The sequence below is a fragment of the Anoplopoma fimbria genome, chromosome 19 (genome assembly GCF_027596085.1).
Source record: "Anoplopoma fimbria isolate UVic2021 breed Golden Eagle Sablefish chromosome 19, Afim_UVic_2022, whole genome shotgun sequence".
NCBI lineage: Eukaryota > Metazoa > Chordata > Actinopteri > Perciformes > Anoplopomatidae > Anoplopoma > Anoplopoma fimbria.
This window is the reverse complement of record NC_072467.1, coordinates 19,739,684-19,809,642: the sequence shown is the minus strand read 5'-3', so window position 1 is coordinate 19,809,642 and position 69,959 is coordinate 19,739,684. Positions and strand designations below refer to the sequence as shown.

Here is a 69,959-nt window from a genome sequence, read left to right as displayed (position 1 = left end):
CAGGAGGGTGAGGAAGTCGGCCAGGGTCATACTGAGTAGGAGGATGTCGAGGCGGTTCTTACGCAGGGTGTTGTACTTTGCAAACAAAGAGAAGACCAGCAAGTTGGCACAGAGCCCAATGCCCAGGATCACTGCACAGGTGCAGGCAAAGATCAGCACATAGCTATTGGGAACAGCCATATTATCACTGCCTTGACATCACCTTTCAAATATAAGAACAAAAACAAACATTGTATTACTTTATGTTTAAGATTAGATGATTGTCAAAATAAATTGCCAACTATTTTAAAATCAACTGTTTCAACCAAATTTTCTAACTCTTGCTGGTTCCAACTTTTCAAGCTTTTTTTTCATTGTCAAATACGATAGAGAAACACTTAGGGGGTTTTGACTATCAGTTAAAAAGCAAGATAAAATAGGTAATATTGGGCTATATAAACAAAGGTTATTTTTCGCTATATTTCTTTTGAGCCAAAGCCATTGTTTATTTAACAAAATATCAAGAAATGTATAATTAATTGGCGCTCTATTTGTGTTATGACTGAAAGAGGAAAGTTACATTTGTGTAACATGTCAGCGTTGTATCTAGCATGGACCAACATTTTTTTTTTCATTCAATCAAATAGCATCTGAAAGGCTAATGTGGACCAGTAGTGATAAATAATATACTGTATGTGTCATACCGTCAACACACATGATGCAATATCACCAAAATAAAAGGTACATGGTTTTTACATAGCAACAGCAATATGGTAGTCTGCTAAGATAACCAAAAGAAAACTTTATTTAATTAACATTTTGACAGCTGCTCTCAACTGCTTTTGACAGATAGTGTAATAACTGGAAAAGGTGTGTGTCGTAGTAAAATTATGCCAGATGTAACAGTTCTCCGTCATTTAGACGCACTCACCATCGTCGTTCCAGTGGTATCTTCATGTTCATGTTTGTGAGCGAGCTATCCTCATAACGTAAACTTCTATTTCAATGGTGTCCATCCTGTTAAACTTGACTGACGAAGGGAGAGGTGGCAGCCTCTCAGGACTCATTACAAAATGTGATGGCTGAATGTGGAGGGAAGAAAGGCAAACATCACTTGGGTCAAATCGATTCTGGTTGACTTGGTTTAAAGAGAAACGACCTGGGACCAGCTGCTCAGGAAACAGTGATATACGATAGATGTCTGTTTTGTTGTTGTTAGAGGATGTATGTGTATCTTTCACCTTTTAGTTACTTCATTTTTTAGTAACAACTACACTTGACATAGTAAACCTTTTATTGAACTATATCAGTCTTTTTAGGACTATAAAAGTACTGTGTTTCTGTTTGTAAATTGTGTACTGACCTTTCCTGATCTGTTAAAGCCTCTTTGATTTGGGGGATTTTATTCACACTGTATGAATTATATTTAAAATATACACTATCTAAAAGAACAAGGGAACAATCCATTGATCACATTCACTGTTCCTCCCCTTCTCTGGAGATATTAATGTCTCTCTCCATTGTTTGATTGATTTCTTCGGCGTGAGCGTCAGGCTCCTGACAGCGGCTTTATCAGGCTTTCCACAGCATTTATGACTCTGTGTCAGCTAATGGCCTTCGGTGTATACTGCTGCTCTTAGCACAGGATATAGCTGATGCTGATGCATTTGCTAACCCCCTCCATTACCAGTGTCGGTGCCATTCAGTCAGCAGCTGTTAAAAATGCCACATGTTCTCAGGTGGGACGTTAACAGCTTCATTGTGCTCTGTCCGCTCAGAAGTCAACAAAAATATTGAACTTCTTATTTATTTCTCTAGACCTCTTAGCAAGGCTAAATGGCATGATGAAATACACAAACCAGGACCTCAAAAATTGAAAGTTATTCAATGATTTTCTCAAAGACATTTCAGCAGGACAGATCTTTACTGGGATTGAACTCAGGTCCATGGTCATTACATCCCCCTGTTTCCCATTTTCTAAGCTTTTCTATTTTAGCCATTGATTTTTCATGAAGAGGCATACATATCCTCATAATCAATTTAACATTTTAGGGATAAAACGGGTAACTGATCATACTGCAGATTAGTCTGCTTTGCAATCATAGTTTTTGTACTACCTTTTAGTATATCACTCAATTAACTTTATGCGCAACAAAGCTAAAATAATTAGCCCACTAACCGATTTAGTTTCTCAACAGGAAATAAGCTGTCACCTTTTTTGATAATCTATTTTATAATTCAATTGTTTAAATCACCTTTTAAACAAAAATACCCAACCCTTTCCTGCTTCCAGATTCCCAAATGTGAGGATTTGCTGCTTTGTCTGATATGATCAAATACTGAATATATTCGCTTTTGTCCAGACAAAACAAGCTTTTTGAAGAGGTCACCTAGGATTCTGTAAAATGATTATTGGACAGGCATTTTTTACTATATAGCTATATACTAACTATACTCTATAGCGAAATACCAAATATTTGGCTCGAAGGGGGCTTAGGTGTTCTGTTCACCTTAAAGTACAAATATGCAAATGGGAGAGTGAAGAATTTCTGACTTGTCATTAGGGTTACAACTAGGCTAACTAAATATTTTCATTACTAATTAATGTCATTGTATTATATTATTACGAAATGTAGTATTTATCTCACCTCAGAGTGACTTCCCTACCTGTCATAAATCATAAGTTGTACGTTTGAGCCACATATGAATTGTGAACAAAGACACAATGAATAAAAAATAGTCTAATGGCTACACTTTTAATGTTTGATTAACTGGAAACATGTACAGTATGCCCTCAGTGCATGATGAAGAACATTACAAGAGTCTGGCAGCCCCTGACTTGGGCCTGTTCTATAAAAATAAACTATAATATGAAATGGTGAGAGTGGATTTGATGAAGCATCCAATAAGTTACAAGTCCATGAGGGATCTAAGTTGGGAAAGGAAAGCAGAACCATCAAAAAGAACCATCAAAATACAACTCAACCACAAAAGAACATTTACAGGATATTACTAAAGTGCATTATGGAATTTAGTCAGCAGCACCATGATACATTCACAAAATAAATACACACTTTCAAAGTGAAATAAATTATGGCAAAACAGTTCGAACAGATGCTTGCAGTGAACAGTTTGTATGTACAGTAACTGTAAGTTCACGATAGTCAACATAGAGCCGAACAAAAGCAGACCACTCAGCCTCCCAATTTTGTGAAGTTACATAATATTCAGGCAATAAATATTCCCTTTCATGGTCTACTCGTGCACACATTCGGTTAGAGATGAAAACATATGGCTTTGTTTTGAATTCAATCAAAGTAACGGATGCCTACAGGTGTTCCAAATAAATATGGACCTAAGAAGATGTTATGAAGATAATTCATGAAAACTTTGCAATCAAAAATATAAACACAGCAAAATATTAACATACAAGCACAAACCCAGGGCGTAATATGAACAGACTAAGTCAGCCATGAGTAGAGTCTCTCAGATCCCAGTCTAGCCAAACCTATGTCAGTGTCTTAGTGCAGTACCATTCAAAGGCTATTGGGAGTCTCTTAGCCAGGGCACTGCGTCCTTCATGGCTCCTTAGCTGTGACGGACCGCGTCCGCCTCCGCTTCTTGTCGCTCTCTCTACGTCGGCCTAACCTCGCCTTTTTTTTCCTCTTAATGGCCACTTTAAGTGGCTGGTCCTTATAAGCCAGAGCCTTGTTGGTCTCCTGTGGCAGGTGTGGGCCCTCTCTGTCCAGCCTGAACTTGTCAGGGAGGTTCTTTGTGGCCCCCGGGGGCTTCTCATGCAGGGCATTGCCACTGAAGGTTTGGCTCTGGGTTCTGCTCTGCACAGGTGGAGCTCGCTCATCGGCAGTGTGAACCTCTTCCAGCAGCTCCTGCAGCCACATGCGCCGCTTGAACTCCTGCAAGGAGCGGCCCTTGTCATGCATCAGCTGGGCGTGGCTCACCGACCTCTTCCTTTTGTATGAAAATGAAGAGACAGATCGAGAGTCAAGTTAACAAGGGAGGTTGCATTAAAGCTAATAAATAAATCCTAAAGTTGCAGCATTCATGAGAGGGGAGCAGCACCGAGTTCACTTTTCCCTAAACCTGTCAGAATTTTTTTTTCTGACTTCTCTTCAACTATCAGTTGGCCAATTAAAACAGAAGTCCTCAATTCAAAGTTAGCACCAACAAAATTTTACGATTTTCTTTTTGCATGCTTTTTTTTTGTAATTTCATGATACCCCACAGTGTTGAGCTTTTGTGTGGAGCAGTGTTAGAAAACGTTGAAGCTGACATGTGGTCAGGCACCAGTAAACCTCAGTACAGTAGGTGGCAGCATAAACATGTTTGTGAGAGCCATCATTGATATGAGCTCCAAACCCCAAAAAGCCAGAGTTGAAACAGAGAAAACCTCCTGTAACTTAATTTATTCTGATTGAATCAACTGTATATGTATTTTCTAATCCAAACAGAAATATTTCAAAAGTATTGCTTCAGTTCTTTAAATTATTAAGTAGTCTTCCATTTTTAAGCTCCATATTGCATAACATTGTATCACTTTTCTATTGACATAAAAATGAATATAAAAGGTAACTTACGGTCTGCTACTAAGTGCAGAAACTGGTTTCCCATCAAGAGTCACTGGGGAGCACAGCAAGAACACAGCCAGACTCCACTGATGAAGCATGACTATAGAACACATCCTTAAGCCCAAGATCTGAAGAACACAAGAAATACTACATCAGTCACTTCAATAAACAAAGTAAAACTTTGTTTTTTGATTGTCAAAAGCAGTGGACAGCTGGAAAATGACACCGTTCCTGAGTACGTGAGAAGTCCAAGGCAGCATTACTTGTGCCAACAAAAAGTGTATTAAAGTAAAAGAGAAACTTAGACTTACTTATTTACAGTGAAATCCACAAAAAGGTGGAAAAGAGATGAGCCTGTTACAAAAATTGATTGACAAAGTAAAAAGAAAAATTATTCTTCCAAACACAATCTGGTCAGTTCAAAACTTGTGTCCAGATCCATTGGTGTGCAGGCAGCCTGGGGAAATCCCCCTTCACTCAGCTCCATTCATTTGCCTCCCAACAGAGTGGGTTGAGCTATTTATTTCTCCCCAGCGTCCCAATTGAAAGAGAGATAAAGATGGAAAGAGCAGCAGCAGCAGCCCATCAGCTGCAGAGCTGCCACTCCACCCAGTGTTGCAGTAATCTCATGTAGAGTAAAGATGAAGCATCTTCTCTGGTGGCCGGAGCCGGAGAGTGGAGCTGAGAGGGTTTTTACAGTCCAGCACTGTGTGAGTCTGTCTGAGGAAGGCACAGTGAGAAAGTCAAACTCCTCTTTGGGTGAAGAAGAAGGCACTACCTTAGCCCCTACCCATTAAGTCCAGTCCTAACACCCTCCCAACCCTCCCAACCCTCCTCTCTCTCCCTCCCCCAGCCCTACACACACACCTGCTGTGACAAGAAGGTGGCGCCCACGCAACATCCAAAACATCCCACAACGAAGCGTATACATTCAACGAGTTCATTTTGAATCAATTTTAAATAATTTGAACTAAATAAATTCCAGTAATGATTTAATCACAAAGAGGTCAAAACATGACAGGTGTGCATCCAGGGAGGTAATCATGGGTTACCAAGCAGAGTGTATAAGGGGAGGGGCAGAGCTACTCCAAAGTAAACAGCCAGGCCTGACCACAGTCCCAGGGGAGAATGACCATAACCTCAGAGAAACCTAACCCACAGCTTCTCACTGCAGACCATTCAATTCAGCTCCACTCTGCCTCAGCAAACCAGCTCACCACTGAATGGTTACAGTGGGCGCTGAGGTATCTCCCATATCCAGCTAATAAATAAAAGGGGATAACTTTGCTCTGAGGCAGCCATATACAATCCCGGGGTTCACTGTGTATGTTTAGGTGAAAAAAAACGGTCTCAAGTGTCTAGCAACGTTTGTGAATTTACTAAAAAACGTAGTAAATACACACATTACAGGTTGGCAGTCTGATGTAAGAGGTAGCTCGTGTGTGGCTAAAATTGCATGTATTTTTAGTAGCACATTGATTGACAGCACTACATGACCAAGTGTAGTAGTAAATGCAGCAAGGGCAGGGCTATTAAAGAAAAACAAAATATTGTAATGCTTATAAGATGAACAGAGAATTCATATCAAGTATTGGTCAAATTTGAAGTTTTGACATGTTGGTCCCAACAGATGTAATCACTAAATGTATTACAATTCATCCTGAGGAGAACATATACATATAAAATTGCATGACAATCTGTCCAACAGTTGTTGAGATATTCAAATATGAACTGAAGTACTTGACCAACAGACAAACTGTTACTATCCTTAGAGCCATACTGCTGTCATTGTTAAAAATGCATTGTCCTATGTAACATCCATTACAGCCTGCAATGTTTCATCTTAAACATTTTCCTATGTGGCTCTTCTTGGAAAACTTTGTGATCTTGAATCTCACAATTGGCAAATACTTTCCACATCTTTCATGGTAGTTACAATAGGAACATGTTGTTCTGGAGTGTGTTCAAAATGATCCCTCCGTAAAATGTAATTGGACTGAAATTAGATAAAACAACATGGCACAGTATGTGCACTCTGGGTGCATGAGAGTCCCTCAGTTGTGGTTAAAGTTAGTTTAAGTCTGGCAGCAGATTGTTCTCAAACCAGTTAAATGTTCCTGTGATTCATTTTTGGGTCATGACCCATCTGTTCAAGAACAATAGTACAGCCTGTGCTGATACAGTAAGTACATTTTTAAGGAAACTCTGCCTCTGTATAAACTACCAATGTTATCTTTATTTTACTCAACACCATTTTTTTAGCCATGATTGTTGTGTGGCTCTAGGGTTAGCAGTGGTGGTCTGGTCCCTCTCTTTGGTCAAGACATTCATGGTCCCCAGAGTATGAACCTTACTGACTTTTGTGAACCCCATTTTGTTTTAGCAGGTTATGTGTGTGTGTGTGTGCAATCCCCTGACTTTTCTTGTAGCGCCATCCTCAAGTCAACGATTTCACTCGGTAAAATTGGTAAACATATCCCTGGTTCCGAGACAATTGATCTGAATACTTTGGTGAAATTTGGAGGAGGCTTTTCCCCCAGCGCAACGATGATGTTGACATTTGTGGTTTTGAGTGATAAGTCTCATGAACTATTGCATGGATTACCAAAAAATTCATGACCCACTCTGAATGATTTGTAATAACTGTTGTGATCCCTAAGCACTCCTGTCATCGTCAGGTCAAAAGTTCTTTGGTTTATGATCAAATACATAACTAATGGCATTTCCATCAGACTCAACTGTACTTTGTGTTTAGTGCAAACAAGAAAAATGTTAGCATGGTAACCCGCTAAACTATGATGGTGAACACGGTTAACATTAAACCTGCTAAACATCAACATGTTAGCATCACTATTGTGAATAATGATGTAAGCATGTACCACGGTGCATACTGTATGTACAGCCTCACAGACTTGTTTCATTATCTTTACGGTTTTTGAAACTTAGGAATTTATCTGCTGCTGAATATTCTGCCACTTGTTTATTATTTCAATTCTTGTAATGTAATACTTGTAATGTAGAACTGCAACTGCAAGCTTTCCACTGTAACATAGCTACACTGTCTTTGCCTTTTTTTAAGGATTCATAGTTAAAATTGTTTGTGAGCTGACTAAGATGAATACAGTCCATTCAAAAATTCTGAGTCATTTATGTGGTTACTGCACCTACTTACACTGTTTTACTGGATGGAATAACTTGCATTTCTCCTCATGAATAAAACCCATAAATTATTTCTGTGAGCAGTGATGATTAGTAGAATCACTTCAGGCTAGACTGTAGACCAGTTGGTGGTAAATTACTTAATAGAGGGCTCAGTATTTTACAAGCAGTCATGATTCAATTCAGCAAGGGGTCCAGAAGGGGTTTTGGGACTGGGACAAATATATGGCTGACCCCCCTGCTGTCTCCAAAACTCAGCTTTCTTCTGTTTCCAGCGAGTCTGCCTCAAACTTCGAACACTTTAACATTTGGTGAGGAAAAAAATACCTCATTTGATTCCATTCTGCAAAGACTTTACCTGCAAAAAAAAAAAAAAAAAAAAAAATCCCATTTCCTGGCAGACTGCAGCAAAGGGAACAGGAGCCAGGAAAGCTGCTTTTGATTCATGCTAAATTGCACTCTCAACACTGAACAGTATTCCTGTCCGTTTTTCATCCTTTTCACACTGCACCTACTTCACACATACAGAACATTTACACACCCATCCACCCTCCTCTTCCAAGTATCCAGCACACACACACACACACACACACACTTTGAATCCAGAGAAACACCCTCATTTCATTTATAATTTTTCAGCATCTATTTTTGGATGTGTTGTACTCATTCCCTCTTATTGGCCCAGCCAATCATGTCATAAATCTTAGCTCAAGTTGCAGCAACAGTTCCTGCTTTTGTTGTGGGGTAAAATTCAGAGTCACCATGTACTGGGCATTAACATTAGTCATTGTTAATTCCCACACAAGTCACACCCTGGTGCTTTCAGCATTCTCTATTATTTTATTACTATTTTACAGCACCACTCCCCTTTAATTCTGAACACTATCCCAGCTTTAGGGGAATTTTGAACATTACGGTAAAGTGAAAAGTGAGGACATGTACAGTAAAAACATCCAATGTCTGTTCAAACAAATCATTATTCACTGGCGTATATGTTAAACATGACATTATGCTAACTTATATAACACCTTAAATATCATCTGTAACCATACATTTAGCTGCAAAGAACAGAACCCGAGGTTTTACAGTGTATTTGATAATGGCCATTTATGATGCACTCAGGGCTTTGATCACTTGGCCATTTGTTCACATGAGAACTTCAGGTTTGTTATCCTGGAAAACCTCAGTTGAAAAATGACTTCTGCAGAGTTACTTTCCCCTCATAATGGCTTTTCAACGATGAGTTACCGTACGGGCCGTTTCAGTCATTTCATTTGAGGCATGCTTCATAATGTCGTATTGTGGGCAGTTGGAAGAGTTTTTTCTTCTAATCATTCACACCTACCAATCATAACTGTCATCCCAGGAATGCTCTTTATTCGTCTTTAACTTCTTCTGGTTCGGCTATTTTCAACAGCTCTTCTACTGAGGCAGCGTTTTATTCATAAAAGCTCAGGAGATGAAATTTTAAAATTGATACTCTCTGTTTTCTTTTCGGTTGGTGGTTTATTGGTGCTTAAAATGTGTCACATTGAATTTGGACGCTCCACAGTGACGTGAAATTAGCAATGGAAGAAAAGAGTTCTTCATCAAATTAACTTTGAGGCAGAGCAAAGTGAAAACTTTATGAACTTCAGGTGACTTTGTTTAATTAGTAATGTATTAAGATGGAAAAATCTAAAAATGGAAATCAATTGTTTAAGATTTCTAATAAATCACTCTTAAGTAAGTGATAGTTAAGCCAGGTTTTTTTTGTGCTTGGGCTGTAAAGTGTTGTTTACTTTTTAGTTTGTTTATCTGAAACAGACCTGGGTTTGGAAAAGAGACTTGTTAAGGCAAAAAATATATATATATTTTTCATTTTTTCATATTTTGACCATGAGACATGATTGAAAGCTTCATAAAAAGCTAGTAAGCAGGTTTGGATTTGACATTTTTGGCTGAGCAACATATTTTCCATCTACCAACAAAGTATTTTAAGAACAATGTAAATGTTTAAACAGTAAAAGAAAGTCATGATTACATTTAAAACGTATACATATATATATTCGTATGCATATTTTACAGCAGCTGGACACAATGAATCTTTGGTATTTTAATTAATTATCTGTAGTTCAAAAAATCTATTAGTAATAGTCTGGTCACAATTTAAGTGCTGCTCTAATTTATTGTGTCTCACAGAACACTTTGATGACCCAGCTCATGTCATTTTAAAAGTGTCTCAGTCTGTGTTTGGTGAAAAAAAAAAGGCCTTCTGTAAAAGAGCATGATGTAACTGTTTACCACATTTGACTATTTTAGCTTTATAAACCAACTGGAATGCATTTTAAATAAAAAAAATTGTATATAGCTCTTAGCTATTGAGAGAACATATTTTTTTCAGTAAAAAAAAAAATGTTAAGTAGCCTACAACATTTTACATGTTCACGTCCATTATATTGCACACATTTAAATTTACAGGTTTTGAGTCAATGTTTCCAACTGCAAAAGCAGACTTTTAGTTTTTCGAGCCACAATGCACAATGGACAGTTTAGTCAGGATGTCAGAGAAGGGTCACAGCTCCACACTTTAAGAGGCATACATCCTGAACATTACCTAATTCCTGCTCAGGGTTACCCAAACATGCCCTCCTCCGTCACGCATTTACTTGATCTGAAAGTAGCTGCAAGATTTGTCTGTTTCTGTTTCTGCTGCCTGATATATGATAATCCTCCTCAGGTAGCGCTTTGGGGCTGATTTCTTATTTACAACTAGATCCTTTTTTAACATTAACCACAAATGTCAAGCTCCTGGAGACAGTGAGTCGGGGAGGTCCTACTAGGACAAAAGCATGTTGTCCAGACTCAGTCTAGAGCACAGGTACATTAAATCATTATTTTTCAGACAGGAAATATCTGCCACTGGACATTTTGCCTGTAAAATGTATTTCTAAGATGAAATGATTCCTGCCTGGCACAGCCTTACTCTCATCTGAACTGGAGTGTTTTTACACTCATCTATTCAACGTTGGAGCTTGTTTCTAGTGAAAACCATAAAATGTTGTTCATCTTATGATTAAACCGTGTGTTTGATCATGCCAAAGATGTGATTCAGGGTGATTCAAAAAGCAGAAAAACAAGTCCAGAGCCCAAGTCTTTGACCTGGCCTTATAAGGTGGCCACCACATTAGCATTTCTCTTTTGGCAGATGTTTATAGTTGGGTGTCTGACTGTGGCCAGCCTCTCTGCAGTGGCCCTGTCCTCCGGAGAAGGGGAAAGGGGGTGGGGGGTGGGTTATTCCTTACCCCTTAACCCCCCCCCACAAAACCTAAAACCACAAGCTGCCCCATGTCTGATGCCCCCCTCTCACTCTCCTGACCTCAGAGGCAGACCCCAGACCAGCTGGACACAGCCTGAAAACCCCACACAGTTACCACACAGCCACCACCAATGGCCGCCACCCTCCTGCCCCTGACCTATCACCCAAAACATTACCATAAACTTCTGCCCTGCTGCCAAGCAACACACACAGCAGAGCTCACAGTCCGACTCCGCACTGCTCGTCCATGTAAAGATAGCTCTGTCTGAGGGCAGAAAGTGGAGCTGGTGGAGAGGGGTAAGCTCTCTGGGTTACGATGGCGTTTTACACGCAACATAAAACCTACTGTGGTGTTTTATGTTTTGTGGCTTGTGGTGATGCCGTGGCATTGCCTGTGGAACAGACTTCTGCCCGCTGCAGCAACTACTGTGCAGTATTTGAGGCTGATGAAAAATGTGTCCGCTTGTGTGTCAACCGCTTTGAAACATGCCACAAGTCTGCGTGCTCCATGTCTTTTGCACGCTTGACAAACCGTGCCGTTTCGCGTTGCCCCGGCGAAAATTGGAGAATCAATAGAGGTCTGATTGAGAAGACCACACACACATGGTGTTACGGTAATGACGGGCCGAGTCTGTTTGTTTGCACAAGTGAAGAGCAGGCTCAAATCGTTAATGAGTGCTTTGCGTCCAGCGTGCAACCACAGCTAAGCCAGTGGGTCAACAAGGTTGGCCAAACTAACCACTGTGTGTGTGTTAGTGTGTGTGTGTGTGTGTGTGTGTGTGTGTGTGTGTGTGTGTGTGTGTGTGTGTGTGTGTGTGTGTGTGTGTGTGTGTGTGTGTTTGTATTTGAGATAGAGAAGAGAGAGTGTACATGTTTCTGCATGCCCTTGAAAAGTAAAAAAAAGTTTATATGCAAAAACTGAAGAAATTTTGTCAGACCCCCCTTGTTTATTCTGCGTGTGTTAATTTGCTCTTACATCATCTATAAGCACTCGCGGTAATGTTTCTATATTTAACATCATTCTATATTTACTTTTGCTCTGACACACAGATACAGTTTTGTTTTCCCAGTGAAAAAAATTGCTTCACTTGAAATTTCCAAATCGTTATAATGCACGGTGTGAGCCAAGTGCACTTCACCAACTCAAAGCTGATCCATTTACTGTAAACGAGCTTGTCTCTGTTGGTTTCCTGACCAATTACTGTACAGTGAACTTAGGTCCTGTATTTATTTATCCATAGGTTATTTTAAATGGACTGCACTCAATGCAGAGGCCTTGTTGAGCGGTCTTGTCCTCCCAGCATACCCTGGGACATGCTAGCAGTGCTTGGCAGACAGACACAGATGCTGAAGGCGGCCTCTGGACAGCCTTATCCTGCGTCGAGCGGGGCCACCCGCTTTGTGCTCACCAGGGCGCAGTGACTGGCACGGCGTTCTCCGGCCTCAGTTTCTACCTCTCAGTTTTCTGCTGCTCCAGGAGAACTGGAGAACACTGTGCACTTTTTAAAGCTGTGTGACCGTGAAAGGATATCAAGGCCAGCCAGAGAATAGGAAGTCTCATGCATTGCTTAATACATTATTTAGCAAGAAAGGACATTTAACCCGAGGGGATTTTTGAGTGAGTAATGTACATTTAACCTGAGGAATAATCATGAGTAAAATTATTTAATTGATAAACTAACTGTGAAACAATTATCAACAAGTTGATAAATTCATTAGCTGATCAACTTCTTTTTTTATTTTTTATTAAATGAATTGTATTTTGGGGAATTTTTCAAGCAACTATTTCTTATCAAATGTAACAGTGCTTTTCTTTGTCTTACAGTATAGAAAACCTGAATTTCTTTGGGTTTTTACTTTATTGGTGGGACAAAAAAAGTAATTTTGCAACAACATCTAGTGCATTTTAAAATAGTTTTGACTACTTATAGACACAGCAATTAATCAAGAATAAAATTGAATGAAAAAATAAATATTTAGGATATCTTCAATGTTTTTGTGCCACAAAAGTTGGATAAATCATTTTAAAGGTGAATCCTCAAACAAGATAAGAAATAATAAAATGAAACTGGGACACTGCAGCAGCTATTGGGATAGAGAAATACAGAACAATTTAACTGTTGTGGCTTCAGCAAGGGCAAAAAGCAGACGGACTGCCTGGTACTAAATAGAGGAGGGATATGTCATCTCTGATCATTTATTATTAATTGTATGTTTCAGTGTGTGGTCTCGTTAAGCAGAGGTCTCTTTGTAAAAGGAACTGTTAAATCTGCAATATTCAAAGATGGGATTTGTATTTTATTGAAAATGCGTTCCAGTTGGTTTATAAAGCTAAAATAGTCAAATGTGGTAAACAGTTACATCATGCTCTTTTACAGAAGGCCACATCTTTTTTTACCGAAGTCTTCACCAAACACAGACAGACAGACAGACTTTTAAAATTACATGAGCTCTGTCATCGAAGTGTTTTATTCTGTGAGACACAATAAATTAGAGCAGCACTTAAATTGTGACCAAATATGAGAGGACACTGTCCTAAGGAGTATCTATGGCTTCTCCGGTCTACACTAGAAAGAAAACTCTGTAAACAACCTTTTTTAATTGATGAAATAGCTTCAATTGAAAACAAAATGCAGTGAAATAATTCTGAGAAACAGACATTTAACAAAAACATTAAATACCATAACTAATCAAAATCAGGCTGATGCTAGAAAAAAAGAAGAAAAAATACAATTACTTTATCCATATAGTCTTGTATGTCTGACAGTAAAGTGAGATAAAGAGTTGATTTTCTGTAATTCTATATTTTTTCAGAATGGGTTCACACTGAGAAAAATATCCCCACCCTCTGAGCAAAAACTCTAAAATAACTTTTGCTTTCATAAATTGAAAACATGTGCTCGGCCTTGATGATGTAAATGTTCAAAAGTGTTAATTTACTAATGAACAGTGAGTCCATTAGACATTCGATTACATACTCTGGGCAGCAGATAAATCAACACTGAGTGTAATTCAAACATGGGCTCTGGCCAGGCGGCTTGTTTTCTGTCCGACTGTGGTTTTCCAACAGTCTAAATCCATGAAGCGGATTTGCTCACAACAGCCAACATATTTCTCCAATCTGCATCCCCTTGTAAAGCAAAGGAAGGAAGGCAGAGCCCACTGCTGTTGGTTTTGTGCTGCCCACGGTCTCACAAACCTGTAATATAAGGCCAGGCTTTCATTGCCTCTCCACTGCGTGAGCAAAAGGGAATTAGCTTTTAAAAGTTTGTTTTGTAAGAGTTGTAAATAAAGCTCCACTGATTCAGACCTAGATCCCCTTTCTCTCAGATGGGGTATGGCTTATGTGGGTGGCTTTGGAAATACTGAGGCATGCTGAATATGTTTATATTACACTGTCCCCAAAGAGAGTTGAGCTTTGTGGTGCAGATGAATTACAGGGGGGAAAGAGCTGTTGTAGAGCTTTTAAAGTTCAGTGTTAATGGTGGGAGTGAAGTGGCTGTGTAGGTGTGATGTGTTCATTTCACAGGTCACTAGTATTTCTGTCCACAACGATGAAGGCTCATGGGGATTCCCATACCAGCTCAAAAATGATAGTGTTTTTGCTGAAGATACAGAGTTTAAAGCTGCACAAATCACAATTTGTATGTAAAAGGGGTCCTGTTCTTCATTTCTCTTCAGCTCTACAGAGCTTTGCAGCATCTTCCAGCACATTGTTTTGGTTTGAGGGCCGAAAACTGCTAAGAGTTAAATGAGAAGATTGATACCACTATGTATGTCTTGGAAATTAAAATGAAGATACCACTAGCCGGCTTAGTTTAGTTTAGCTGAGCAACTAATGCAGCGCTTCTTGCTCACAACGAAAGTAACAGATCCGCCTTAAAGCACCTCAAAAGCTCACTGATTAACAATTTAATCTTGTTTGTTTCTTCTAGCACATTATTCTAATTTTGTATAGATTAAACAAACAAGATATAATGTGTAAATCATGGAGCTTTAAAGGTTATGGTAGGAGGATTTTACTATCTTTGAGTCTGGCTAGCTCTTCCCTGTTTCCAATCTTTAAGCTAAGCTAACTGTAGCTTTAAATTAACTGTGCAGACATGAAAATGCTATCAACTTTCTCATGGAAATGAATAAGCATATTCCCCAAATTATTAAACTACTTATTTGAGGAGTTGGTGGAGAACAAAACAGAGCTCCAAGAGAGTGAATAGTCCGCTTCAGTGTGCTGAGCTAACAGCTTTTACCTGAGGTCAGGGGCGGCATTATCAGCTGTAACCGGCGTATGAGAGCAGTGAAGCGCAGCGTCCGTAAGCTAACCAGTGTGGCACATTCGTATGCGCTAACGAATTAACTCAAACATGTCATGCTACAACTTTTTTGTTGCTTGATACATTAGAAAACTAGAACAGTTCTTATTTGCCATGACTAATCCAGTGTTTCTCATTAATTACCTACAGTCTAGATAGACCTGCCATACTTTGGTGTGGGAGGATCCACTCTCCGGGGTTGGCTGGCCCCTCGTGTGCCTGATAATAAGCCACTGTTGTGTTGACACCTTGTGTCAGTGAATGCCGGTTAAAGGTATTTTTATAAAACAAAGGCCAGAGAAGTAAAAAAGTACAAGGAGGGTTAAAACAGTAAAAGATGTTGATAGATTTATTTTAACACCTCTGCAGCTGTAGATATCTGATCCCAATCAGGACTTTCAATGTAAGAGCACACCAGCTCCGTTCTACAGTAATGAACCACAGAGAGAGCGGTTCTGTGCTGTTTGAATGGGAGCGTGTGTGTTTTTGTGTGTGTGGGCGGGCATGCCTGAGGTTGCTGAGCCTCGACCTTCTCCTCAACATTAATAAGGACTTCCTTCCTACCAGACAGAGTCAAACACCTGATCACTTACCAAGGAGGACATGCCCACGCATCCCTCAGAGCTGGCATCCTTCAGACACTAATAGACCCTTTTACAGCAAACGTCATCGAAAATATGCGTGCGCATGTTGGCAACGGAAGGTTCTGCCCCAGCCGTCGAGACGAATTAACAAGCTTTAAACGTTAAATTAAAACTGTAACAAGCATCAAAATGTCTGGTTGTTGCATGTTTGGTTGTCAGAAACGATATTCTAACAGCGGACTCAAGTTCTACAGAATTACGGCCGAGTCATGAGTTAACTGGTGACTTTCAGCTGAATGCATCCGGGGTTGCTCGTAGTAACTTAAGTAAATGATTGGCTTGATAATATAACAGAGGAGTATGGATTTAAAATGGATTGAAGGCTTGTACGAGGATATCTTCATGTTCCCTTCGTGTTTTCAACAGATGTCGTCACTACGAGAAACCACAGACACATTTAGTTAAGAGTCACCAGTTAACACAGTCAAGGTGGCGTCAACTTGTTTATGTTGGATTTGCAATCTTTGGTGGTTTATGCCCTTGACAAGCTATAGCACTCCACTGTGCTTCTTTTCGCAAACTTTGTTTGCATGCTTGCGTATGTCATCATTGGGTCGGCCTGTTCACTAGCTTTCCATCAATCAAAATGTTCACATGCCGGACATCCATACACAAATCATGCTTTCTCTCCGTACTTCCCCCATAATGTCTGAGAGTGTGTTTATGTGTAAGCTTAAGAGTTAGATATCATGGGTGGCAACTATATCCAGAAATAATCCATCTCATACACACACCACTTCAAATATTACAACTTTTTCCTCCCATGGCAATAAAGTTTGGCTTCTTTTAAAAAATGTTGAGCCAAGATACACCAGGTGAAATGTGCATTTTCATGATGTGCATAGCCTCTTATTTTTTCTCCTTAAATATCAGGTTTTGATATGGTTTTTTTCTCAATTGAATTAGAGTGGCTAGTCACAACTGACTCAAGAACACATACACAGAGATTTTAGCCTGGCCAAAGCAACAGACAACAGACAACATAAAATTGTCTTACTTACAGAGCTCAAGCCTGTGAATGTGAACTCCAAGGTCTCAACTGCAATGCAATGACTGAATCATCACTTTGCACTTCATATAAGATCAGGGATATATCAATTGTGTGGGTCACACATGTTGGCTGTCATGAATCTGGCTGTGTTCAGATTAGTGTTCCTCCCAAGAACACAATGATTCAGCAATAAGAGCTGCGGTTGTCAGTTTGTACTCAGCACGGCTAGCAGGGAACAAAATATCCTTCAAACTAAATCAAAATCTACTGTCCTTCACTCATTCAGCCAGGGGGATTATCACCGTGAAGCTCAGCGTAAATTAGTGTTTCAGATATGACCGTTACAGACCTTTTCAAAATGTTTTACATCCAGTGTCATCTGTTCTCCGTGTTCTAGACACAACAAAATGATGTCAATAAATCCTGTTCTCACAGTTACTGTGAATATTTTGTTCTTTTGTTGCAAAACAGATGTGAAGGAACTTTACGATATAGATGTCAAGCATCAAATTATTCCCATTTCAGTGTTTACATAGCAGTTGTTAGCCCCTTATTTTAAGGAAACGCAGTACATTAACTCAAGTACTCTACTAAAATTATTTGTTTCTGTTGTTTGCAATCATTATATTCTGTGGGCAGTCTGTTACTAACATTTGAGTTTTTGGTGCTGCTTCTGCTAAAAATCTATTTTTTTCTCTTGTATTTGTTACAAATAACCCTCTGTTTTGTCCTCCAGTAGTACAAAAATCACTTCTCTGTTTTTCCTCATTAAAGACCATTGCCTTAAATCAACAAGAAGCTATGTGGCAAACTGGAAATGATCACATGAATATGTCATGGAATAGATCCCTCCCATTTTTCGTCATGGGGCGGGTGAAGCTCAGTGTGGTAGAGAGCTCAGTTATTGTAGGGTTGGTGTCAACACACAAAAAAATGTGGGCAGCTTTTGACAGTCTTTTGTCTGCCAAATGAATGTCATATAATGTCATGTAGACATCCTAAATTTGACATTTGGGCTGCTTTTAGAAAAAGCATTCAATACCTGGTACTTGCTCTTCTCGACCGGCAATGGAGACACGGAGAATATTACAGAAAAATATAAATTTTATTTACTTTCTCCAGCCAGTAATCTCTCTGTCTAGAGCATGTCGACACTTTGGAAAGCATTACAGACGATAAATATGTCTCATAATTTGCAAGGACTGAATTTTAAGTGATTCCCTTTAGGGGCCTGTAAACTCCAGTTGGTTATTCCTGTTTTCTCTACAGCTTGGTACGTGCTCCTCTATGTTCAAGCTAAAACCACAAAGCTCAGTGGCACTATCAAAGACAAACAAAACAAATCTTTATCGAGCTCCATTTCCATAATGCAGTTTATTTTTGAATATCCCCCTGTGTGGGTTTTCCACAGTACAAGTCTTAACAAATTCAAGCCCGTCTATTCTACAGTCCTAAGGTCCTCAGCTCTGTTTGATTAGGGCAACACACAGGAGGTCCACTGCAACAGTGTTTTCTTTACCTGGGCCCATAACTCTTAAAAACACACAAACACTTGGGTTGTAAATGACCTGTTCATCACACAGTGACAGGAGAGGTGATTCTGGACTCTTGGTGGGCCAGGTGTGCAGATCAGGACAGCTGTGCCTTGCCAAGAACTGTTGGCATGGCGACACGGGACCATGGAAAGTTCTGGAATCTGTCGCTGCTGGCAGGGCCGAGCTCCTGAACGGGACTGGTGTTGGCTTTGCCTCCAGCTGTTTCTTTACAGACATGCTGAACGCCAGCAACAGCCAGGGGCCAAGATCAGCCCAGCGAGTCTGGCCACACACAGGCCACTTACACACATACACACACACATAAAAATATATATATATATATATATACACACAGTTATACAAGCACACACAAACAAACAAGCACAAGCATTTTCTGCAATAAGCCTGTCTCTGCCAGAGCAACAAAATGCAATAGACATATTTTTTACACATCCTGTTTTATTCATATGCCCCATAATTATTAACTAAAGTATCTATGTACATTATATTTGCAGGATTTACTTGTTTTGTTTGGCACTTCTTCGTCTATTTTGGAATTAGTTTTCATGTCACTTTGTGTTTTTGTATTTCTATAATCCTCATTTGTTTTATTAGTTTTACTTTTTGCAGTGTTGGCTCCCAGGTTATATAATATTGTCCCTGTGACAATACCTGCTTATTCTCATATACATTTTATGTATGTATGCCCTTTATCCCCTTTTTTGTAATTGTAAAGCACCTTGTAACCCGGGTTAAAAGTGCTATATAGATAAAATGTCACCTACTTTTTTCCTGTTTGGTTTATTTTTATTTTTTTTGATGTTTGCTATGTATTTGGCCGGCAATTCAAAGGTGTGGAACCAGGTGCTGTGTTTTCTGCTGTAATAATATAATCTTATCTTTGATCACATGATGAACAATATGCTTCTCTGTGTACAGCTGTCTAAAAAACGACTATAATAAACACATTAGTGTGCCAATCAGCTTTGCAGCACTGAACACTTTCTTGGACAAATACTTTACAGATGCTATTTTTTTCTTTGAAAAAATATACAAGGCATACCCCTGCAGTTCTTAACTAATTATAATGTGACAATAAAATACACAGTACTGGAATGTTCCCACTGTAGCTCAGTACTATCAGTGGTGCTTGAACGTTTTGATTGAGGAACCTTTGAAGGTGGTGTCAGTGAATAATCGCTCTGTTGAAACAGCCCCACCACAGAAAAATAAACTTGCCATCTTTTGTTTTCCTTGTGTGGTCGCAGGTAATTCATTGAGTAAAGTGAAATGCGAGGGAATTCTTTCAAGGCTTTTGTTCGGTAATTCATTACGTTCCTAGGAGCGGCAAAAGTGGCTGCGGAAATTAAAATTTATTGAAATCTATTTCAGTGGTAAAGTTGGCCGTGTTTCTTGGAGGGTCTGGCCCCTTTTATAAAACTTGCAAAGTGATTTCTGGTCAATGAGGAGGTGAACTGCTTTGTGGCTGTGCTCAGAGGGAGGAATGTGTAGGCTTGTGGTCGGTGGAAACCTGCAGTTAGAGGAACTGGTCATAATGGGAAGGTATAGACTGATGAAGTGGCCAGCAGGGCATCAAATTGAAAATTTGACAGGTTTAATGAAGTATGACTGCACAAAATGTGTGAATCAAAACCATCAGTAATACGTAATGTAATGAAAAGCAAGGGTAACAACAATGATACAGGGAGAAATCCAGTTAAGAGGAAGAAGATACCATTTCTTCACTAACCGATATCTCAGTCGTCCATAATGCATTGCAGCTGAAAGACTTGTTTTGACCCAACATGCTTCATTGTCTTGCTTTTGCTATCATATAAATGTCACTGTAACTGGCTCTCTAAATAAAACAAACAGCAGAATGCATGTCAATGTAGGATATTATGGGAAATGTCGAGAACCATAAAGGAAGTACATCTCAAATAATAATAAAGGTAGTTTAAAGTGAGCCTATGTAGCTTTTTCAGATGCTGCGTTCATGTCATATCAGATTTAACATAATTATGTGAAGCAAATCGGGAGCTGAGCAAAAACATATTTTCCACAGAGAAAAGCCTTCGGTGCCGTTGTTGACTCTTCTTTAACTAAAGAAATACACTCTAGTTCTGATATAACTGATTCTATTGCATCATCTACACTTACCTCTTTATGAGCACCATTCTTGTTTTGAACGAACAGTCGCCTCTCCATGTCGACACTCACACACCTAAACCAGACCCTTAGCTGCCACTAGCTCCACACAGGATTCTGATTGGTCTGTGCACTGGTTTGCCAGACACAAACGAATTACTTGAAGCCTGACAATATGGATTTTTGGGGATATGTGATCCTGCAATTCTCGTGTGATCTTGTGACATTGCGAGAATCCAGCTGCCATGCAAGCCATAGTATCAGCATTTAGTCCGATTCTGTCATATCTTAATGGAACGGTATGGATTCAAATAAAGTTTATAAGAATACGGTCCTTTTGTAACTGTACCCTACTGTGTTTAATCCACCTAAACCTGCTGGTGTTGCACCACTAATCTCCTCAATGAGAGCCAAGCTTTTCACTACATAAGTGGGTGGAAATGTGTTTGAGAATGTGAAGAATTATTTGATCACGGGTCATTGTCGGTTCTGACACAAGATTTGATTTCGCTGTTTTCAGTCAACACAGAAGCTGCAGTTGCTACAAGACATTCATAATTTTTCCTCAAAGAAATATGCAGATTTAAGTTAGGCCATTTCTGTAAATTGACTTACAAAAACCTGTACAGCTGCTCTCAACCTTAACCTGCCTGCAAAAGCCGACATAACCACAACTCCAGACCTTTTTTAAATGTCTGAAAAAATGTAGAAAGCCATTCAGAGGGAAACTGTTTTGCTGCTTTTCTCCCATGCACGGTATCACGTAGGTTTCAGGTATGCAAAGGTTCACTTAAAGCTCTGTTCATCGTCCAGCAGCTCCAATAGCCAGCTGAGATGAAGTACGACGTGACTGACTGAAAGACTTCCTCTCCGCTGTCCCATCTCGCTGGGCACGGAGTGGGTGGATATGGTTAGCAGCAGTCATAACAAGCATTTTTCAAAATGAGCTTCATCTGATGACAACCTCGGACATATTGAATGCCCGACAGTATTTTTCCAGTGGAAGTCTCTGATGATGCTGTCCAACAAAGACTTTGCTCTAGAACTGTAAAGAGAGAGGAAATAGAAAAAAAAACATGTTTTTGGAAATGGAGCAGACATCATCCGGGACAGCAATGTTTTAAGCATCTCGCACACAGCTGGACATGCACAGCTTCCTCAAGCTGCTACAAAACTTTTCACCGAAATCCACCCTAAATCATTATGTTGTCACTTCAATTTCAGTCTCACATATGGCAATATATGTCTTAATGCATGTGGTTACTACACTTATTACTTCACCAGAGTGTGTCCATCAACTTGCAAGGCTTCACCAATAAACTAATTTCCATTTACTGTCTACTGCTGATGTTGTAAGTAAATCTTTGCTTTCCATATCCGTGGTGACTGCCAGCACTCACTCAACCCACCCATCTGGTCTCATTTTGACACCCGAGGTTGCCATCTTGTAAGTCAGAAAAAGTAAGAGCTATAGAAAGGTGACAACAGTTTTCCCTCCTAGCTTACCTCCATGCACCACACTGAGTCTGACAAGCTGCTGAAAAATAAGACCGGGTCACATTTCAGCCTCAAAAGAATGTGCATGGGCTGTGAGTAACCCTGTGGTCTGCCTTGGCATGTTTGGTCTGGCTCCTCATTATATCATGTAGTGTGCCATTGAGGACCGAGGGCATGAACACCAAAGAGAAGTGCCGAGGGCGTTCCTACTTTGGACCAAAATTGACGCCAAAACCTAATAGTAGCAGTGTAATCAGTCTTCCCCCTAATATTAGCACCATGGCTTTTTTCTCCAGGGTGGCGGTTGGTGTGTTTGGCTCAGTGCATCCTCTTTGACCTTAAATTCAGTCCTGTGGCTTTGTAAAGCAACTTTTGGCATAATCAGCAGTCAGCACATTAATCAAATTCAACATTAACCTCATTTAAGATGCTTTTACCTGTGTGAAAGTGATTCCAAAAATATCCTCAATACATATAATACATTAATCCTTCTTAAAAACAGAGCAGATTACTGAATTGATCCATTATGCTCCTCCGCATGTCAGATGTGTTAACTTCTTGAACTGTTTTTCCCACATGGTTTTATCATCGAACTCAGGAAATCTCATGGAACTGTTTTTTATTTTATCAAAACCAGAAGTGCTGGCAACGGCAGGCTGAAGCAGGCACAGAGAAAGATTCCAGTTACACAGAGGAATAAATTACATGTCCCAAAAGGACTGGACATGGTCTTTAAGATAACTTGGTCAATGCACTTCAATACATGGTTGATATTTAATATCACCCACACTGGCAATTGTTGCACCTCTCACACAGCTACTATCGCACCTGTGCTGAATTTGCAGGAAAAAACTCACCCGAAAGAGAAGAGTTTGTCAATTAAACTAGAAGCCGATCCGTGGTCAATCAAGCCACCCAGTATGCGCTCTCACTGTGAATTAAAATTAAAATTGATATCCCCAGCAAGGCCAATGTTTTTGTTCTGCCACTAAATGTCGGCGATTTATCATTCAAACATCCCAGGGTTTTGTGTAGGTCCTTTTGGACCTCAGGTTCAGTGGGTTTGATGCTCAGCCAGGGACAATATCCAATCCATGCCAAGAGTCCAAGCTGTGAACGCTTGTCTGAGAGTTACCGTAAATCCTTCTGCTCGCACCACTAAGAAGCTCAGAAAGCCACAGCCCTGCTATTTGCCACCCCTGTGGTCCTTACAGGTAGCCACTGAGACTCCCCAAATTATGATCTTTGTGTGTAGGGGAGCAATGCAAGAACAGAGCTCAATGGATAAAGGCCTACCTGTTGCCCCTTATTTTCCTCCGTGGATAAGGACCGGGGCTGTCAGTTTTCCTCTGCGTTGATTAATCTGGCACTTTATTGGATATGATCCTGATGATTAATGGCATATTATCCTGGAAAGGTTGCCCTTCTGATAAAAACATTGAGATTTCAGATATTTCCTGATTGAACCTGATATTTGGAGCATGTTTTTCCTCAACTATTGAATGTGATAAACACATACTTCCATCTGCTCAATTAACCATTCAATGTTAATACATTCATTATGATTTGTCTAATGTCCTGATTGCTTACTTTGATTTATATTCCCTTTAAACCTATGAAATATTAATTTAAGGACATTTGGCAGTGCAGACAAATGACTACAAACTTTTATTTCCACCTAAATGAAGCTCTAGGCAGCAATTCTTCTGATCTTACTATAGTAATTTAAGTGTTATCATTATTATATTTTCTGTTTCCCCTCTGTTAAAAGTTACACCTTTTCCATCTTTAAAAATGTACTGATGAAGGTCAAATCATATCCATCACCGCCTCAATCCGATAATGGGTAATTTATGTTAGAGATTCTCCATCCTGATAGATCTTAATTGCAAGTTATCATGAATTAGCATAATGCCAGTTAACATGATAATGTTCTTAATTTAGACTTCTATTTTTTCCAGATGGAAAACGGTCCGTCAGAGGGGTCCAGAAGGTGAAGTCCAACACTGCCCCCACCAGGAGTTCCCAGCAGGGTTCTGGGATCACACATCAAGGTCTGTCGCTGGCCCTCGACCCCTGCCGAGGCCTCTGTGATGGGGAGGAGCCAAGATTGAGTGGGCCGGAGGAGACAACACACCATAGCTGTGTGCAACTGCACAGTGAGTCCTTTCGCACGTTGCCATGCTGTAGCTGACCGCAGGATTGTAGTGTTTACTTAAGAGCCGGTGCATAAGAGAAAGGCGGACCACCGGCAGCCACCACCCGCCGGGTCCTGGGCAGGACCTGGGGCTCATCTTTGTTGAAAATGGCTCTGGAACCTGCCACCTCCCACCTGGCTGGCCTATATTTAGCAACAAACTGAAAAACCTCTTCATTCTTAAAAAGCTCTTTAGGTTTCCATTGAGAAGGAGGTTCAGAGAAGGACGGGTGGTGATGCTGTACTTCTGTGGTCTGAGAGGTGCTTCTCTTTGCCCTGGACTCACCTGTACAAAACATTTATGTTAACAACTCACCTAGGATGGAAATAGTCCATCTCCGGAGGACAACCAAACAAAATGTGGTAAAATAAGAAGACGGGTCCTGGGAAATTCAATAAGAGACTTCATTAGGAAGAAGACGGTGATGAAATAATTATGTGTACAATACAAACACATGTAAGCTCACTGCCAATGCACCTCATTTCTTAGCCTACATATAAATTGATATTGACACATTTCTTTCTGATCTTTTGACAGTAATTACCATGAAAAGTGAATACTGACACTTTAAGGGGTTTGAAGCCTAATATGGTGCTTAAAGACATTCATAATAAAACGGGAAATAACTCACAATATCTGATGAAATAGTGAAATTAAATTGCACTCGTACTGCAATAGACGGTACCTACTGTATGTAAAAGGTGCAGGTGTAGGTTAAAGAAGTAATTTACGCTGAAAGAAAAATTGTGCACGCACTGAAATTGCAAGCTCCCTTTAATAGTCAAAACTAGTCAATTCAGAAATCATCAACTAGATAATGTGATTTTGTTAATGGTGCTTTTTTTTTTTTTTTACCAGAATTAAGGATATCTGTCCTAAATCCAGGGGTCTACTTTCTAGTTTCTCAAAACTCTCTTTTAAGCATTTGAATGTTAAATATTTGACTATTTTTGTTGAAATGCTAAAGAAACCAGGTTGCAAGTTGCTTTCCTAATGAGAGTTAAGATTTGCTGACTTTTGTCTTTTTCTGTTTGCGTGCTGTTCTACTTTTCCCACTGCTTAACTTCTCATTGAACTCTGGAGGAGGGCAAATCCAAGAAAGAACATGCGTATTCCATGTTTTCATTTGCCCTCACATATTCCTGAATAGTGAAACAATCCCTCTTTTCATGCCCATGGTTTCATTCAGTGGGTGGCGAGAGCAACACTATGATTGAGGATGAGGGAGCTGGGTGATTTTTTTTTTTTCCAAGGTGAGCACCTCATGGGAGATGACTGTTCGCTGCCATTAGTTTAAGTGCAGGAGTGTCAGTTAACCCGACACTGGCACCAGGAATACTTAATGCCAGATGGAGGGAGCTGTCCTTGAAGTCGTAACAAGCAGGCGCAGAGAAACAAGCGTTTATTCAGTGTGAGAGAACATAGAAAAAATTGATAACTTCGCAAGGTTACCACAAAGTGTACGTTAAATCCCACATAGGAAAGGGAGGGATAAAGGAGATTGAAGGGGGTGGGGAGGGGCAAAAGTCCAAAGTGGATAAAAACACAGTTTAGATGTTGCTGACTGTAATTTTTGATTGCGTTCAAAATATGCAGGAATATAAAACAAAGCAGCGGTTGTCACGCTGAAGGGTCCAGCTGCCTAAGAGGTGTCAAATTATTGTACCTCAGCTGGATACATTGGTGTTGGAAGCCAGGGGGTGAGAAAAGAGCCAAACCCAACAGACTTTGGCACATTTGTCCTTCACCGCTGGCACGGATGAGCCACGCTGTGAGGCTTCAGAGCATCGATAGACCCCCGCCGTTTAACTACCCAAAACTATGAGCTGCTACAGGATCCGAACCATGAAGACTACCTCCTGGAAGGACAGTAAACATGGCGACAAGTGCTTTTTCCACATGGGGCACCCCCTAGTCCACTGACCAAATAGTTCTGATGTAGGTCCAGCTAAAGAGCAGTCTATTCAGGCAGCGAGGCACCATGAGGCCTAAAAGTTTCAGTTTTCAAGATTGAATAAATAAGATCATATCAGCTTGAAGTACCCGGTTTTTGGGAATGTGTCCTGGCTGCAGTAAAGACAGAGCTGAGAGCTATTACTTAAAATAACTCAACACCAGAAGGACCTCAAATCCCCCAGTAAGGAAATTACAAACACAGTCATGTCAGTCTATGGAAGCACCTCACACAAAGGTCCCCAAAGAGCTTTCTTGTTGTCAGCTTTTATAAAATCCATTCCCTTCTCTTTTTTGGTACCTAATTGAAAATTGAGCTTGAGTCCTGCCAACGATTGCAATAAAATGCTGAATACACTGAGCTGTTGGCATGTTCCCTGATCTGGCACTTGCACCCAGGAGTGCTGCTGAGTCTCTGTTGATTGTCTACCTCCCGTTCATTAGGTACAGTTAATGCTGACGCTCCTGAACGGTGACTCCTCACTTGAGTGAGGGGCCTGTGAGCTCAGAGCCCAGGCATCCCGGAAAGTGAGGAAACAGTCGAGAGGCATGGCGATGTCACAACCGACACATCACAGGAGGCTTTTGAGAAGTCTTTGGCTCTTCCCATACTGGTCCGGTACCCGTGTTCAGCCATGCGTACAGAAAAACTAAGCAGAGGCAGGTCTGTTGAGAGCTTCAGCCAAGTTAAGCACGGAAATGTGTCTTTCCTGTTAACTCAAGAGTCTGGCAGTCACCTGTGTGAGGTTGCCCTCTCTTTAAGTCGCAAGCCACCGGCCGTTCGGTTCAGGCACGTAAAAAAAAAGGCCAACCTAATGATGAACCATGAGTGAAGTCAAATATGTTTTTGATTTTATTTTACATTATGTTTACAGTGTTTTTACACAATAGTGCACTGGGTGTCAATGTCTCTTAACTAAAAAAATGTTCACTTTGCTGCAACAAATTACCTTAGTTTCTACCTAAGTGTAGAGTTGCAATGAGTTCCTGAAGGCCCTGTAATGGGGGAGCCACGTCTGCACTCATGAACAGTGGATATTTTTCTGTTTAGGTAAGGCCGGTGATTGTGTTTGGCACACAGCAGCTCACTAGCACATGCTCGCCTTTAAACTGCATTAACTGTTTTTTTTGGCCACCTGGGGGCAGCAAGAACAAGCTTAAAAACACAACATTAACATCACCTTATAAAGTTTATTTGGTGAACAGTTGCTTATTTTCACATTCAGAAGATATGGAGCAACATTAGTATTTATTTAGGATTGTGTTTCTGGCCGACTGATGAATTTAAATCCAGTATTCTCTCTTCTCATATGCTAGTCGCTAACTGTGTTTCTCTGCTGTTTGGTTTTAAACAGAAAGTGTACAGTGTGTTTTTGGAGCTGTTTAACAGACAACAGTTGCCTATTGTGGTTTTATATTACAGCTCCGTGGAGATCCGGGTGATCATGGTGGATTTGTCACTATGAGCAACTCATTACACATAATAATTTTATCCATTGCTAATATTGAAATAATTGATTACGGCAGCTTTAACTATGCACACAGGATCCATGATCTCCTGAAATGTGAAGTGGAAAAAAGATCTGCATCAGTGAAGCTCCTTGGCGTTGCAGTGCATTTGCAGTGGCAAAAGAGGCACTTTCAGTGGCTATAACAGATCAAATTTGTCTTAATCCTTTTTATGTCAGTGCATTACATTTCGAGGAGATGGATGGCCTACGTTAAGTTTTCCTCTCAGTGATCCAACATGGCATCACACAGGTTCCTAACTGTGGAGACTCAGTAGAAATTCTTAATTTACTACACGAAAGTTCACACACAGTAATGTTTGCCTTAAGTTCAGTGAGGACATTAGCAAGTGTGTGTCTGCACTCAATGGCCAAATAAAACGGGAAAAGCCCAAATCATAATAGTAATGCAAATATATGGAGGAGTACTTATGATACAAACAGGCAGGTGGCCAAATGGGCATCAACTGGGACCAGGGAGGGAGTCTCATTTTTCCTTCAGACAGAAATGTCTACAACTAAGCGTGTGTCCTTCAAGTAGAATTTGGATTGTCAACAGATGAAAATATACTGTGTGAGTACTACAAGATGGCTGTTCTTAGGCCAGGACACACAAAGCTTAGCTCCTGTGAAATACACTGCTGACACTGGCTGCATCCTGACCTCCCTTATGCACAGGAAACTGCCCAGGACTTGATGTCAATTAGTTTGGCACCCTGTGATAACATCCTCTGAGGATTAGAGATTGTTGTCATTAGTGCAGGGAAACTCCCTTTTTTAGTTTTAGATGGTACAACAAAATGCTCTGCAAATGTATAAATCTTAAATGAGAATTTTGGCAAACAAAATACACTTTTACATAAGAAATTATAAAATAAAAACAGCTGAATGTTTGATTATTATCTAAGTCTGGACCAAGCAACAGATGCACGCCCATGAGGTGCCAAGGCCTGTGATCATACGTTGTGCTGAAATGTCATAACTAGGTAGGTTATAACTAAGTATGTGTTTTGTTGTGTCAGTGGAATTGGATCAGACATGCTCTGGGTGGTAAAGGTTGACTTTTCCTAAGCTACTTCTGTGGTTGGCTCAATTGGGATTTAGAAATGTTTAAAATCCAAGATAAACTTGACTGAGGAGGAGTCTGTGTTCAACATTTTTCTAAGTGATCAGGAATCCGCTTTTAGAACATGGACGCTTTAGTTTGAGAGGTGCCGTCTTTTCCAAAAACTATAACATTTAATAATTCAATCCAACTGCACGCAGGCCTTTATTTTTCACATATATTGCTTTTTTTCTGTAATACTTTTCATAGTTTCATTTGTCCCCTAGATTTATTTTTGCAATATTCCGTCAAGAAATGTTGTACATTATACTGACTGTTGGACATCAGATGGAGCAGTTCCATTTTCAATGAACTCATTCTGAAAATGTGAATGTTGACGATTAAAGAGCGGGCTTTGATCATTTTTCAGGGGCCATGACTGTTATGCTTGAAGAGGCACTCACTATGTTTCTTGGCTCACTCCTTATTTTCTGTATAAATTACATACAAAGAAAGCTTAAGAGGTGTTTCTCAAGGGCTCAACATTTTTATGCTTACACTCCATTGGCAAATGTACTATGGAAAAGCTGAACTATACTTGAAGTGCTGTATTTTAGTGTGGTTTGGAGCTGAGGTGGGGATCAATTGCCTGGTTTCTGCAGCAGCATCCCAGAAAGCCCCAGAGAGGCAGGTCTGAAGGACAGGTGGGGAGCCACACAGTGCCACCTCAAACCACTGTCCCCACGACGGGAAGGGGGAGGCCCCACCACAGGGTTAGAGACCAGCATGCCCAGAGACCCAGCCGGTCAAACACTGCCATGTCTGTGTGCGAGTGTGTAGGTCTGAAACTTGCAATTATTTTCATTGTTGATTCATCAATAAATTATTTGATTTAATTGGGGGCTGTGGGGGCGGTTGTGGCGTAGTGGAGAGCAAGGTAGTTCTCCAATCAGAGGGTCGGTGGTTCGATACCCGGCTTCGGCAGTCGGTGTCCTTGGGCAAGACACTTAACCCCAAGTTGCTCCTGAAGGCTTGCCATCGGTGTGGACTGGATGTTGCATGAATGTTAGTTAGAGTCTGATGGTGGCACCTTGCATGGTAGCCTGTCATCAGTGTGTGAATGGGTGAATGATATGTAATATACTACTGATTGTAAGTCGCTTTGGATAAAAGCCTCTGCTAAATGACTGTAATGTAATGTAATGTAATAATTTAGGCCACACGATGTCAAAAAATACTGGAAGATTTGCCTGGCTCCAGACCTCTGAACTGCCGTCCTTATCTTGTATTTGTTCGGCTATAAGGTGATATAAAATGTCAAATCAGTCTGATTATCAGGCTACTACAAAACTGTCTAAGTTGAAGTCTTCAAATGCCTTGTTTTTCAATTTGCAATAATATAAAACAGACAAAAGAAGCAAATCCTCACACTGCAGAAGCTGGAAGCAGTTTGTGTGTGTTGAGGGGGACTAGAAGGAAGTGATTATTGTGTCATTGTTTGCTTTTCTGTTGTGTTCTCCCTTTATCCATTATTTGATCATTTTGCTCTTGACATATATGAGTTAGTCTGACCACCTCTGTGCATTGTTCTGTTACCACGTCAAGGTTGAAATCAAAAAGTGATCGTGCTGATGCAGCCTCATCTTTTTTATTTCCTTCTGCTTTCCCCTCGATTTAATACATTTTATTTTGTAGTTTGCGCACTTATTTCTTCTTCTTCTCTCTTCATAACCTTGAGTTTGCTTGCCTGCTGGCTTAATATTGACCATGAAACCTAAAATAAGACTAAACCTTTGTTTCTTTTAAATAATGTGGATCATGCTGCCCTCCTCTGTTACAGAGGCAGACTTCATCTACATGACCTCACATCCACTCAACGCCACACTGTGCAATATGAAAACTGATGAAACTCTAGTTATTGTTATGAACCCATTAATGCATGGCACAAGCATGGTGCATGCTGAAACTACTGGTGTATTAAGTCGCCATTAACATTGTCTTCTCGTCACGCAATGCGACTCAATTTAATGAGTTAAACTTGCATTTGTCTACGTATCAAAACAACAGCTTCAATAACGCCACTTATTTAAAAACAATAGTGTAAATATCGCGGGGGGGATTTAAGTTAAGTCGCTTTATGTGAACACGGCCTGCTGTTTCTTTGTGGCAGCGGCCTGCACGCCGAGCCTGCCATTCTCAGCCAGCCAATCAGAGCGCAGCTTGCTGGGTCGTTCCAACCAATGGCGGGGCTGCTTTTTGTTCGGCCCTGCTGCGACCGCGGACAGACAAGAAGCGAGTGTCCCGGGTTTGAAGCTAAGCTAATTCAAATCTCACCGCAGCGACTTCGTTTTGATTGTTTAGCATCCTCAAACGTGCGAACGCGTTTCTGTTTCGGGGAAAAAGCAGAGCTACGTGTGAGTATTGAATCCGGCGGGCTGAGACGCAACAACAGGCCTTTAATTTTTGGGGAGAAAAAAGCGCGCTTCTGGGCTGCTAAGCTTGGGTTGGCCGCGGTTACGCGCCAGTCGTGTTTGACAACAGCGCCATTCGGTCACGTTCCCGGTGTGTTTGTGTGTTAGCCGCAGCATGGCGGAATACCTCGATGACCCGACTGTTCTCACCAAAGAGAAGCTGAAGAACGAGCTGACAGCCAACAATGTGCCACTTCCGAGCGGAGAGCATAAGAAAGAAGTGTACGTGCAGCTGTATCTGAAGAACCTGACCGCGCTCAACAACAAGAGTCCGCCTGCAGACGCCTTCTCCAGCGACGAGGAGCTGCTGCCTGCACCCGTGGTGTCCAACAAAAGTCGGTCTGGAAGAGTGAGTGTGTTGTGTTTGTATTTGGGAGTCATATGCATGTGACTTTATTGATAAAAAAAAAACACGTTTAGATTATGACTTGTGTAAAATAAGATAATCTTTTATTAGGATTACAGCAGCATAGAGGATAGTGCAAAGAGACAAACAAGATTATTAAAAATAAATAAGTATTATAAATGAGCAATAAAAAAACAGTAAAGAATCCACAGTAACTGGATATTATACAGTACCAGTCAAAAGTTTGGACACACCTTCTCATTCAATGGTTTCTCTTTCTTTTTGTTTATTTGTTTTTCTACATTGTAGATTAATATTGAAGACATCCAAACTATGAAGGAACACATATGGAATGATGTGGTAAACAAACAAATGCTCAACAAACCAGAATATGTTTTATATTTTAGATTCTTCAAAGTAGTTGAATGAGAAGGTGTGTCCAAACTTGTGACTGGTACTGTATATACAGACAGAAACTATTATGACTATTGTATTGCACAGTGTATTTGTATTGCATAGGTTTGATTATGATATGGAACTTAACTCTTTCTGCAGAAAGCTACCAAAAAGACAGACAAGCCTCGCACGGAGGAAGTAGAGGTGACAGATCTCACTGATGAAGATCTAAAACAACAGCTGGAAAAACATGGTGTGGAAACAGGACCCATTGTTGGTGAGTTTCTTCAGGCCATGTGTCAGACATCTGTGAGAACTTCTCAAACATGGGACAGAAGGTTAGATTGAAGATATTTAAAGATGCAGAAAAATCAGATTAGAAATACATTTATTGGCATTATTAATACATTTAACAAGAATCCTTTAAATGTGGTTTGTTTGTTTTTGACTGGCTTTTAGACAAAAACATAACGGATATTTGCAAACACTGGTCCCTAAAGCATTACTGTGTGTCTAAGTAATCAAACAATGATGTATAAATCCTATATAAATATGTAATTTACCCTATTTTTGCCCCTCCACCCCCATCGATTCAGCCACCACCCGTAAGTTGTATGAGAAGAAGCTGCAGAAGCTTTTGGACCAGCCTCCAGCTGAACCTGAAGCTCCTACAGACGTCACAGCTCTCCCCAAGGCAGACAGTAACCAGAACGGCAACACCAATTCTGACCATTACAGTGACAAGGAAGATGGTGAGTTCTGACCACACTTTACCCATGAGCTTTTTTAAAGTTCACATCACTTACAAACTGCCCCTAACGTGGCCTGACTACATCTGTATGTTTCCTTTTCTTAACTTCATGTTTCACTGTTGTGTTAACATTACATGTATTTTTCAGAGGAGATTGCCGCCCCTGAACCAGAGCCAGTTCCTGTGGTAGAGAGGCCTGTGAGAAGCAGAGGGAAAACTCCAGTTACCGTCAGAGCCAGCAGCAGACGACAAGCCAAGGTGAGGCACATTTTGCCATTTCCAATTTTTTTACGATAGGAATATATTTTAATTTTGTATTAACATTTTTTTATATTAACCTGACAGGTGGTGGAGGAAATTATTACTGAAGAAACTCCTAAGAAGGCCAGCGAGAGTGTTGTTGAAGATATTCTTGCCAATGAAATAAACACACCAACAGGCATGAGGTAATAGGCACACGAATCATGTGCTGCAAAAATTTTAGCAAAATGTTGCCTTAAAGTTGAACATGAAGTGGCTCTTGGGTTAATATGTATTTTTGTGTCCTGAAAGTTTGGTTTTGTTTCCCCGACCAGTGCGACCCGCAGGCGTCCGATCCGAGGGGCAGCTGGTCGACCGTTAAAACCGAGCGAATACTGGCTGGACGAGTCCCGTTTGCAGCACAGCGTCCACACTGAGACCCGCTCTTACTCTGAGTCTTTCTCCAGAGGGGGCAGCTCCGTCTCCTCCACAGCGCCGGCCCGACGAGGCTTCCTGTCTGTGTTGCTCAAGCTCCTGCTCCTCGTTGTCGTGGGTGGTTCTCTCTTCTACGCCTACCAGAACCTGGATGCCGACCGCATCAACACCCTCAAAGGCCTCCTGGACAGCGTCGTCGTCGTCCCCCTTCAGGGCGTTGTGAACAACGCAGCCACCTACCTGGGCATCGGCAGCAGCGGTGCTCCAGAGGGCGCCGGCAAGTAAGGACCCTCAGCAGTCTCGCTCCACGCCCACGCCACCTCCCTGCCGCCTGCCACAGCACACCACAACTCAAGCAGCAAACTTGGCTCACTTCTTCTTTTTAGCCACATGGTTGGACAAAGGTTGCAGATTTAATTGGAACGCTGAACTTTCTCCTTTCTGAACTTTGGCTTTCCTCCCACCACAAGAGGAAAACGGTAGCTTCTGGATAACACTGTTTTGTGGCAGTCAGAAGAGACTCATTTTAATGTTGATTTGAATCTGTGAATTGTTTGTGTCTTTGTGTGTAATTAACCCTTGTGTGTAGGAACAGGTGCAGAATGGAGAGGCCAGTTTGTCCATGCATGGTTGTAGTTTTTGAAGGTCATACTGTAGTTTCTAACTCTGTGCCAGGTGTTTTTTCTGATGGTGAAGTGCCTGGACACTCTTAGCACGTAGTGCCCTCCTATTTTCAAGCACAAAGCAGTGCTTCTACTAATACCAGAATGTTACGTGTGTTTCCTGTATGAATTTCAAAATTTGCTCTGTAGCTATAGAGTTAGGTAGAGTGATTCATTATTTCTATGGTGCTCAGGTCGATTCAGCTGAAATGTTTTAATGTGGTCTGTGCTGGGAGGAGACACATGGAGTGATCAGGTCGCATCACTGCATGAGGAAAATCCGCCCACGGTCAGGCTAAGGTAAAAAACAAAACGTTTCAATGGCTTTCGATCACGGCTTAAGTCATTGTATATGAGGCTCTATGACTAGAATTATGTGTATTGTTATCCAGATTTTTACTGTTTGAGGAAGAATAACTTTTACTTTTCGGATCTCTTATCAACTTATCAATTTACAAACAAAATTGTAAAAGAAACAGCTTTTTAGTTTTGATTATCTTCCAATTATTTGACAATTCCTCCTTAAGGAAACTTAAATTGCAGTGTTCGATCATGGATTATTGATTTGCCAGTCCTGCCAGTGTGCCCGATTGAGTTTACATGCTTTGGGTTTTAGTGCTCTGTTGTGCTTTTTTTTTTTTTTTTTTTGTTCTGTTTTAATTAGATTTCTGATCCTTCAGTCCTTTAAGTAGGATTGGCTGTTACAATGCACCCACATAGCCCAGCTAACTGACTGCATGTGTCCAGACATGGAGGATCGGCAAAAAAGACACATGGAGAAAGTCGATCCTTTTGGGACAGTTAATCAAGCTATTCTCTTCAGAGCTCTTTGGCTACTTCTGCCTGAGCAAAATTACCAGACATAAGAGAAGGTATATTTCTCTGTAAGGGGTTTGTTTACCTGCTGGGAGAGAGGAAGCAATCACTGGAGGTGATGTTGGGGGTGGGAGGATTTCTGTGGCTTCTTTGTTTCTATTTTGATATTTTTCTAAAATGGTATGTTCAACTTTTTATAGCACATTTTAAGCTAACATTTGAAAGCAATATGTAATACATGAAAGTGATACTGTATCTTAATTTGAACCTTGCTGACTTAACACAAATGAGTCATTAACAGGCAGCTCTCCCGCAATGGACAAAAAACGACGGGTTATGTGGGGAAGGATTTGTAATCTGTTTATTTATGATAATGTAGACAGCGTATCATAAAATAAACGTGGCTATTACCAGATCACTTTTTTTCTCTGTCTTCCTTAAAACTGTTGCAACACATTTACAATGCTTCTTATATTCCCCAGTAATCCATACTTTTTAGGATTTTAGAAAAAGAATGCCATTGCCTCCCATTAATTTGAATGTGGATGTGATCACAAGAGAGTATCATTGCTGCTCCTGACACAAGTCACATAATCCATATGGGGTAATGTAGAAAATGTTTTTAAAGTGAATATGATGTTTAGTAAAGGGAACATTTTCCACCTTTTTATGTGGATGCCCAGTCAGCATTTTGTCTGACTCAAATAAGATAATTAAGAAATGTGCAGGCTTACAGCAGCATAGAGTAAAGTGCACACAAGAGACATAGTAGAAGAAAGACAAGATAAAAATAAAAAATGAAAATAAAAAAAACAAGTATTATAAATAAGCAATAAAAAACAGTAGAAAATCAACAATAACTGAAATATTATATTTACAGACAGAAAAAACTATTTTAACTATTATTGCACAGTGTAATGTATTGCACAGGTTTTTATTGTCATGTGTCATGTGGTCTGCTGGGAGCAGAGTTGGTTGTGCATAACCGACTGAATATCCGAGTCAGCCAAAACACTGTAAAATGTATCCTATTCCATAACATTCTCTGCACTCATATTTTGGTGAAGCCTCTTCCGCTGTTGGAAACAGCTAGTTTGCAAAGAAAATTAGGAAGTTCTGTGTTTTTATCTGCATCTAGAGGCGGCGACTAATAATCCAAGCTGAAATAGCAGCCTGTAGTTCTTCCTTCCATCCACCTACATCACTGTCATTTTAAATGATGGCGCTAGATGCATAAAGAACAATATGATTTACAGCTGCAATATCATCTTACTAGGACGCACTGAGGAATTTATTGCTACAATCGACTACATTTATCAACACTGATTTGACATCCACATAAAAGGTGTCAAATATTCCCTTTTAAGTTGGTTGAAAATGTCACGTGACTTGACTCAGTTAATATTCTGAATATTCAAAATACATTCGTTTTATAACCAGCTCTGTTGTTTATCATTTTCTGAGGTGGACGACATGACTGATTGTCAACAAATAATAATTGCCAATATGTATTTAACAGAAGGCTAATGGTGATATTGGGTGTGTGTGATGTCTCTCCTGAGTTTTTTCCTGCAGTGGTTGTGCTCCATCATTGATTCTCCTCCTGCTGGCTCAGTGGTACCTCTGATTAACGAAGTAATTCAGCGCAGCATTCAGTGAGCACATGGCACTCAGATTTAAGGGTGAGTTAATGAGTGAAACCAGTTGTCTTTGGTAACACAGCCAAATAAGACACACCCCCTGAAATCAAATCTGCTCTGGAGCAGCTCAGAGGCTCCCAGCAGCTCCCTGGCTCTGAAGTGTTGGACTCATTTTCACACCGCATCAGCCCTTCACCTAGACCTTAAGCAGTGCAGAGAGGCTGTGAGGCAGGTGCCTAATCGATAATCAAGTTGCGTAACATTAAGAATTAAAAATAAAGTTGATGTTTTCTTTATGTTGGTTTGCACAAAAGGCCTAATCCTAATTGTTAAATGGTCTGGTTATTTCTTTTTAACCAGGAAATTGTTGTTGTTGTAGATGAATGTGCACCTGCTGACCGAGGTTACCCTTGGAGTGCCAAACTGAGACTTTGCATAGGATGGAGAGGCTTAGTCAATTAAATCCAGCAGACTGCAGCCTGACAGCACAACATGAAGAGGAGCAGGCACTCAGTACAGCACACCAAGGTTTTGGTCTGACTGACGTGTTGGAGACAGGACGAGGACTTGCACTCAAAGTGACTGGACCCCCAAGACAACAGGTGAACAGCCATGATTTCCTTTGTTATGTGAACATTTTAAATATCAGCAGGAGGCACACAGATCTAGACTGGATTTGATTGGATTTTGTTTTGTGTTACATTTGTCTAATTTGGGAAAGGATCTGCTGTCTGACTGCTTCCGGGTCTTCATACAGATTTTTCATCACTAGTTGTAACTGCTTCCAGTTTGACTGTTTATCTCGAGGTACACGGAAACCACTGTCACTTTTTTTAAATCTAGAAATATATACTATATATATATAAAGATAAACTGATTAATATTAATTTGGGAAAAGTTTCTTTCTTGCTTGTAGTTTTATCTGGGTCCTTGTGGCTCTTAAAATAAATATCCAGATAAATGAAATATCACGTGTTGCCACACAATCAATTTTACACATTGTATTGTCCCTACAGGGTAGAAGTCATACTGACATTGTCTGTTCTGGTGCATAATGTGTTGTCTGGCTCCTGCACCGTCTGTGTTCAAGTTCAAGGGAGACTTAACCTCATCAGCCACATACAAATATTTGACAGGTTTCTACACAACAGATGTTTTATCTACAATTTTGCCTAAAAAGGTAAATTCTCTGATGATACTTTGGTTCCTCGATTATTCAGGTACTAACCATGTTTTTATTTAGCGCCATTTAAAGTCATGAACCCTACTGTCCCCACTGTGACCTTGCAGGCTAAGCCACCTCTTTAACCACTTGTGTTTACATGCACTGAGTGCACAAAGCTTTCTCTTGGTAATCTAGTCTCACTCAAGGTTTAATGAATGGACTGTTTATCTGTGCACCTTCAAAGGGACTTTCATCCTTCTTCAGAGATGGCAAAATCTGAGGGCAATAGATATTTTTTGCAGATGTACACTGTCCTTCACAATATTATGATTAATTTCAAGCAGTAATGTTATGCACTGACAACAGTTGGAGAGTGCCTCTTGTTTTGTCGTATCTCCATTTTGCAACATAAATATGCAATGTGCTAAAAATTCGGTGACAGAGAGATCATTCATAGTTATTACTAAACAGTGGCAAAAATATATCCGTACTAATGGGAGAGCAAGGACTATGTAATATACTGAATTTATCCAGAGACAGAATTCTAGTAAAATAATCTGTAAACTACTTCCTTTACTGTTTATGACAGAGGTAATGTATAATTGTTCTTTAGAGACATCCTATTAGATGCAAGGTAAATGTTCATCTGTAGTTCAGGTGCAGCAGATGGCGGCATCGTTAAGGGATTACAGTAACTCCTTTAACAGTCTGCAGTCCGTCAGTCAAGTTTGGCATCAGATTATAGAGCTCCGTCCTCCATTTGGGGGATGAGGACGGTGGGGGGGAGAGGAGACCGGCCCTCAGTCACATGTGCTCCGAGCTGCAGCTGACCGGATACCTGCCTCGACTGTCTGGTTTGCACAGACTGTAACAGTGGGAGGTGGATGTGGATGCGGAGGGGAACGCAGCTCTGTGGGAACACACCTTAGGTATCCGTTCACTTTGCCATGCTGATTACATGTTGGTATTTATACCTCGCAGCTCGGAGCCTCGCCAAACAATGCAAGTATTGCTGCTGTTTTGTTTTGTATCTGGCTGCTTGTCATTTCAAGGTGAACTCTGCAGAAAGATAATGTGTGAGACAAAACAAAGCTCAGTCAGTCAGTTTTCTCTTTTTTGGGGGTAATTGGTCTAGATGACAGAGAAGTCATGCTTACATTAGTGCTACTGAGACAAATGTCTGTCTTAATATTTAATCACTCTACACTCTAGAATATAAAATGTGACGTCCTGAATGCAATATTTATGAAGTTTGAGCACGCAGCTTTTCTGGATGCAGCACTGTTTCCCCTCAGTTGTGTCTGTACATAGTGTTTGTCATTTATCTGCAGTCAACATTTTATTCTGACCAGGAACATTCTCCTCTTCCTCCTTCCTCCCTTTCTTTACTGTACTCTCCTCAGCACTGAACATGGCCTCAATTCTGCAGAAGCTGATCACCCCGCTGTTCAGCGGTCCTCCTGAGCCCCCCAGGAATAAAGTGACAGTGGTGGGAGTGGGCCAGGTCGGGATGGCCTGTGCCATCAGCATCCTGCTCAGGGTAAAAGCTCCACTGGTTTTGGCCTGAGATTACCTTCATGCCTGCTGGTGTCACAGGACAGGGTAATACTCAGGCTTTCATCCAGACTGACACCGGATTATTACTGATCTCTTGGTGTCTGATCTGTTATCCCTCCCCGGTCCTTGTTGAGAGGCGATGACAATGAATGAAATATGTAATTGTCACCAAAGGGGGTGGATGTAGCTCAGTGGGTAGAGTGGTCGCTTCCCTCTGTCTGCATTTTAAAGTGTTAAATGCTGAGGTCAAATTTCATGTATTTATCTTTATACATATGACCATTGAAATAAAGTTTAACTCCTAGCACCACTTTCTACTAAAACAGCTATAATTGGGCTGCAGCTCTCTGTCTGTATGGAAGTAATGGCAGCAATTTTACCTTACTGATGGACTCCCCAATGAAACATTTTAACAGCCATTATACTGTATGCAAAACTGGTAAATATAGATTTATAATTTATTAGTGACCAATTATATGTACATCTTGTTTTATCTGAAGAGAAAGTTTTCAATTGCGAGCAATCCGGTCTAACATCAAGCAACTCATGCAGTAATATTATATAATTCTATTCATAATTTAAGCTCTATATATAATTGAGTATCTTCTGTGTTAAAGTGGTATAAAACAGCCAAAGCAATTTATAATTATGCCTTACGGGAGAACATACATGCATAAACCTGTGGTTTAGAATGACCACTGGATGTACCAGGTGGAGGCCATGCTACAATAGTGTGTCAGGTATATATTTAGTCCCTAAAACAAACAGCTTGAATGAGTGAACTGTATTGTTCTGAAGTTGCCTGATGTTTGCAGGAGCTGGCTGATGAATTGGCCCTGGTGGACGTGATGGAGGACAAGCTTAAAGGAGAGATGATGGACCTGCAGCACGGAAGCCTCTTCCTCAAAACCCCCAAAATAGTCGCAGACAAAGGCAAGTTTATGCCTCAGAGCATTGTGACTCAATCATTTTGGAATTAAAAAATAGCCTAAATTTTTACCAGCTGTGTTTTTTTTTAATCTTTGATTATATAAAGATACCCTGGATTTAGATAGGAATTAGAAAGTGAGGACTCTTAACCATTATGACAAATCTGCTCCTTCTCTTTCAGACTACTCTGTGACAGCGAACTCCCGCATCGTGGTGGTGACGGCTGGAGTCCGTCAGCAGGAAGGAGAGAGCAGGCTGAACCTCGTCCAGAGAAACGTCAACATCTTCAAACACATTGTCCCTCTGATCGTCAGATACAGTCCTGACTGCACCATCATTGTGGTTTCCAACCCAGGTACTCGCCAATTTCTTCACTCAGTTTTTTCTCTCTTACACACAGACATACAGATTCCACCCTATAATAATGCTAACAACACTCTTTAACAGTTGATGTGCTGACTTATGTTACCTGGAAACTGAGCGGCCTTCCCAAGCACCGCGTCATCGGCAGCGGCACCAACTTGGACTCAGCGCGCTTTCGCTTCCTGATGGCTGACAAACTGGGAATCCACCCCAGCAGCTTCAACGGCTGGATACTGGGAGAGCATGGAGACACCAGTGGTGAGGATCTGTTGGATTTCTGAACGTTATTATGTCATTGACATGTGGACGAAGGTCAATGGTTTCAGCATGTGTTTCTAGTGCCTGTGTGGAGCGGAACTAACGTGGCAGGAGTCAACCTGCAGACGTTGAACCCGGACATCGGCACTGACAGCGACGAGGAGAACTGGATGGAAACACACAAGATGGTGGTGGACAGGTGGGCCGCGGTTCCTTGACTGGTACAATGTTTTTAGGTGTGGTGGTATCTGAGTTAAATACTAGTATGAAAATAATTCTCACATATCAAAAACTGACAGTGATAACTATTGACCTATTGACTATTGATACATTTTATCCATATTGCCCTCAATTGTCACCTGTTTAAACGAGCATTGAATTGGTATGAAAAAAGGAGTGAAAAAGTGAAATCATCTTATTATCGAGGACAAGACATGAGTTAATCAGCTCAATCAGCACTATCTCTTTCAGTCTCTTTCATCAGCGTACGGGACAAAAGGATCAGTCCTGAGTGAAAATCTGCGTCTAAGAGTGTTGTTGTTTTTTATCAGTTTACTTCTAGCACTTCTCGTCTGCATTCTAACCATTTAAATCAGCTGGCAGTCTGAAAAATGTCCCTCAACACTAAAGCAGTGTCCTGTCCTCTCAGTGCCTACGAGGTGATCAAACTGAAGGGTTACACCAACTGGGCCATCGGTCTGAGTGTAGCTGACCTGACAGAGACCCTCATCAGGAACATGAACAGGATTCATCCCGTTTCCACCATGGTGAAGGTAAAGGATGTAGCAGCATCTAAATCAGTGGAACTTAATTACTTTTATGTTACTTTTTAGCATTAATGTTTTGATTGATTTGGGATTTTTTTTAAAGGAAGATTTCATTTACATAAATTAGAAAAACATTTTCATGATCATATTGAGTCTTAAATTTAATTTGTAAAACAGAATCGGCATCAGTAGCTGATAAAATACAATTTTAAAGAGATATTTACTTTTTTTTAAATGTGAAATATAAATTCAGTTTTACTTATTCAAGCTCAATTTTCTGAAACCCATTGAGCTCTCAGTGACAAACAGTGGAATTTGTTTTCAGTTCAAAAGGGATCAGTTCACAGAGTCAGCAGCATTGATACAGACATCAATTTAATATATGTATTATTATTATTTATTTTTTGTTCACTGGGTGTCACATTTTTAGACAGGTGTTAAAAAACAAATCAAGTAATAATGTATTGTAGTTGGAAGTCTTTGCATCCAGGTTCAAATTGTGGGTTTATTTGCAGCTTACAATTTCTTTTTGTTCAGCCTTTTCAAATTTAAGCACAATAATTCACATTTCTGCTGACAGTCAGGTTTTTGTTCGTTGTGTTCAGGGCATGTATGGGATCGGTGACGAGGTGTATCTGAGTCTGCCCTGCGTGCTGAACAGCGGCGGTGTGGCCAGCGTGGTCAACATGACCCTGACCGACGACGAGGTCGCCCAGCTGCAGGCCAGTGCCAACACGCTGTGGGACATCCAGAAGGACCTGCAGGACGTCTAACTGAGCAACAGGGGGCGATGCAGCCCTTCCCTCCAGACATATTATCACACTGCAGTCACTAAAGGCCACACAGCACCACCTTCAACCCACTGCTCTCTGTAGATTCACAGGAGTTTAATCCCATCAGATTTAGCTGTAGGTGTCAGTTTGTGACATGAACTGAGTGAAACGCTGCTCTGACTCATTTGTCCTCGGCTGTGTTGCAGTTTGGGACCGTGTGTCACTCATGTCGCTTTGGTGTGTAATAAAGCAAGTTTGTTGTTGCTTGAACAGTAAAGTGCACGTGTTCAGTTATTAAGTAGTAAAGCAAAAAGAAACAGCTGCACTGGAGGTTTTATCTTTAAAAGGAAACAAATGAAAACTTAAACAAATCCTATATCACTGAAAGCTCCTCAGGTGATTTTATCAGGACGTGGGTACATTTTCTGATTCACAGTCCTACAGTCAAAACATTTCTTGGACGTTTTATCACAGACATTAATGTGCAAATGGATGAAATTCTGATAAAGAAAAAATTCTTAAATGTTATGATTAGATGAGCTTTTTAATTAGTCATCTCAAATAATGTGTATTACACCACTGGAGTGAGATCTGATCCATCTGTATATAAGGAAAGACATGTGCATATGGTTAACAGGGGAATGCTGACTTTGATCACATAAGGGAAACATCGTCATGGAGTTTATGTATCCATGGAATAACTGATTTAATACGGTGCATGGTTGTTGCATAATATGAGGGCCTTTCTTGCACAGATAGTTATGCACACAATGCAAAGAAACAGATCATTTGAAATTTCCTTCCACATTTATCAGATCCTCATTGTAAACATATCAAATTAAACCCTTTAAAGAATGGGTTGGTGTATTCTATTCTATTTTAGTTTAGTTTATTACAAAATATGAATGTTCAGCTGGGTTAATTTATATGTGACCTCCAGTTAGTGATGTTTACATGGTGAACATCTTCCAAAACTAATAAAGCTGTTTATTTTTCATACACGTATATAAATACACTTTTATTCAAATTTATGTCAATTAAAACTCTTCTTAGCCGGTGACCTTTGATTGACTCGGTCACGGCGAGTTCATGCTGCCATTTCCAATAAAACTCATCGGGCCACATCTCTCCGACAGTGTGATGATGAATGACTGAGTGATGTTTAGCACGGCGTTAATCAACCTGTGGTGTGAAATACTTAATTGTTGCCCCAAGCTGACACAGGCTTCTTTTTTTTTATGTTCTTAATAGATAAATTGTACAACTTTGAAAGGAAATCCCTCAACATTGAACACACAGCTCAACGACAAGGCAAAGGAAAATGTATTTATGTAGCATGTTTTATTACAAGTAAACTCAAACAGCGACATGTAACACAAGAATACAAGAATGCAACAAAAAGACAAGAAAAGAAAAAAATATCTTCACACTTATTTCAAATTCAGCTCTTCTTCATCATTGTAATTATCTGGATTGCCTCCATCTGAGGAAGAAAATAGATTTTGAAGGTTTGGATAGAAATCTTTAAATTGCTGTGTTGTTGATAACTTTGAGGGTTTTTACCTCCTTCAACAGCTCGCTGCAGAAGCTCCAGAAGAATGGAAGACAAAGACAGTCCAGGTCCATCAGGGCTCTGGTTGTGAGTCACTGCAGAGACACACGGCAAAGACATTTAAAATGAAAAGTCCTGGTAAACTAAATACTTTACAAATACTTTATAGATCAGTAAAATCAGTTCCCATTAACAAGAGCACCTTTTGGGAAACAAAATCGTGACACATCTCTATTTCTGGTAGAAATTTAAGAGTAAAGTCAAGCTATAAATGTCAATAGGTTATTTAAAAACTGTAATAAACCATCTTTTATGCATTTCAACATGTTAATTAAGTAATGTATAAGGGGTATGAGGTTTTCCTAGCCAAAGTAAGTAAATCATCTGCAATAATAATTGAAGTCTGCAGTTCTAACTCTAATAAGTTCTAATAAATAATAATTAAATAGTTAACAATAAACGGATTATGGTAAATGCTAAATAAGAGACTTTTCACAACATGAAAACATAGAAGGTGTTCTCAATAACAGCTTGTATAACTTATTTACCGAGTCATTAGTTACAAGTTGTAAACCCTTAATAATGTGTCACTTACTAGAAAGTGTAACAAGCTTAAAGAGACAAAAATAATACTGCTTCACTGCATACATCACATTCTTTTGGGGGGGGTTTCTTAATTAGCTGCAGTGCATCACATACTACACTCACCTATATGTAAAATGTCTCCTTCCCCTCTGCTGCTGCGCTTCAACACTGAGCGATGTCCTTCTGTAAAGAATCAACATTCAACACAGTTTTCTCTTCATATGACAGAACAGCTCAAAACCTGGAAATTCAACAGTTTGAAATTTCGTTTGCAAATTCTTACGTGCTCCTTTTAGGTATAAGATGGCCTGAGGAGACCAGTTCCTCCTCTGAAACATGATGCCAAAAGATCATAGTTTATCTCATTATTATTTTTCTTAATGTGTTTGTTTAAATTCAGCTCAAAGAGAAACAAAATCTACTTTCACCCACCTGTGGTTCTCCCAAACACTGAGCGACCAATGTCACCACAAGCAACGTGACTATTAGAGACATCGTTGAACTCTGTAATGACATTTATTTTTTTAAAAACACTAATATCTTTTCCTAATAGAAGGAGAGAAGTTACCCCACCAGCATTTCATAAATGGTTTATAAAAAAATATAATGTAGTTCTAGGATATCTTAAGCATTTATTAATGTACAGCATTTGTCAACAATTACAATTTCTTATTAAAAAAATCCTGTCAAGGCATTCATATTATATCTGAGATTTATTTTACAATATTGTCACTTATTATCTGTTTAGACAGAGCAGGTATAATTGTGGACACGTACATGAATAAACTGTCATGCCTGTTTACATTACAGTGTGTTAAAAACTGCTAATTAAATGCTAATTAGTGGCACTTCAAGTAAAGTATTACTGTTTAAATGTACATTTCAATTATAAAAAAAAATCTGGCTTCTCAGATATTTTAAGGGAAAGTCAAACAGTGCAATCACTGACAAAATCAACAATTATTAGTATTGTCATTATTAATAATTATAAAAACAATACTAACAAGAATATTTAATGATAATAAAAACAATAATATCTTACCGTTAATTGTATATGTAGTGCTCTCCTGCAGGCTAAATGATTGTGTTATGATTTTCCTCTGTCACTGCTACATTATAGAAACGACAATGCAAATCAGCTCGTTATTGCGTCACTGATGAGGCTAATTGGTAAGTCAACTGCATCTCACGTTATGTTCCTTTTGACAAGAGTGACAGGTGTTGTTAAAGCTGTCACCGCTCATTAAGAACAGACGGACGACAGAGAGTTACACTTGGTAAGACTCTCATGAGCAGCAGAGTCTCTTCACGAGGTCAAGGCCTGATGACGACACCTGGGACATTTTATGAATGGAAGCTGACTTGATGACAGGGTGTCAGCAGAGCACGTGGGCGTACACACCTGCACAAGGCCTGAGGCTGAGTAGGAGGGTAGTTTAACAATAGTTCAAGTGCTGCACCTGTCATCACCTACTTTGTCGTAATTTGTTTTTTACGAGTTGTTTATCAGTGAACTTTAAAAATTGCTAAGTAGAGCTTTACCTTTGGACAGATCCATGCTAACTGTTTCCTCCCGCTTCCAGTCTTTATGCTAAGCTAAGCTAACCAACAGATGTTTTTGGTTCTGTGCATGCTAACTCACTGATATGTTTCCCTGAGACACTTAATGTCATTGAGCCATTGTTGATGATTCTATTACATCTGCTTGTTTCCTACTTTCCACCTTGTCTTAGTTTGTATTTAGAGACGTTTATTAACTGTTTCAAACTCATTTAACAACATGCATTAAGCAATTTATCATGTTTGTAACCATATATCATTATTTATGATTACTGCTGTTATGCTGCTTCAACAGTAACTTGTACGAGTTTATGTTGACGAATACATTAGACATCACACATTTTCATAAAGGAACTGAAATGTTGTATTTGAGAGAGAATCAAAGGCTTTTTTGTTGAGAATGACACTGGTACACTAAAGCAATTCATGGCATAAACAAATCCAAGGTAATTAAACTGTATTTAATTACCCTGGGTGCAAAAAACATAACACAAATGTATAAAAGACCCACTTTATTCCAAGTATGCACTTACAAAAAGTTACAGTAAAACATTTCCATAGAAAGCATCTAAAACCTTTTCCACAACTGTTCAGGTGTCTTTGCCCGAGTAACATTTAGCTCAACATTATTTATTTTCTTAATGTACAAAAATCCAGTAACACTTCATCGAAGGACTCTTAAAAAAACCCTCTCAGTTCAGGCACACGATCTGGAGGAGAGGATGCTGCAAAGAGCTGCCGACTCTCCTCTCGCTGAGTTAATCCAGTGGTCCCAAGTTATCAGCCCATAAATACCAGACAGGAATGATAGGAAATGGGAGACCTGCTTCCAGATTTTAAAATAATAATTTAAAAAATCTCTTGGCTGTCAGATACAAAACATCTTGATGTCAGTCAAACATCCACAGATACACTTAGATTGGTGTCACAGTTCCGGAGTGGCAATGACCAAAGTATACAGTCACTATTAGAAACTATGATAAATACAGACGCTCTCCTCTGATTCAAAAACGGTCCTCTGTTATACCATATTGTTGCTCTCTCCAATTTTATCCACCAGCTGAAAGAGAAAAAGACAACAGTGTTATTTATAAGCTGCATATTTTTTTTATACTGAATCAGACAAAATAAGTTTAAAGCTCAGAGGAAGAAAAGAGAAATAAATCATTGGAAACCACTGAAAAGAAAGTTTTCCCCGAAGATGCAGTGAGACATTAAGATAATTATAAAAGTGACAACTGATCCTGGACACCAACAGTCTTCACTGACAACAGACTGTATGTGTTCAGTTCAACAGAGACTCTGTTCTCACACCGACAGCATTCACTCACACATTGACTTTAGTTATAATCAGTACAGTATGAAAGCAAGTCGAGAAAGAGAATCTTTGTAATGACATAAGTATAGCTCTAATGATTAGTTTTATTAATGGACAAGTTGAAAATCAGTACAGAAAGTCAATTTACAACTGTTTTGATAATCCTTTTAATCATTATTTTTCAAGCAAAAATGCTAAACAAATACTTAGGTTCCAGCTTTTAAAATGTGAGGATTTTATGCTTTTTGTTTTAAATATATGACATAACTATCAAATTTTTAATGAATATCTTTTGATTTTGGATGACTTTGTCAAATACAAAAAAGCTATATGAAAACACCGCCTGTGAGAAATTATAAAAAAAAGTTAAATACACATTCCACCAAACAATTAATAATAATGAAAAAAATTGTTTGTTAAAACTCTAAAAAGTAAACTACTAAATTCATTTTTCTAACTATTTGTCTTGGCGGCCTAACTTTTGTGACAACAGCTAGTATCCAACTGTCAAACATCACATGTTTTTGCAGCTTTTGATACAAATTAACACATAAAATAACACAAACCGAGACAAAGGTCACTAAATATTCTGTGTGATGAATCAGCCGTCAAAAGCAAGTTTAAAGTCTGCATTCATTTAAAGGGGCATTTCATTTGGGATCCATTTCTCGTTGTGGTACTTACTGTACTGATCCCTGGTAAACTGAGCAAAGACCCGAGCACAGGTACTCGTCTCATGAAGCCCACCGCCACCGGGAAGAATCCTCTGTTAACGAGAGAGAGAGAGAGAATGAGGCCGATAAGTCACGATGATTCATGATAACGAGGGCAATGAGATTCTGTCTTCTTTCTGTTTTTGCTGACCTGAATAAGAGGAAGAAACCGTAGATCTCCAGGACGACTCCAATGATCGGCCAGCCAATGAGAACCACCAGCACTCCTCCCAGGAAGAAGCTGGTGGCTTTCACTTTGTGTTTCTGGAAGAAGAACCTGAACGTTCGCTCCAGACCGATGACGAAGGACAAGCCTGACACAAACAGGATCTGCAACACAAGCGAAGACACACAATATGATGTCAGGTGAGGGAGATGTTTAACTGTCGTGCGGTGTAGAAATAGCATCATTGATCAACTCACATTTCCAATGGCGAGGAGAGCTTTATCAAAAAACAGCATCATCCCAAAGAAGAGGAAAAACACACCGAACCCTGTCAGCCCCATCCCAATTTCTGCGAGAAACAAAACAGTTATTATAAAGTTATTATAAAGGCCATGTGGTAACATGAAATGTTAGAAACTGTTGGTAAGATTAAACTTGAAGAAACACAGCAGCTGCAGACACATACAGGATGCAACAAATAAGAAAGGAAGACCGGAGTTACTCACACAACACACAAAATAAAACAGTTAAATACAAACATAAGAAATAGAAATAAGAACGTGTGAATGAATGTATGAAAACATATATGGATTCCATTCTAAAAAATCTTTGCATATATATGACAAAGTACATTTTTCTTTCAAATTCAATGCATCACAACAGATGGCAATATCCAATCACATACACTGTGCTAGATAACTTAATCAATATTGCAAACTCATAATTCTAATAAAGGATTATCTTATCTTATCGTGCAGTCTTATTATCAAGAGTTTAATTAATTAATTATATATGATAAATTATAACAAACTAGTTGATAACATGAATGCACATAAAGGGACTTATATACATATATATTTATATACATATATATATAACATGGATGCACATAAAGGGACTTATATATATATATATATTATATATATATACATATATATATATATATATATTTACATATATATATATATATATATATATATATATATATATATATATATATACATATATATATATATATGAGGAACATAAACGAGTTGTTTCTCAGTTTAAAGCGCTTCTCAGTGACGTAGAGCTACGTGACGTCACTACGCTCTCAGCCAATGGCGTTGGAGCTGCTCTCCTCATATGTTCGGCTAGCTGACCGGGTCTTTACACAGAAACCACGACAGAGATGCGGAAAAACAACCGCTCTTACTTTGTGAATCCGTGAGTGAAATCATTTTGGCGGCCGCAGGAGATGATTATGTATTGATGATTAAACGACACTGAAGCTCGTGACGTTCTCAACCCTGCTTGCTTTCCGCCGTTAGGGGCTAACTGGCTCAACGGTAGCAGCGGTGCAGGCGAAGCTAGCGGTTTGTTACGCCACGTCGTCCGGGGACACGCACGTAACCTACGTCATCTACCAAAGATCGTCTACGCTGCAGTTGTTAGTACAGCGTGTTTCTGCTGCTCACATACCCCAAAACGATCTGAATGTTATCAATAAAACACACTTTCAATTTGTGTTACTTTTACTTTTCATTTACACTGTGCAATACTATAACTATAATTATTCTGTCTGTATTTATAAGATTTTTTTTTAATTATTGTGGATTTTTATTTTTCTTACTTATTTATTTAAAATACTTGTTTGTTTTTTCTACTATGTACCTTGTTTGCACTATATCTATGCTGCTGTAATCCTGTACATTTCCCCGGTGCGGGACTAATAAAGGATTATCTTATTTTATCTTATCTTATCTTATTTGTATTCTATATTTTTCTCTAGCTCTTTCATTCTTTACATTGCACAATATATTATTTATACGGCGTGAACTTTTGCACTTTCTTTCTGCAAAAAAAAAAACCTGTACGAATCGTTAAAAGAAACATGATGACAAAATGTATATGTTTTATATTTTTTCAAATTTTTACTGTGCATTTTTATATTTTATTTAAATTTTAAATTGTATAGACTTTTGCAGTACTTGTTGCAGTTGTTGATACAGCATGCAAGTGTGTTTCTGCTGCTCACGTACCACAATGTATCTTATGTTTATTGTAATGCCAAAAAACACCAACGTATATCCTGTGAAAACCTACTTGTCAATAAACCTGATTCTGCAGTTTTCCTAAAAAAAATGTATCTGACAGCTACAATTGCTGGTTTACTGTAACTGCACAACATATCAAATTTTAAAATATGTTGCACTATTATAAAATAAGCTACCTGACAGTATATCAAGTAGTAACATTGTGTCCTTCATGATCAGCTACAACAGTAAAAATGCTGCCTGTATGTTGATCGGTATAACGCTCTGTTCTGATGATTTTGAATGCAGGACATGTATTCAATACTTTATTTTAAATTGTCGTGTTGCAGCATTTACTTACTCTGAGTCAAAAGATCTGATCACTTCAATCATAACGTCAGATTTTTCATTTTATAGGTTATGGATTAAAACCAAGATTAATATTAAGATCTAGTCAGACCAGTATTTAAGACAGTAATCTTCACATTACATTTACTTAAACTCTAGGACAAATCTATAACACAGCATGTGTCATTAACATATACAGTTAACAAGCTGAGTGTTTGGGAAACCTTTAACCTTCTCAAATCAGGGACTGATTTTCTGTTAAAAACTCAACCTGTTTCTTGAAACAGTCTTCTGGTGCTTTTGGCCACGTCAGTGTTTCCACTATTATTTATATTTTATTTAAAGTATGAATGAATGGAGTATTAGTTGTTTTTTTTTTTACAGTGACATCACTTAATATCGTGGGGTGAGAGGTGTAGTTCGTTGAAAGCAGAGCAGACTTATCTGTTGGTCTGTTTTGTTTGTTGGTACCCAGAGATTCAAGCAGAGTGAGAGCTCTTCACATCCTGTTAAGCAGTACTAATCTGCGCATGCGCGTTCGAACGTTCATGTGCGTCACAGCTGCGCAGTGATTGCGCCGCTAACACATTTATTTTCGCTTTCTGTTCGTCATTTTCCACATATTTCACTAACATGTGCATCTAAAATTGTCCCCCAGACAATACATGAATAAATGTTTGATGTTGCCTTAAATAGGGATAATATTAAGAACACTGCGTGCCATTTATCCCAGATGTCATAAAAAGAACTACAACTCCCAAGAGCCCTCGCAATAAGGAAGCGCTTCAACTACAGATTCATACGTATTGAACTGAAACAAGAGTTGAAGCAGGAGATCTGCTCTGAGACTAAACACGCTGCGTTTTTGCAAATATGCACCGATTGGAAATCTGCTTTATCAAGTGACACATTTCCCCACTGGTTCTTTCCACCAGTAAACCATCATGGGTACTGGTTCTGCTATTGCACTGGTTTTTGTCGGATGCTGCAGCAATGTGGTGTCTCTGGAGCTGCTTGTGAGGTCAGTGACAAAACTGACTGCTCTAGTGTGGACTTTACTTCAGAAAAGTGTCCACAGTTGTAGATTTTATTTGTGTTTGTTACTGTTTCCAAATATGAAGTGTTTGATCAATACATTAAGATATTGACAGAGGCTCATTTAACTGCCATTAAGTAGCTTTTTCTTGTATTTGTATATGTTTATGATATCCTCTGAACTGACTGCCACACTGGTGCTACTTTAAAATAAGATAAGAGACAACTTAATTCTTCCCAAAGCTTTTTTTTTTTGACAAGACGTTTGATATATATTGAAATATTTGTATAAATATACATTATAGCCTTCTGTATTTATAAATAGAATAAGGACATATGGGAAATACAAATTAAAGCTCTGGTTATTTGATTGTTTGTTTATTTAATGGGATTCTCTTCTGCAGGGAACAAAAGCAGGATGTATGCTTTTAGGCTCTAAATAAACTGTATTTCTCTTTTTCGCCATTCTTTCTTGTTTCGATGTAAAAGGTATTCCTCAGGCAAATGTGGAAGTGAAAACCATCAACTTAAATGATTGTAATGTATTTTGTGTCTTGCGGCCCGTATCTTTGCCTTTATGTGCAAACACTTGGCCCATCTTTCCTCATTAGCTTCTAATCTTCTCTGGTGTCCAAATAAATCAATAAAATCATGAAAGTAAAGGTCCAAAAGAAAAATGTTAAATAGAGAAAAACAAAGCAGCTGATCAGTAACAAAACACAAAACTATCAGCGATTTGTAATAAACAGTTCCAATTATCCAATGGAAATGTAGACATACTGCCCGTGTCTGTTTTAAAGTAGTTTGTGTTTTCCAACTTCATCATTTTAAATCAAATCTCTTTCAATGTATTAAATCTGCATATTTTCTGTTGTTTTGTCCTTCAGACAGTTTCCAGGATGTGGCAACATTGTCACCTTCGCTCAGTTTTTATTCATCGCATTAGAAGGTTTCATCTTCGAAACACACTTTGGGAGGAAGAAACCAGCGATCCCTATCAGGTAAAAAACTTGTCGATGCCGTTTGAACTTCCTGCAGCAGAAAAATATCTATACGGGCACTAAAACAAACCTGTTATGTCCCTTTTTTTACAGAAACTATGTGATCATGGTGACCATGTTCTTCACAGTTAGTGTGATCAACAACTACGCTCTCAACTTCAACATCGCCATGCCGCTACACATGATCTTCAGATCGGTAAGAACTGGTGTTGGTCTGCTTTTCCCTTTCACTTTTGATCCATCCATCACCTCCACCTCGGTCTGATCGCTGCCTCGTTTCTTTTCAGGGATCACTAATCGCTAACATGATTCTGGGAATAATCATCCTGAAGAAAAGGTACTCCTGCTTCCTCTGACAACAATACTACTTCAGATCTTGTATAGATAAAGTCTGCAGGTTTGAAAGCTTCAAGGTTGATTGTGTCTGACTTTCTTTTTCCCCTGCAGGTATTCAGTGAGTAAATATCTGTCTATAGCTTTAGTGTCAGCGGGTATCTTCATCTGCACCATCATGTCTGCCAAACAAGTGGTGAGTCCTCTGCAGAGTTTCAATATAAAGTAACATAACAATGCTTGTTTTCATTTGTTGATTGTGTGTCTTTAGGGCCTAGTTTTTATGCAGTAATTGCGTCAATCCACGATTACATTTCTCTATTAATACCCATGTTGACCTTTACACATTTTATTTAATGCATTCTGTCATTTTGTTTCTGCAGAATGTGGCCAATGAGGGATCAGAAGAGCAAAGCTTTTATGCCTTCACGCGCTGGCTTATAGGTGAGTCTTCATGTGCCAAACATACATATTGACATGTCAGTTGGAAAAGGGCTGCAACTATTGAGTCATTTTCAATAGCAATTTAGCAATCAGTTAATATTGTTGATTGATCTGTGAAGCATTTAGTCTCTAAAATGCCATAAAATAGTAAAAAACGTCCACCGTTACTTTCTACAGTCCATAGTGACATCTTCAAACTGGTTGTTTTTTTTTCCAACCAACAGCCCAAAACCCAAAGATGCTCAATTTACAAGCACATAAAAGAGAATGTAACTTTTGCTTGATAAATGACCAGCAAACAGCCACATTAACATGATGTCATACAAGTATTTTTATCTGTTGTTGTTGTTTATTTCTGTCCTTTCAGGTATCGGCATGCTGACCTTCGCTCTGCTGATGTCTGCGAGGATGGGCATCTTCCAGGAGACGCTGTACAAGCAGTACGGAAAACACTCCAAGGAAGCTCTCTTCTATAATGTGAGCTTTGCGTCAGTAGGACACTGCATGCGAGATTCAGACGTCTTCAGGAGAAATTCAAGCTTCATTTGAGCTTCTAGGAAATATTCTCTCTTGGGCATAAATTATAACAACGGATACTGATCTTTTTTCCTGCGTCTCTGCAGCACTGCCTGCCTCTGCCGGGCTTCCTGCTCCTCTCATCAGACATCTACAACCACTGTGTCTACTTCAGTCAGAGCAGTGAGTGCCATCGATCCATTCAGGAGAGCTAACGTTTCGTCTCTTTACCTCAGAGATGTAAATATACCTCTTCTCTCTCTCTCTCTCTCTCTCTCTCTCTCTCTCTCTCTCTCTCTCTCTCAGCTCCTACAGTCGTTCCTGTGGTTGGACTGACGATGCCCATAATGTGGCTCTACCTGCTGATCAACGTCATCACACAGTATCCTGTTAAAACAAAAGTCATTGTCACTGTATTTATTTATCTTCTGTAGCAGTTATTACATTATTACATTGGCACCTCCACAAGATGATAGAAAGAACTTTGAAACTTTTGTTTGTATGTCTAAAAGGTCGAGCACCAAAAGTGTGTTCTGAATTCTCGGTCATATTCTGAACTGCAACTCACATCTGCAGCGTCACAGAGCATTGCATCATTCAGATTTATTTAAAGAATATTAACTATTCAGGGTTTTATTTGGACAAAGTTCTTGCAGTGCTGTGTGTGTGTTAAGAGGACTTCAATCGCTAATACATTGAATAATTATATAGAGTTAAAGATTGCATGTATATTATATTAAAAGTAGAAAAAAGCAGATGGGTTAAACCATTTAAATGTGTTAAAAAAGTATGTATGTGTTCCTCAAACTAAGGAATACTAAATAGTTTGCTATATTAAGGTTCTGAAAACGTGTTGATTTGATACATAGCATGTTGACACCTGTATCAGAAATGATCACAACAGTTAAAAGTCACAAGCAAAAAAGGTTGGAAACCATTCATTTTTATACATAGAATATATACAATACAACATTTTTGTTATCTATTTTCTATTTGAAGAAATCAACATCCCTCTGTATACATCACTAACAAACAGACAAAGCACTTCACTGCCTGTTGAGGAATTACACTTCTGTTTTTTGGGGGTTTTTTCCTCACACTCTTGTTACAGACTTTAACCATATTTCAGGTATGTGTGCATCCGCGGTGTTTTCATTCTGACCACAGAGTGCGCCTCGCTGACCGTCACTCTGGTGGTGACCCTGAGAAAGTTCCTCAGCCTCATCTTCTCCATCATGTACTTCCAAAACCCCTTCACCACGTGGCACTGGGTGGGCACAGGGGTGGTGTTCCTGGGGACTCTGCTGTACACGGAGGTGTGGAGCAGTGTGAGGGCGGCTCTGCGTGGACCCGACGTCAAGGAGAAGAGGGCAGATTAACGAGGAAGAAGAAGAGGAAGGACTGGTGGTTGAATAGAAAACAGCCACTGTGTTGGACCTAGAGATTGTTATTGACTATCCTGCAGTGATTTTAAACAGTTAAGTCATGGTAAATCCCTCTCACACACACACACACACACACACACACACACAGTTTACAAGATAAGACTGGTGACCTTCTATATTTTCTTTGAGTTAGTCTGTATTTAGGACAGAGACTAACTGGTCAACAAAGTGGAACATTAAGCAGCTAAAGAGCCAAACAAGAGTTGGTTGCGACCAAACACAGAGCTAAAAGAGAGTGAATATTCAACTTACATTCATCATTTGGGCATAAACACGACTCAACATGAATTGTTATTATATAAAACTCTTGACGGGGAGAATTTGCTTAAAGGTTCTTTGTTCGATATTTTTTTCTTTGATATAGCAGCAAACAACTATTTACAATAGCACCCTTCCTCAGATAAAGACAGTTAGCTCTTTCAGTCTTTCAGTGTTGTTGTTTGCACTGTTAGCGCCATTAGCTGCTAGCCGCCGGCTCAGCTGTCGCCATGTTGAGAGCCGTGTGGAGGCAGCGCACTGAATTTTGAATGTAGGACATTTAAAGTAAATGTAATGTGTTGTGGCTTTGAATTGTTCATGATCTTTCGTAAACCAAATGAGATCAGCAGATTAATCGATAATGAAAATAACCGTTGGTTGCAACCTTGCTGTAGTGCCCTCAAGTGGCCAAATAGTGCAACCCTAAAAACTTGTCTCATGTATGTAATTTCATTGGTTAAATAATACAAAATTAAAAAATATTGGAAATCAATAGAGCTCTATAAATATAAAATAAAACTATAATAAAAATACAAATGGAGAATATAGAATATCACCAACCCTGTTCTTTAACTTTAGTACCTCATTGGAATAGACTAAGATGCAAAATCATGGTGCAACTTTTTTTTGTTTGTAACATTATTTCAATATTTATTTTCTCAATATTACAGCTCATTTCCTCAATATTAGCATTGATACTAATGTTCTTCAGTAGGATTACAGTGAACACAACAATGTGAAGCTGAATGGACGAAATACTGTTGTATTACGATATTAATGTTTAAGGATCAGGATTATTTTGAAACATGAATGTACAGAGGGATCATTTATGGAGATCATGTCCTGTTGTTGCTGTATTTTGTTCCTCATGTGTCAAACTGTCTCAGGTGAATCTGATCATTATTTGTCAATGAAAAACATCACATTGTACAGTTCAATACATCTTTACAATCCCTGTCCGCTGCAAATAAAATGACAACCTGATTATAATTATAGTTATAGAGTCTCTGTAGCTGCCTGGTCAAATAATTTAGCATTACAAGAAGGGCTTGTTTTAAATCAAGTGGTCAAAAGTAACTAAGTACATTCAATCAAGTACTGTTATAATCAAGTATTTCTATTTTATGCTCCTTTATACTTCAACTCTACTACATTTCTGAGTTAAATATTGTATTTTATATTCAACTTTATTTATCTGACAGCTGTAATTACTTATAAGATTCAGATCTTTAGAACAAATTATAATTAACTAATAAATTATGATGTATTATTATAGATTAAGCAACCCAACAGTAAAAAAAAAAAAAAAAGTAGTGGAAATTAGCTGAACCTTTATGAGCTGCAACATTTATGTGATGCTGAAACATAAATGCAGCAATACTTTTGATACAATAATATAATATATTATGAAATGGGCAAATATCTCTCAGTATAATTGAATCTAGGAGTATTTCTACATGGTTGTGTTGCTTCTTTTACTTCAGTAAAATATCTGAGTAATTCTTCCACCACTGGTAAAAAAAAAAAGTACAATGGATTCTTTATTTAGTTTTATAAATGTTGCACGCTGGGACACAATGTTCCCTCACGTTTCATTAGCTTTAAAGAGAGTCGACCAATCAGGAGAGGCCTTGTTCAGCTGCGTCCAATAGCAGCAGCTGTTGTTGACACTCAGCGGTGCAAAGGGCAGATTGTTGCAGCTGATCACAGAGTTTATTTATCTGAGTGCAGAAACACGTTGTGCATTAAACACTTCCAGTGAAGCAGCGGGTCCTGACAGAGCGGATGGGGGGAAACAGCCCGAGTCACCTCTCCCGTGAGGATGGTGAAGGTGGAGGAGTTAATTTTGTGAAGGGCATTCGGGTGAGTGAAAAATGCATGGATTTAAAGTGGGAGAAAGTAAAATGTTTTTGTGCACAATGTTTTCAAAAAAAGGAGACTGTCGCTGCAAGAGTGCATGAGTGATTTTTTTATTTCCATCTGCAATACTGGTTGATCTTTAATTCTGTGATTCTGTGACATGTAATCCATAAGTATTGATCTCTCCCTCATGTTTACTGTCACAACACAGAGTCATGGTCTCTCTTTCTTTAGGACACAGACTGCTCTGCTGTTGGTGTTAAATATAGGTTGACATAGTAGTTTGTCACGTGGACCACACCTAAAAACAAATACTTTTTACATCTGCTTAATCAATCTGCTTAATCAATCAATTATATCATGAATGTAACAAATGCAAATATTATTAATTTATATATTTTTCTAAATCCTTGACATGTCAAAATAATTAAAGGAGCATTAGGTCTGTGAATTAACTATTAACAATCCTCTAGTTATTTTTAGGCAGGTATCAATCTGGGACATTTTTGTTTATCGACCACTGTTGGTGTCCTCATGCAACATCTAGAAAACCAAGTAGCCAAAACATAGGTTATCCTTTTCCGAACTGCTTTTCTCTTAAATAAAAAGAATGTGAGGTAGTTAATAAAATAAAAATGTGTGATCATGACAAAAAACTTTTTTTCTTATATCAGGTTATTAAAACTGTTATTTTCTCTATAAGGTCCACACAGTAGCTGTTTTGGAGCTTCACCTCCTGAGTTTAAAATACAAAAGTAGAAACTGGACAGAAACAAAGCTTCAAAAACAGTATTTTTAGACCCATTACAGACCAAAAAAATTAAATATAGTCAACGTAGGCCGGTCACAGGCTGCTGACACCAGAAGGAGGGAAATAAAAACACATTAGAACGTGAATAGAAGCTGTTTAAGTCCATATTTAATCCATAATAATAAGTGTTTGTCTTGTTTCTCTTCAGCTGTCAGATAAAGTGATCCACCGGATGAAACAGTCTTCAAACGTCGCTCCACCGGTCTCACAGAACGGATGTCCTAATTTCCGCTCACCTGAAACAGAAACACCAACTCCAGTTCCCGCCCCCTCTGTCGAACACTTAGTACCTCTTCTGACGCCGCCTCCTCCATTCATCGCACCACCCACGCCTCCGTCATTGGAACCACCTCCTCCTGTAAAACTGGTTCATCCTCCTCCTATAAAGTTTCACTCCCTGCCTCCTATCCCTGTAGAGCCTGCATTCCCGCCTCCACCTGAAGAGCCAAAAACTACACCTCTAATTGAGCCTGTTGTCTCTGACGCCGCTGCACCACCTCCTCCTCCTCCTCAAGAAGCCCCAACCAAACTTCCATCAGTGGAACCTCCTCCTCCTCCTGTAAAGCTTCACTCCCTTCCTCCTATGGTGGAGCCTGAAGCCACGCCAAAAACTCCAACTCTAACCACCCCTGTTGTAGCAGCCCCTCCTCCACCTCCATCTACACCTTCTACACAAGTAGAAGCACCGGTGGAACTTGAATCGCCTCCTCCACCAGTAGTCCTACCTCCTGTTGAATCCTTCATACTACCTCATGAACAGCCAAAAACCCTGTCTACTCCGGCAATAGCAGAACACGTCTTTGAACCTATTGTCCTTCCTCCACCTGTAGAATCGGCTGTAGCTCCGCCTGTAGAATCGGTTGTAGCTCCACCTCAACCTTTAGCTTCACTGCTGCCCTCTGAAACACCTCCAACTACTGTTGAACCTGCTGCTGTAACTCCCGCTGTTGAACCTCTTGAATCTGTAATAATACCTGTGGAAACGGTTCAACCTCCACCCACTGTTGAATTTACACCAGTTGAAGCAATAACACCAACTTCTCCTGTTGATTCAGCTCCAGTTGAAGCCCTAGTTTTACCGCCGCGAGTGGAGACGACTCTTGTTGAACTTGCAGTCCCTCCTGCTGAAAAAGAAGTTCCTCCTGTACTGGTTTCAGCTGTCGATCCAACGCCTCCATGTCAACTGGTTTCACCTCTACCAGAGCCAGTGGCAGCACCCTCACCTCCTCTAGAGCCGGTGGCAGCACCCTCACCTCCTCTAGAGCCGGTGGCAGCACCCTCACCTCCTCTGAGCCGGTGGCAGCACCCTCACCCCTCTAGAGCCGGTGACAGCACCCTCAACTCCTCCTGAGCCGGTGGCAGCACCCTCACCCCCTCTAGAGCCGGTGACAGCACCCTCACCTCCTCTAGAGCCGGTGGCAGCACCCTCAACTCCTCTGGAGCCGGTGGCAGCACCCTCAACTCCTCTGGAGCCGGTGGCAGCACCCTCAACTCCTCTGGAGCCGGTGGCAGCCCCCATTCCTCCTCCTGAGCCGGTGGCAGCACCCTCACCTCCTCCTGAGCCGGTGGCAGCACCCTCACCTCCTCCTGAGCCGGTGGCAGCACCCTCACCTCCTCCTGAGCCGGTGGCAGCACCCTCACCTCCTCCTGAGCCGGTGGCAGCACCCTCACCTCCTCCTGAGCCGGTGGCAGCACCCTCACCTCCTCCTGAGCCGGTGGCAGCACCTCCTCCACCTCCTCCAGAGTTCACTTTTGAAGAGCCCTCCCCACCCTGTCACTGTGTGGAGCTGGCCCTCATACCCACTGATGCACCTGCAAGGGAACCCCTCGTAGAGCCTCTGGCACCTCCTCCACCCCCTCCAGCTCCTCCCGTTGAGGAGCCCACCATTACCCTGTCTCTGCCCCCTGTTGTTGAGGACGAAGTACCTGCTGTTGCCTCAGCACCACCACCTGCAGCAGGTGAGCTGATCACAACGATAAAGATTGATACTGAACAGTTTGAAATAAATCAACTTCTTGTGCTTTTTTTTGGTCACAAATGTAATATGTTTACTTACAGCTCCATCTGTTCCTCCTGAAGTGGTGGAGAAAGAGTTGAGGCAGAAGATCAAAGAGGAGATGCAGATGAGTCTGGAGGATGAGATAAACCAGAAGAGGCAGGATCTACAGCTACAGTAAGAACAAATTACTGTGAACGTTTTACTGAGTTTATGTCTCTTCTCGTTATTTATGTGTGGGAAGATGTTTGTGTTCCTGTCTTTGTCTGATGAGGGAAAAATGAATATATATAAATGGGTTGAAAGATGCTCGATATACATAGGGAAGCTGAAAGGGTTATTGATTAGTCGATTGAGAAATAATTCAAATGTGGTTATTTGCTTATAAGTCAATTTTATATATTTTGGTTGTGGTCAAACAAAACATGGAATTTTAAAACTCTAGGAAAATTATGATGGACATTTTTACTATTTTCCTTACATTTTATAAGATACAATTATTGACTATTTCAAGAAAATGCACCTCTAAATCTCTAGTGAAATACATAAATATGATTGTAGTAAAATAGTACAAACACATGAAAAGCCTGCACCCTCACCCTCATCACAGTAAAAGTAGATCAAACCATAATGAAAGGAGGTATCAAATACCTTTTTTGGTGTTACCCACAACTGCACTTGAATTGTGAATATATGTTTCAAATTATAAACATAGACATATAAAGTATGAATGGAAAATAATCAAAATGCATTGACTGAAGAGCTGCCACTCACGATTATTTACAGTATGAGTTAACTAGCCAAATACTTTTGAATTTTAATTTCCCAGATCCCATAAATATGTTGAGCAGAAGATCAAGAACCGAAAGTTTTTTAAGTTTACAGTCAAATAAAGCAGGAAATCTTGATGACCTATCATCTCCTCTAATGAAATGTGTGAAGGATGCATCACTTGCTAGGAGAATAAGTTATAAAATGTGATCTGTGTGAAGGCTGGTGGAGATGAGGGCTGCGGCTCAATCAGAGGCCCAAGCAGCCGCTCAGGCTCAGGTGGAGGAGCAGGTGAGGAAGACGCTGCAGGCGGAGAAGGCGGGGTACGTGGAGAACCTGACAGACTCCATCAGGAAGGAGCGGATGAAGACTGCCGACCAGAGGCTGATGGTGCAGCTCTATGTAAGAACAAGAAAAACATGATGTGTTCACGTGTGATGATCTCTCTTGTAAATATGAAAATCTTTCCTCTTACTGTGCCTCTTTTTCTTTCTTGCTCTCTTGTGTTGTTTCAGCGGATGGAGCTGAAGGTAAGACGGGATTTATACGTGCATGACTCACACTTTCACTTTCATTCTGCTCTAATCGCACTTTGATGACAGCTATGAACAAAAAACAACTGTGGGAATTCAAATGATCTCCGCCTACAAAATATGAATCAATAAAATGTCGTATTTGCATGAGTATGACTAGTTTTTAGAGACGTGATGTGATGATGTCAGTGAAAACATTTGAAACTCACACAGGCTCATCAGCTGGAGGAGAGGGGGAAAGAGTTGATGAAACGAGACGCTCTCTACAAGGAGCATGTCGCTAAACTTGAGGCAAAGGTGAGCAACATTTTGATTATTCCTCATCCCGATATCTCATTTAAGTTTTACGTTACATTCAAGCCTTTGCAAACTTGTTTGAATCCTATATTTTTTTTCTTGTTAACATTGAATATTTACTAGTAAATTATACCGGTGTGGTTCTCTCACGGCTCTCCTAGTGTTGTTTTCAGCCGCAGCAGGCAGCTGTTTTAAGAGGATAAACTCTTAATACTTTACCGTGATGGTTGCCTGTGTTTGTTTTAACACTTCTTACTTCCTTGACAGTGTACTGACTTTTACAAAGTGACTGCTGAGAGCTACAAGAAAGGCAAAGAGGACACTCACAAACGTTTTGCGTAAGTTTGGAGTCACTGTGTTTTGTATATATGCAAAAATAATATGCAAATTTGCCTTTCTGTTAATCTAGTTAAAGTTGGTAAGGGTTGAGTAGAGAGTTCACTGACATGTGTTTTTGTTTTATTATTACTATCATTTTAAAGAGATATGTTTATATTTAACAGACTATAGGCCAGTTTGAATGTTTCACAGATATAGTCAATTCAATTACGAGGATTCAAGGATAATAGCACAACAGCAAATATAAATAATAATAGTAAAAATACTAGTAGCAGTGAATATGATAGAATGATGAGTAAAAGCAGAAGTAATAATAGAAATATGAGTACTACAACTACTTATAATCGCAGTATTGGATATAAAGGAATGATATTAGCTGTAGTAGAAATATGCTGGATATTAATGACCGTAGCAGTGAGTGTAAAGCATCGGCACAGATACCTGTGAGAAACATAATAGTATTAACTACAAAACCTACATGATGTTTGATATTTGCGTGTGTCTCTCTCAGGCGTTTCAACATCCAGCCAGTGTGTGGTGACTTGCAGCGTCAGATTATGAAATGCTACAAGGAGAACACAGGAAAGACTCTGTCGTGCTCGAGCATCGCCTCGGCCTACATGCAGTGTGTCGACAACGCCAAAAAGGTGTGACTCAATATATACACATCTACCACTGATTTATTGTCTGTTGTTTTAACCCGTTTCTTCCCTCTGTGTACAGAATAAATTGAGCCCTGGAGGTTAATGTGGACCACTTGATGATGATGAAGACAACATCTGGAAGCTTTACTGCTGCAGCAAAAAAAGTTAACCAAAAGAATTCAACAAACGGATGAGTCACGGGAGAATCGACTCCAGCCTTTATATACATCTGGGAAAAGTGCCACATAGCCAGACTAGTAATCTGGTCTCGTACCGGTAATGTCATGTTTTCAACCTCTCTGGTTCTTGGGATCATTTTAAAACAGACGGATCAATTCATTGTAAGTGCTCGTCTTTGTAATCGAGGTGAAGCACACAAAAGGAGCAAGTTTAACTTTTGCATTTAAGTAAGGTGTTTGTATGAGACATATACATAAGGAAATCCTGGGAAATCAACGTGTGTGCCTTGAAGTTATGAAAGCTAATAATCAGATTGCAGATGCATGAAAGAACTGTTTAATGAGCAGAATGTGAAGAAACAAAGACCTGTATATGTTTGAGGTTATTGATTCTGTATATAAATTATTTCAGAAGTTTTTTCTTTTTCTGGTGCATGCAAAAAAAATCAATCTTAATAAACTTTGTTGTGGAATCACATAATGGCTTTTACATTTTGCAGTTTGAGGAAAAATATTTATAAATAAACATAAAACACATATTGACTTGAAAATGTGAGATGTACTCTTTATGTCAAGATAAAACTATGTATACTAATAATAAAAAAATGTACAAAACTAAAACGACAAACCATAAGGAGCATGGAATACAAAAAACTTGGTCTGCATTAAATAAAGGAAGGTATGTGTTTCCATTTAAAGAAAAACTCTTCCACATCTATTTGTACACACATTCTTAGTTTACTCAGCAAACAACAACTTAAGGAAGTTTTAGGAAGATGTACTTTGCACAAGGGTACTTCAGTGGTCCATGGCCTTCATGTTCTAAAACTTGCATCTCTGATCCTTTTTTTGTCACTAGTCTGTTTAACTTTAGCAAAGATTATTAAGTATTATTTATCCTGGGAGGTAGAGTCTGTATGTTAAGCATAGATGAAAGATCTTGTTTCCCCTAAATAAAACTTTACATATTTAAAATGAATATCCCTTTGGAATGATGCTGTTTTAGCCAGAAACCTCTAGCAAACCATAACACAACATCTGAACATTACCTGTGCACACACCAATGCTGATGTGGTGAAGCAGAGCAAAGTATGAGAGGTTTTAGTTGAGGCACGTTAAGGTGGAATCTTCAAATTGGTCATTTGGGGGCTATTTGTGCCATTTTCTGTGAAAATGATTTGTATTTTATTTTCATCTCACTAAGTATTAATTCCATCGAAATAGAAATGTTTTTTACTTTGTTCTGAATAAATCAATCAGACCGGAATACATGTTCACATTTAAAGAAAACCAAAACCCATTGGTCGCCTGTATTGAAAGCCAATAATCAAGAATGAGTGCAGTACCACAATGCAGCCACTTGATGGAGACATAGATTTTGTTATCACATGGAAGACTTGCTTTTTTTATGCTGGAGGAAGACAGAATGCAAATGCTCCCCTATTAAAAATGATAATAGAATGCTTGAATCTGCTCAAAAATGATCCAGAGACATTGGAGTAGCCATGTGCAGAGTTGATATATCCTCAAACACAACTTTGGATCAGAAAAAAAGCAAAGGTAAGACATAATTAGTAGCTCTGTCTGCATAAAGTGATGTTTATTTTTGCTCTTCTTCAGATACTAGTTCAGGAATTTTTTGGTTGTAGGGTGAGAGGACTTATAACATTACAATCTGTGGAGTTTCAACTTTCATGAATATTGTTTTTGGCCTGGCCTTTTTCCCATTATGTGGGCATGCAAGATGAATACACTATTGCACACTACCCTGTGAAATGTTACTTAAAATCTACACTGTGATCTCAATATAAAGTTAAATTAACAATATCAAGCTATTCTAATTATTCTCTTCTGCTAAAAAGCCACATTTTGGTTCAATAAGTGATTTAGGGAAACTTTCCACAGTCTTTCCAGAAGTGCTATATTCCTTTACAAGCAAAAGTCTGGCATTCAAATTGTAAGTATTGGCAGGTGTAACCAATGATTGCTTTAACTCTCCACCCACATTACAGAACATATAAACGCAGGCATAGCAACAGGCAGCTCTTGTTGTCTGGGGCCCTAGCACTTCCTGGTTTGTGGTGAATGCTATTATTAAGGCATGTGACAGATGAGGCTTTTGGTTCTCCATTAACAAAATGGACAAACTTGATGTGTTCAAAAAGAGTCCAGGCTGTAGGAGTCCACTGTACAGACGAGACAAGGGTCCCACGACAAATAAATTGTGATCATTTTGCCGTCGTCATGGGTTATCAGCTGCTGTTTTAGGGTTTTCATGTTGTTTTTATAAAAGATTTCCTATATTTGCCACTCCTTTTTATAAACCTGAGCCAAAGCACAGTGGGGTTAAGGGTTTTCTAGCAAGCTGCAACTGATCTGGAGTGCAGTGTATTTATTTCACAGTTATCTGTGTGTGTCATCAGACAGTGTAGATTCCCTGCATGTTACCTATTTTATATTAGTTTCTCGCTGTGTATTTTAAGTATATCACAATGATCTATACCTGTCCCTAATCAGTTGGTGTCATGCTTTAGAACTGAACAGACTATTATTTAAAAAAAACATGCAATAAAAGACAAGCTACTGCTCTCTAACCTAGTGTTTTTATTAATGATATTGAAAAAGATTTATTTGTCTATTTAAGATAGCACTCAAGCATTTGTGTTGTATTATAGGAGTTTAGGATGGAATGCTACATTATATTTTTAAAAAGTTGAATCTATTTTATTTTATGAAGTGATCATGTGTGTTATAAATCACAATATTTGCCATTGAAATATAGATTAAATAGAAGTATAAAATAACATAAAGTGAAAATATTTAAGGAACTAGTGCATCAAAAGTTATTAAAACACTTTTATTAGCCAATCTCGTGTCTTTCCTCCTAATTTCAGTAAAACCACAGTGCAGTTAAATCGAGGACTTGCGTGTGTCTGTTAGCATGTGAGTGTTTGTCTCATCTAATTTTAGGTGCACTATGTCCTGGTCCATATGAAGAGGAAGTAAGCGTTTGCATCGATGTGTGACTGCGTGTGAGTGCAGACATACAGAGAGAGATGTTGGGTAAAAACTCCAATATTGGCAATTTGCTAGTTAAATGCTATTTATGTCGGTAGAGAAAGTGCCACAGACACTGTAACTTCCTAAATAAATTGAATATTTAATGGTTGTGAAACTAAAAACGAGAACACTTTGGTAAGTTCCTAATATATGTACATTTTGGTGGTAAGGTGCACAAAAACTCCAAGTTTTAGCCTTTTTATTTTTGGTCTTACGACTCATTCCCGATATTGTGGCCATTTATTTTTTCTATAAAAGACTTCCACAAACAGATTGGATTGAAGTAGACGTTAAGTGTTTATTTTACCCTTGCAGCTTACATCCTCATCCACTCGTTGTGCAAGAAAAGTCAGGAAAGTAAAACAGAGGTGAAGCTGTGGTCTCCAGACCAGACCAGACCTGACATCAAGTTATTTCATTTGCCTCAGAGGAAGCAGCTGCCAAACTCACCAGTGTTTATCTGTGGCTTCTTGTGTTCATGGAGTGGAGTGTGGGGATAAACATTGTGTAATTGCATTTGAGTGCACCCATGCCTTTTGAAAACAGCACTACTCTACATGTATCTGTGTGTTTGATCAGTTTTAACTATCAAATGAGGTACAAACATCTACTGCAATCTAATGCATACATGGTAAAATGATCTGACCAACTTCTCGAGAAACACAGTATTTGTTGGTTATTATGGGTTGTATCACGGGCTGCTGGTTTTTCTCATTTCACAGTATTCATGGATTGATCACTGACTTGATTGATTAATTGTAAATTCATAGGCGAAGTTAACTTAAAGCTGCTCTGTATAATATAATATATAAAATTATGTATTAGCATTGTGTCAGATATTCATGGTCCCCAGAGGAAGTAATAAGTCATTGTTTTGGTTTTACGCGCTCAAATTTACAGTTCTAGTTCACCCTCAAGAGCTCTGATAGAAAACGACTGTACACTTCCTGTCTAGCACCAAACTACAAAGTTATCAACTAACCGCTAGCTGGTGAGTGAAGCATTTAGCTTCTAAAAAAACAGATCTGTTCTCCCTCAGGAGTCGGTGAAGAACAAAGCAACAAGGAGAGCAAATATTGAAATTACATTCCTCGGATGGATAAAAACACAACTCCAGAGTAATGCTAAAGTTGCTACGTGTCTGCTGGATGTATAAATAATTGACAGCTTGTTTCTGCTGCCCCGGAGTGGCCAAAAACAATCACTTAATGCAGCAGGTAAGCAGGCTTTTATCTGGTCACGAGTCAGAGCAAAAGACCTGAGGTTTGACACTTTCTTCTTGATTATCCTTCTCCATACATGGTTACCACACTTACTTTGAGTTTACAAAAACAAAGAAAATCTATTTAACCGGGTTTATTTGTCTCATAGTGAACATTTTTAATATACTTTTGTGTGCAGGTAATGTCATACCTGCAGTTTTATTCCTGTGGATCGCTGACCTGTAAACCAGTTTCAAAAGATATCTTTCTTCTCTTTCTGCATCTGTGTTAGCAAAGTTTTTTAAATCGATACAACCTCATCATTCGGAATTCTCACAGATGTTGTAACACTAATTAGTGCCCAAAACACTTGGTGTGTATATATATATATATATATATATATATATACCAATATAATATATATATTAGGGGGGATATTCACCAAGTGTTTGAGATATTACTGTGTTTGAGATGTTAGCAGCCTGTAAAACAACAAGAAAATCAGGAGTGTGGGTCACAAGACTCACTGTAACCTTATCATCCACTCAATGTTTTGAGAAATACCTCAAAATGACTCACATTACACTGACATAGAGAATGTTGAATATTCAACAGCATCGCATTGCAGCTTATCAACAGAAAATGTAACAACATGAAGGGCACTTTGCTCGGTTGAAGGTAAACTATTCATCTCTTCTGCTGTTGGTGTGGGAGGTTTGTATATGGCTTTGCTGAAACAACAAAACAATGCTGTGAAGCTGCAGGGCTGCATGTACATCATATTACTGACGTACATGCTGAAACATAAAGATCCAAGCCTCAGAACCTCACAGTATGAAATGTACTGTATGCAAGGTTATAACTGCTGCATTTAGCTACGATTTGAAGGCACTGAGTTTGTCGTTATGCAATCCTGTCCTTTCTTTGGTGGTGCTATAGTGATTGCTACCAAGGACGCGTCAGAAGCCTGCAGACTACATGAGTAGGGTTGTTACATAATGCTGCTTTTTTCTGTGGATTTCTCTTGTGGCCTTGTTGCCTGCTGTACCTGAGGGAGAGTATGAGTCTGTTGAGATATTAACACAACAATCCTGCAGGGCACAGGTCATATACACAGTAGGAGCAACAAAATCTACTTGTTATGCAAATAGACAAATAGTAGCCATCCACCAGAGCCTTTTTTGCAACATGCAATGTTTATTGTGTCATTTGTTCGACATTTATTCAAGATATTGCAAAATCCTCACCGTCCCTCTTGTCTGCATATCCCTCCTGTGACTACCATCCTTTAGCCTTCGCCCACACTATCAGTCATCTTCACACACACCCAAACACCTTAACACCCCTCTCGTGTTTGTGCGCTAAAGCTAGTTATACTTTTCTTAGCAATGGAATAGAAGCAGGTGTAAAAAACACATGAGGAAAGTGTAAAAACAGCAAGTGGTTGTTTCACCAGGTATTTTTGTGCCACAGTGTTGTTTCTTAGCTAGGTGCGGGGACTTCCTGAAGTCTCTGCCGGTTGCCTGGCAACCCCACTGTGATGTCAAGGCACGTCACAAACCGCAACTTGTCATCTATGTACTTTATGGATTAAACAAATAAGACATAACTTACTAGTCAGTGAGCTTTGGAGGTGCTTATTGTGGAATCTCTTTGGACGGAGCCAGGCTAGTTTTTTACCTTTGTTTCCTTGTGCTAAGCTACGCTAACCAGCTGCTGGATGTAGCTGGTTGAGGTGAGAGTGGTATCAATCTTCTTATCTAACTCTCTGCTAGAAAGCGATGTCTTGATGTAGCTCTAAGTTCAGCGCAGACTGTGAAGTTAAACTGAGCTCTTGACAGTTCGGCAGTCTCAATTTAGCTCAAGTCTGTGATCTGGTTGTCACGATTTCACAAACAGAGAGAGAGAGAGAGAGAGAGAGAGAAGAAGGTGAGATATTTTCAGTATCTGAGTCTTTATAGAGGAGTTGTTCTCTTGTGAGGGGATCTTGAGAGGAAGGTCGGAGAGGAGGTTGGGAGGTCAGAGTAGAGGAGAGTAGTAGCAGGTGCACACAGCGCTGTGGGAGGATGCTGGATGACCGACCGCAGGATGAAAGTGTAGATGTTGTTGTTGGGGTGATGATTAGGAGGGTTTTTTTTGGGGGGGGGTTAAACATTAATGTGACTCAGCCTCAACCGCCACTTCCTTTGGCATCTTCAGGGCAGACAGATGAAAGGAGCAACTCATCGTGTGGTCAGCTGACTCACCGTATAGGAACGGATACTGGGAAATGAAGCACGTGCTGGATGGTGGGTGATTGGGAGGGGGGCTGGGATTTTGTGTGTATGTGTATGTGTTATGCCTTTGGTGTTTGACAGAGGCACAATTATTCCATTTCCCGTCACAACAGAGGAATGCAGAGCGAGATTCCTGCTCAGTGAGTCGCGCCCTCTCACCTGCCATCACCATACGGATACAATTTCGTCTTTGCCGGGGAGTTTCCCAGCTTGTGTGCTTTTACTCATCAAGGAAGTTACAGAGTTTGTATGAGCTGTGCTGTTCGGGTAATAGTTG

General features: G+C 39.6%; 7 protein-coding genes and 1 long non-coding RNA gene across 10 annotated transcripts in view; 4 read left to right on the top strand and 4 right to left on the bottom strand.

Moving 5' to 3' along the window:
- The window catches only part of LOC129107697 (galanin receptor 2a), a 924-nt gene extending 744 nt beyond the window's left edge, over positions 1–180 (bottom strand). The window contains exon 1 of the mRNA XM_054619193.1: positions 1–180. This exon is cut by the window's left edge and continues 744 nt beyond it. Within this exon, the coding sequence (XP_054475168.1) occupies positions 1–180 (180 nt within the window).
- A 3,377-nt stretch (positions 181–3,557) lies between these two features.
- LOC129108835 (parathyroid hormone-related protein-like) lies at positions 3,558–12,243 on the bottom strand. Its single transcript, XM_054620754.1, has 3 exons — positions 12,230–12,243; positions 4,575–4,679; positions 3,558–3,948 (listed from the first exon to the last, which is right to left on the bottom strand). Exons 2-3 carry the CDS (start codon positions 4,676–4,678, stop codon positions 3,558–3,560), a joined length of 495 nt encoding a protein of 164 aa, XP_054476729.1. The 5' UTR covers position 4,679; positions 12,230–12,243.
- Positions 12,244–31,111: 18,868 nt separating this feature from the next.
- Positions 31,112–35,380, top strand: tmpob (thymopoietin b). Its single transcript, XM_054620026.1, has 7 exons — positions 31,112–31,268; positions 31,434–31,674; positions 32,227–32,344; positions 32,664–32,819; positions 32,967–33,076; positions 33,164–33,264; positions 33,394–35,380. The coding sequence occupies exons 2-7, from the start codon at positions 31,441–31,443 to the stop codon at positions 33,776–33,778; spliced, it is 1,104 nt and encodes a 367-aa protein (XP_054476001.1). The 5' UTR covers positions 31,112–31,268; positions 31,434–31,440; the 3' UTR covers positions 33,779–35,380.
- A 3,343-nt stretch (positions 35,381–38,723) lies between these two features.
- On the top strand, positions 38,724–42,424 carry LOC129107850 (L-lactate dehydrogenase C chain). Of its 3 annotated transcripts, XM_054619438.1 has the most exons (8): positions 38,724–38,778; positions 39,180–39,316; positions 40,149–40,266; positions 40,445–40,618; positions 40,711–40,884; positions 40,966–41,083; positions 41,534–41,657; positions 42,257–42,424. In XM_054619438.1, exons 1-8 carry the CDS (start codon positions 38,724–38,726, stop codon positions 42,422–42,424), a joined length of 1,068 nt encoding a protein of 355 aa, XP_054475413.1. The 3 variants fall into 3 exon arrangements, with proteins under 3 accessions (XP_054475413.1, XP_054475415.1, XP_054475414.1); XM_054619440.1 differs by lacking the exon at positions 38,724–38,778 and having other exon boundaries at positions 39,179–39,316; XM_054619439.1 differs by lacking the exons at positions 38,724–38,778; positions 40,445–40,618 and having other exon boundaries at positions 39,188–39,316.
- Positions 42,425–44,705: 2,281 nt separating this feature from the next.
- On the bottom strand, positions 44,706–45,798 carry LOC129108916 (uncharacterized). Its single transcript, XR_008531937.1, has 4 exons — positions 45,604–45,798; positions 44,994–45,065; positions 44,845–44,890; positions 44,706–44,744 (listed from the first exon to the last, which is right to left on the bottom strand). It is a non-coding gene; the product is annotated as an uncharacterized LOC129108916 (long non-coding RNA).
- An 834-nt stretch (positions 45,799–46,632) lies between these two features.
- On the bottom strand, positions 46,633–49,756 carry LOC129108590 (vesicle transport protein GOT1B). The gene is made up of 5 exons (XM_054620458.1): positions 49,514–49,756; positions 48,576–48,667; positions 48,304–48,482; positions 48,124–48,205; positions 46,633–47,181 (listed from the first exon to the last, which is right to left on the bottom strand). Exons 1-5 carry the CDS (start codon positions 49,536–49,538, stop codon positions 47,143–47,145), a joined length of 417 nt encoding a protein of 138 aa, XP_054476433.1. The 5' UTR covers positions 49,539–49,756; the 3' UTR covers positions 46,633–47,142.
- A 1,746-nt stretch (positions 49,757–51,502) lies between these two features.
- slc35b4 (solute carrier family 35 member B4) lies at positions 51,503–56,695 on the top strand. Its single transcript, XM_054620240.1, has 10 exons — positions 51,503–51,702; positions 52,604–52,717; positions 52,811–52,913; positions 53,005–53,054; positions 53,165–53,246; positions 53,434–53,494; positions 53,862–53,971; positions 54,118–54,193; positions 54,317–54,392; positions 55,140–56,695. The coding sequence occupies exons 1-10, from the start codon at positions 51,626–51,628 to the stop codon at positions 55,387–55,389; spliced, it is 999 nt and encodes a 332-aa protein (XP_054476215.1). The 5' UTR covers positions 51,503–51,625; the 3' UTR covers positions 55,390–56,695.
- Positions 56,696–57,498: 803 nt separating this feature from the next.
- On the top strand, positions 57,499–63,682 carry LOC129107978 (uncharacterized). Its single transcript, XM_054619595.1, has 11 exons — positions 57,499–57,576; positions 58,533–59,060; positions 59,500–59,587; positions 59,678–60,343; positions 60,444–60,558; positions 61,374–61,554; positions 61,668–61,682; positions 61,899–61,982; positions 62,250–62,320; positions 62,833–62,968; positions 63,045–63,682. The coding sequence occupies exons 1-11, from the start codon at positions 57,499–57,501 to the stop codon at positions 63,066–63,068; spliced, it is 1,986 nt and encodes a 661-aa protein (XP_054475570.1). The 3' UTR covers positions 63,069–63,682.
- Positions 63,683–69,959: the final 6,277 nt, after the last annotated feature.

Excerpts from the sequence above, each read along its gene's own strand:
- LOC129107978 (XM_054619595.1), top strand. The coding sequence starts at position 57,499 with ATGGGGGGAAACAGCCCGAGTCACCTCTCCCGTGAGGATGGTGAAGGT. Across the intron at positions 57,577-58,532 it reads ATTTTGTGAAGGGCATTCGG|CTGTCAGATAAAGTGATCCA; the intron begins GTGAGTGAAAAA and ends GTTTCTCTTCAG. Across the intron at positions 60,559-61,373 it reads AGGCAGGATCTACAGCTACA|GCTGGTGGAGATGAGGGCTG; the intron begins GTAAGAACAAAT and ends ATCTGTGTGAAG.
- LOC129107850 (XM_054619438.1), top strand. The coding sequence starts at position 38,724 with ATGCTGATTACATGTTGGTATTTATACCTCGCAGCTCGGAGCCTCGCC. Across the intron at positions 40,619-40,710 it reads CATTGTGGTTTCCAACCCAG|TTGATGTGCTGACTTATGTT; the intron begins GTACTCGCCAAT and ends ACTCTTTAACAG. Across the intron at positions 40,885-40,965 it reads AGAGCATGGAGACACCAGTG|TGCCTGTGTGGAGCGGAACT; the intron begins GTGAGGATCTGT and ends ATGTGTTTCTAG.
- tmpob (XM_054620026.1), top strand. The coding sequence starts at position 31,441 with ATGGCGGAATACCTCGATGACCCGACTGTTCTCACCAAAGAGAAGCTG. Across the intron at positions 33,077-33,163 it reads GCAGCAGACGACAAGCCAAG|GTGGTGGAGGAAATTATTAC; the intron begins GTGAGGCACATT and ends TTAACCTGACAG. Across the intron at positions 33,265-33,393 it reads AACACACCAACAGGCATGAG|TGCGACCCGCAGGCGTCCGA; the intron begins GTAATAGGCACA and ends TTCCCCGACCAG.
- LOC129108590 (XM_054620458.1), bottom strand. The coding sequence starts at position 49,538 with ATGATTTCACTCACGGATTCACAAA. Across the intron at positions 48,206-48,303 it reads GGTTTCTTCCTCTTATTCAG|AGGATTCTTCCCGGTGGCGG; the intron begins GTCAGCAAAAAC and ends TCTCGTTAACAG. Across the intron at positions 47,182-48,123 it reads GTTTACCAGGGATCAGTACA|CTGGTGGATAAAATTGGAGA; the intron begins GTAAGTACCACA and ends TTTCTCTTTCAG.
- LOC129108835 (XM_054620754.1), bottom strand. The coding sequence starts at position 4,678 with ATGTGTTCTATAGTCATGCTTCATCAGTGGAGTCTGGCTGTGTTCTTG. Across the intron at positions 3,949-4,574 it reads TCTGCACTTAGTAGCAGACC|GAAGAGGTCGGTGAGCCACG; the intron begins GTAAGTTACCTT and ends TTCATACAAAAG.
- slc35b4 (XM_054620240.1), top strand. The coding sequence starts at position 51,626 with ATGGGTACTGGTTCTGCTATTGCACTGGTTTTTGTCGGATGCTGCAGC. Across the intron at positions 53,495-53,861 it reads CTTCACGCGCTGGCTTATAG|GTATCGGCATGCTGACCTTC; the intron begins GTGAGTCTTCAT and ends CTGTCCTTTCAG. Across the intron at positions 54,194-54,316 it reads TGTCTACTTCAGTCAGAGCA|CTCCTACAGTCGTTCCTGTG; the intron begins GTGAGTGCCATC and ends TCTCTCTCTCAG.